This window comes from Rhineura floridana, chromosome 22, assembly GCF_030035675.1.
Source record: "Rhineura floridana isolate rRhiFlo1 chromosome 22, rRhiFlo1.hap2, whole genome shotgun sequence".
NCBI classification, from domain to species: Eukaryota; Metazoa; Chordata; class Lepidosauria; order Squamata; family Rhineuridae; genus Rhineura; species Rhineura floridana.
In genome coordinates, this window is record NC_084501.1 from 14,938,786 (window position 1) to 15,010,121 (window position 71,336).

General features: G+C 43.8%; 2 long non-coding RNA genes across 2 annotated transcripts; both read right to left on the reverse strand.

The window, feature by feature from the left end:
• Positions 1-661: 661 nt before the first annotated feature.
• On the reverse strand, positions 662-27,822 carry LOC133374753 (uncharacterized). The gene is made up of 4 exons (XR_009759967.1): positions 27,563-27,822; positions 14,180-14,676; positions 7,672-8,178; positions 662-1,525 (listed from the first exon to the last, which is right to left on the reverse strand). It is a non-coding gene; the product is annotated as an uncharacterized LOC133374753 (long non-coding RNA).
• A 16,348-nt stretch (positions 27,823-44,170) lies between these two features.
• Positions 44,171-46,791, reverse strand: LOC133375085 (uncharacterized). The gene is made up of 2 exons (XR_009760070.1): positions 46,265-46,791; positions 44,171-45,523 (listed from the first exon to the last, which is right to left on the reverse strand). It is a non-coding gene; the product is annotated as an uncharacterized LOC133375085 (long non-coding RNA).
• Between the last annotated feature and the right edge of the window lie 24,545 nt (positions 46,792-71,336).

Sequence of the window (71,336 nt, forward strand, 5' to 3'; positions counted from 1 at the left end):
GTCAGAACACCATGGTTTTGCCTCATTAATTTGAAATCATGATGAAAATGATACATTTAAGATGTTTGAACTGTTTTTATAAAAAAGAACAAAAAACATTATGCATTGCACTCTGTTTATTGGATAGATTTTTTAAAAAATAAAAAATTGAGCAGCTCTGTCACACACACCATAACACATTCTTTGCTCTGTTGAATCATCTTTGATGCTTTGTGAGACATTCCTACTTGCACGATGTTCCAGATGAAATTGGATTCTATACTAGAACAGAATGTCAAACCACATTGATCCGTTGAGCGCCACCTTACAGAATACTAGTGGGAATCTCTTTCTAGAAATGGTGATGCCTTGATCCAATTTCAACAACAGTCCTGAGAGATTCCTTGACAATGAGGGGAAATAATTTGACAAAACTCAGCTCAGGTCTTAATATCTGAGGAGGGAGAGTTCAACCCAGATGTTTAATTCTTTTGAAGAGGATGCTGGAATTGGACTTTGGGACCTTACACTATGATCAGACACTATGACTTTACTATTTTAGTGTTGAACTCTCAACACTCTCTTTCCTAAAATCACTTCTATCTCGAGCAATTCTCACCCAACCGGAATCGAAACCTGATTGCCCCAAAGGAGTAAAACACAGGAGGACCACAACAGATCATTTTGATGCAGATAGATGAGGTTTATTGCAGGGGGAAGAGGAGTTCACAAAAGCATTTCTATGATGAGCAGCTTCAACAGGTGAACAATACATTTTGTGCAGAAGAGTGAAATGACAGATGAATGAGGAGTAAAATGAGACAAGGCATAGGTACACAGTGAAAAAACAGATCTTCTCAGGAAAGCGGAAGCACCATAAACCTTGCAGACCTGAGAAATATTCAGAGATCCATCAAAGAATGATAAGTGAATTTGGGATCCCTTGCATTTTGGTCAAAGTGTCTTCAGGTTGCCTTGAAAGAAAGGAAGAAAAAAGGTCCATAACTAAGAGAATTGGAGGGAAACCTAAATGAAGCTTTGAGCAGGCAGTTGTAGGTGTCAGAGGTGATGAGCAATCATAGATCCAGTCTACTCTTGTTTATCTGGATGGGGAGGCTCAACATTTCTGGCACAAACACCCATACAATCATCAGCTGTGAATCCATTTTGTGCAATTCGGGTACCATTTCATTCCATTCCTGTGATGATCATGTTCCCATTCAATGAAGGGGTCAGCTCATCCTGCACAGCTGTCACTAGAGGAGATGTGAGCTTGTGCTCGGATTGTAAAGAAATGAGTTTGGTTGCATCAGCGGTTGGAAATGAATTTCAGATAAAGCGTAAGGAAAGCTAAGGCCTGAGAACCCTTCACATTTCTGGGCAGGGTTGTTGCACAGGAGGAATGGGGGTCTGATAGCATCCAAAATCGCTTTGGGGATTCCAATAGACACGCGATGAACAAAAACAGGAATAGGACGGACTATTATCCGTGGCTGTGAATCCATCACTCCAAAGTTGATAGATGACGTTCCAGTCCAGAAAGCAGCTGGGGGGAGAGGGAATGGAATCATTTAGTCTGGTGAATGTTGCTGTGCACTTGAATACTAGTTTACTCATTTAAACAGGTAAAGGTAGGCAAGCCTAGTCATCTGCAGGACCCTAACTCTTTCTTCCTTCTGGAATACAAACAGAAGAACCCAAACAGGAGGTCTCTTGCCACACTTCTAAAAATTCCTGTTTTTTTTAACAGCAGAAACAACTTCTGCAAATACACCACTCTTTTACCATCAAAGCTTTTCCTTTGCTTGTTGTTTGGAAGATGCAAACTGGACTGCCCTGTGCACGCATAAGGGAAGCTTGCATATCGCTTGCAAATCGATAAAATTTATTACAGTCATAGACCAAACAAGAACATTAAGATATGTATGAAACCAATATTTATCACTAAAACATCACTTTAAAAACCAAGTATTTTCCTTTCCACTTTTCCTATAAGACTTAAAATGATGCTTGACATTTCAGCAAAGTAGGAATTTATCAGACGATAAATCACCACGAGGAGCATCAGTTTCTCCAAAATATTTTACAGAACAGACAACATCAGCAGAGTATAATAATATTACATTCAATTAGTAGAAAGCGACTGAGAATCTCGCGCAAGTTAAGCAGACACCAAAATCTTCCTGACACGGATAGCGGCAGCACAGAAACGAGCTCCCTTAGCTGTCACAAAAGAGACATGATCGGACAAAAGATAACCCACAGCGAAGCTTTCATCACTAGGAGGAATTCTCTGCACAATTGGTGTAATTAGAATGGCCCGAAGATCATGATAAAAAGGGCAGTGTAACACATGACAAACCGACTCCACTGCATCATTGCCACATGGGCATATCCGTTCATCATATTTCATCTTTTTGAATCTGCCCTCCAAGAGTGTCGATGGTAGCACATTCAATTTTGCAAGGGTAAACACCCTCCTAAACCTTGGGACAGTCAAATTAAACCAATGATGAGCCAGAGCAAATAACCTTGTGTTAAACCTAAGGTCTGGGTATGTTTCCGTCCTGGTTAAATGGGCTTGTAATTCTATGTCATAAATTCTTTGGAAAATGAGGGATTTTGCTTTGGAGAAACCCAATGTCAAAATCATAGGTGGAGAGAACCCTAAAGATAGTGACTTGCTTGTTAGGGACTTTTTCCATTTTGAGCAAAAAGCATCAGTTAACGTTAATGGGGCCAAACCTACCGGGACAAACAACCATTTTAGCCATAATTTAAATTTAAGCAACCAAATGTGGGCCTCGATCGTAATGAGACCTGCTTCTAGGCGCAATATGGAGTTAGGGACACAGGATGGAGTACCGAGAATTGATCTCAAAAGTTTTGTCTGAACTACCTCCAAAGGTGCGTAGTCATTATAAGTACCCATTTGGGCACCATATAATAGCTGGGCGATTACTTTGGCCGCAAAAATCTGAATGGCGGAAGGAACATACTGTACTCCTTTCTTATAATAAAAGGAAAGAAGCCCCTTAGTGGTTCTGTGAGTGTTGGCAGTAGCATTGTTTACTTGGGGGTGCCAGGATCCTGAGGAATGAAATATCATCCCAAGATATCTAAAGGATTTAACCTGCTCTGTAGGATGATCGGTGATATGCCAACGGTGTTTTAATCTTCTTCTGGAAAAGACCACAACTTTCGATTTGTTATGGTTAATTTCCAGGAGCTCATTCTTGCAGTAACTAGCAAGGGCATTCATTAATCGTCTCAACCCCACAGGGGTCAACCAGAGGAGAAGAAGATCATCAGCATATAGGAGAATAGATGTAGGCCTCTTGGATAAACTGGGAGAATGATTTCCTATAGATGACAGAGTTTTAACCAAGGAGTTGATATATAGATTAAACAGCCTGGGAGCCAAAATGCATCCCTGTTTAACACCTTTGAATGTGGGAATGGCCTTGGATAGATGACCAGCGCTATTGCATCTAATTCGTAAATAGGTGGATTCATATAGACAACTTATTAGAGCAAGCAGGTGTCTGTCTATATTAGTAGACTCTAGCTTTTCCCAAGTTTATATCTAGGTGTCATATTGAAGGCTGCCTTAAAATCGATAAATGCTGTATAAAGAGCTCCTCCAGGGGGCGTTGAATATTTTTCTATCAGATGGGATAAGACAAGACCGTGATCCATTGTGGAGCGACCAGCTCTAAAGCCCTCCTGTTCTTCCTCAAGAATATTTTCTTGTTCCATCCAAGTTTGAAGTTTGTCACTTAAGTGGCTGGCATAATATTTAACAGACTGATCGGTCTGTAATTGGCCGGATCAGATCTAGAACCTTTTTTGAAGATTGGAATAATTATTGCCAAGCCCCAGTCATCTGGAATGACAATGTCAGAGTCAATACGTGTGAATAGGGTAACTACAACCGGCGCCCACCAGTCAACATTAGCTTTGAAAAGCTCTGGTGGAATATTATCCAAACCAGGTGCTTTTCCTGATTTCAATTTAGCAATTAGATCGACTATTTCTTTAGAGGGGACAGGAGGCCATTCAGGGAAATCGTGACCCTGGGACTTGATTGGCTGATAATATATCTGTTCTCTTCAATAGATTTTGGTGAAGTGGTCTTCCCAGGTAGCCACTGATATATGATAATCCAAGTTAGGCATGGAACTAGGCTAACCCTTTGTGACTAATTTCCAAAAGGTAGATGAATCCTTTACTCTGGATGCTTTTAACAGACATTGCCAGTCTTCTTTTTGTGACAGAGCTTTTTTGACTTTAACTGTTCATAATGTTTTTTCTCCTCCATCCATTGTAAAAATAGTGGAGGGGAATTGGTGTCTCTATAAGCTCTATACTTTGCAATAAGGAGTTTCTTCTGAGCTATACAATCATGTTCGAACCAAGATTTGCAAATATTCCTAGACTGACAGTGAAATCCTACCTATGCCTACTCAGAAGCAAACCTCATTGAGTTGAATGGAGCTTGCTCTAGGTAGGGATGCCCATTGCTAAGAATGCACTTGATGCCACTGGATCAGGTCACACACCCAGGTTGAATCAAAGGAATCACACTGTTCCAGTGATCAGCATGGTCTTCCGTTTTCTCGGTGAGTCACACCAAATACGTGAGTCGAATCTCAAAATACCCTAGTTTTCTCGTTTGCCTCTTCCCAAATTCAGTTTCAAATACCAAAATCCCAAGCAAATATGCTCCAGAGGCACAGAGTACCTTCACACCCTCTTCTCACAAAGCATTTATGTAAAGACAACTTACCAACAGCAGGAAAAGATGACCCCCAAAAATCGTGGGACGCCAAAAGACACTGGTGGAAATAGCTGAAATGGTGAGAGCATTTATACTGTTTCCTGACTTCCATATGGTGAGTCATCACTGTTCTTATAAAACATTCGGATCATTAAGGTATTAAAAACTTAAGAGCACATGGTAGATCCAGCCCAAGACAAGATTGGGGCAGGATACAGCATCAACCTGTCTGTTGTAATTAACAACCTAAATGATAGTAATTTAAGTGGAAAATGTGACATTCTTTTCTTTGATGATATGCCATTGTTGGTGTACCATTTCAAGATGCTGAATGGCACTCTGAAGCACTTTAGCTATATAGTTTCATGAAAAGTAAATGTGCATCTAGAAAGACCATAAAATGCCAACTCGGGATGTCGATATCAGGACGTTGCCAGGAGGCTGTTGCTATCCGTAACCGAGAGGGAGAGTGGCACTGTGCCATCACTGAACTTCCACCACGTCTGAATCTCTCAGTTAGCAGCAGTGGCTCCATGTAGGAAGCCAAGTGAGCAATGCCACAAAGTGCTACTGGATTTAAGTCTTCCCCATCCAATGGAGACCTCCAACAAATCTTGTGCAGAGATGGAGGTGTAGTCCTGGAAATTTGGTAGTACTGTTTCATACAGAGAGATGCAAGGATCTGCCAGTTTTGTTTCCCTCCATTTCTCATTTTTCCAGTCTTAAATTCACTTCTCCAGGTTTCTACAGTAACAAAAGTTCCCAAACATTTTCCCGTGAATTTCTCCACTTGAGACAAATGTACACAATTTTGCAAGAGATTCCCTTCACACAATGCATATTTGCATGTTATTTTCTTGCATGTATTCATTTTGATCACAGTTTCCCTTCACATAATCGGTATTCGTAAAACACTGGTTGGTTAGACTGCATAGAAAAGAACACAGAGAAGTGGGGATTTTGAAATATGGCCGTGTTTCAGTTCTCATATCATTTTGGAAAATGTGAATTTGATAAATTCAGCATTAAAGGTGAATTGAATTTCTCAGTTTCTCAGCCATCACTAGTCCTGCTCACTTTAGTCTGGTCCTTTCCCTTTGTCTCTGCTCAAAACATTTTGGATCACAAGGACTCTAAAAACTAAGGAAGAGAAGGCTTCCAATTTCCCCCTTTTTCCCCCTTCCGCTAATTGGCAAGTTACAGGAACCCTGTCCCATCATGCATCTAGCATGACTTCTTCAATAATCTCCTGTATGTCCCCACCTTCCCTCCAATACCGGAGGGAACCAGTGAATACCAACCGGTGAAATTGATATATCCAAAATCCATGATTGTATGAGAAATGGACAAATAAAACCATCCTCATCCTCATCATCAACAACAAAACAACCTAGATCAGATTAAAACCCAAGGTACCAATGAAGATCTTGTTCTAACGGCATCTGGTAAAAATTTTGCAGATATTTCCGGCACCCTCTGGTCTTGGTCTGCACAAGTAAAACTACATCGAAGTTAGTTGAAGGCCCTGGGAAGGATAATGTTACGGCACGTGGAATTGGGAGCCTGAGTGTGTGAACTTGCCACCCACATGGCCCATGAAACACACCTCTTTGAGAGGAGGGGGATCTTTTGCTAGGGATAGAAACAAGCGCTTTGCCCTGAAATGTGACTAAATGGTCCGTATATAACCCCAAAATACAGGTCCAAACCAGACTAAAGCAAAGCTTTCATTGAGAAAAAGAGAAGGATAGCATTACAAGATTACTTGTGTGAGTGGCAGCATTAATCATTAATATATATATATTATATATTATGTATTTTAATTGTATTTTATGTATTTTAATTAATTTTAACATTTTTGTGACTTCCTGGGGAAAAAAGTGGAAAAAAAGAAAGAAAAAAGAGAATATTGGAGAACTGTTGCTGGAAGTAACTTACAGGAAATACAGGAATGAGCCTTTTTCGGGAACATGGGGAGTAATAGCATCAGACCGAAATAACAAATGGCGGAGAATATTTGGCAACTAGAGTTTGGAAACTGTGTGTGTGTTTTGCCAAGCAACATTTGCAAAAATGGTTCTGTTAGGGGAAAGTGCGCAAATAAATAAATATATCAGTCGAAACTACATATGAATTCCTGCTGGGAGGAAGGGCGGGATATCAATAAAAAATATAAAAATAAAAAAATAAATTAATTAAAATTAGGAGAAATTTGCACTAACATACAGGGGAATTTCCATGAGGACTTTTGTTTTTTTTTTTAAGGAAAATTGCTGCAAAAATGTTGAGAACTAAATGTAAGGTTGGAAAAATGAGAAACTCAGAGGACCAAAACTGACAGCATTTTCAATCCCTCTATATATGAAAAATCTCAGAATGTTTCCAGAAAACGGCTTCTCAGAATTATTGCCTCAGCACAAGTTTGAACATCTTCGTGCGCTGGCTGAGCATCCATACCCTAGAACATCTCTGAATTCCACCACCACCTACATGGTATAAGGTCCTGCCTTAGGTTTCTGAAAGAGGAACCACAGCACCACCACTGCGCATACAATGTTATACTCGCCCTATGTTAACAGAAACTCTGTATTTTGCATGCAGACAATCAGTTTGCATTTGTCCATGATTTTTGTCAGCGAATGGGGAGAATTCCAGTTCATCTAAATGGTCTCAAGTCACCTGGTCCCAAGCTGTGTAGGGCTTTGCACACCAGCACCAGCACCTTGTTTGTTATTCCTTCATGTATCCTGGCAACTACAACATAAAACCATTGAATCCTTGACCTGTGAATCTTTCAAATATTTTCAATTTCATTTGCAGATGACCTTCCTGTCCTCTAAGAATCAGCAGAATAATATGAATCTCTCTACAAAAGAGATTCCCACAGGGGGAGTGTATATACATACACTTACCTAGAGTAGGAAGAGCAGATATTCCGGAGACAAGAGTTGGTGAATGACACTGTTAAGAAGACCTTCTGGGGCAGTGACTTTTATATGTTTTCTTTCAGACCTTCGACAGCTTGATCCACCCTCCGAAAGTGCAAACTTTGCACGCATCCGGCTTAGATCATACTAATTAGCGTAATTAGCGTAATCACAGCCCAGGTCTCTGGGAGTCCCATAGATTGGGTTCCAAGAACATTCCGTTTGATTTTGAACTAAGAGATAAGTACGTTTTGTCTTCTATTTCATTTTGGGCGTCTTGGCGTTCTCGTCAATTGCCTTTGAGCATCATTCGTGTGGTCCTTCCTGCTTCAGAGCCATAACAACTGCTGGATGACCGCAAAGTTTCGTGTGGAGTGTGTGGCGTTTGCCAACTCAGCCCTCTCCTGGTCCATGTTTCTGCAGACTGCAGATATACTTGGCGTCTCCTTAAGGCGCTCCTCTTATGGTTTATCACCACAGCAATCTAAGGGGCTAACAAAGCAAGAGTTCTAATTAAATTGCGCCTCTATGACATGGAACAACAAAGCAATTTGGCTGCTATAAGAAAATTCTGCCCATAGTGTCACAGTTTTCTGCTCAGTCATCTGAATTCACTGGCACCCTATTTACAAAAACTAATAATTCTTAGATATAGAAGAGCTTTTCCTAGAGCAAGATTGAATATACTACCGTCAGCCATAGTAAAAGGGCATTTTAAAAGAATTCCACTGCAAAATTCTGTATGCCTATGTGGAGATGGTAGTGTTGAAACAGGAGCCCATGTAATGCTATTCTGCTCTTCCTAGAAAGATTTGAGAAGTGAGCTGATTACTCCATTGTTGTCATCTTTCCCAGGGCCTTCAACTAACTTGTATGTGTGTTTTTGTGTTGCAGACCAAGAGCAGAGGTGTCAGAAGTGCCTGCAAAATGTTTAGCGGATGCCATTAGAATGACATCTACAAAGGTACCTTGAGTTTTAATCTGATATGGGTTTTTTGGGTTTTTAGTTGATGGTTTTTGGATATATCAGTTGCTTGTGGCTAATGCAGATAAAGGATCTGAACTTGGTGTCTCTTGTTCAGGGGTAGTGAAGGCACTGGCACTAGCTGGCAATAGAGCAAAGAAAGCATGGGGCTTATCCAATTCGCCACATGGCATATTGGAGGGAAGGTGGGGATGTACAGGAGATTATTGCTGAAGTCATCCTAGATATTTTCTTTCTTTCTTTCCAATGAATTGTGTATCTGTCAGACGTCAATGGGCAACCAGTTCCTGAAGGCAGTTTTCTCAACTTAGGGCTGAACAAATGGCACACTGAGTTCAGGTTCACAGGCACTACATCTGTGGAAACAGATGTTGGCTGTTTCTTTTAATGGATGACATTGAACAAAGTGAAGCTTGATCCACATAGGGTAGGAGTCCTAGTGAACTAGAGGTTGTTTTCAGATCCACTTAGGACAGAGGTAGGTGACCTGGGCTGTTCAGATGATGTTGAACCCCAGTTCTCATGATTCTCAACCATCATGCATGGGTAATGGTCAGGGATGATGGGAATTATACCCTGCAACATCAGGAGTACCAAGGATTCCTCCCCCCACTTTAGGATTTTCTAGCACTCATTTTACACAAACCAGAGTTGGCATATTAAGGTCTTCCTAGATGCACATTTACTTTTTATGTAACTATGTAACTAAAGTGCTTTGGAAGGTCATTCAGCATCTTGAAATTGTACACCAACAATGGCATATCTTCAAAGAAAAGAATGTCACATTTTCCAATTAAGATAGTCACCTTTAGGTTATTAATTACAGCAGACAGGTTGATGCAGTATCTTGACCCAATCTCATCATGGGCTGGATTTACTATGTGCTCTTAAGATTTTAATACCTTAATGATCTGAATGTTTGCCCAGAAGAGTGCTGACTCAATATTTGGAAGTTGGGAAACCATATAAATGCTCTCACCATTTCAGTCGTTTGCACTAGTATCTTTTGGCTTCCCTCGATTTCTGGGGCTCACCTTTTCCTGCTGTTGGTAAGTTGTCTTTACATAAATGCTTTCTGAGAAGAGGGTGTGAAGGCACTCTGGAGTATATTTGCTTGGGATTTTGGTATTTGAAATTGAATGTGGGAAGAGGCAAATGAGAAAAGTAGGGTATTTTCAGATTCATCTCACAGACTTGGTGTGACTAGCCGAGAAAATGATGATCACTGGAACAGTGGGATGAGTTTGTTTTAGCCTGGGTGGGTGACCTAATTCAGTGGCATCAATTTCATTATTAGCAATGGGCACCCCTACTTAGATCAAGCTCCATTCAACTCAATGAGGTTTGCTTCTGAGTAGACATAGGTAGTCTAGGAATATTTGCAAGGGATATGCAAGCTTCCCTTATGCGGGCACAAGGCGGTCCAGATTGCATCTTCCAAACAACAAGCAAAGGAAAATCTTTGATGGTAAAAGAGTGGTGTATTAGGAGGCTGTTTCTGCTCTACAAAAAAAAAGGGGGGGTTCCTGGAAGTGGGGCAAGAGCAACTCTGTTTGGGTTCTTTTGTTTGTATTCCAGAAAGAAGATAGTGTTAGGGTCCTCCAGCTGGCTAGGCTTGCCTACCTTTACCCGTGCTCTTCTCTACCGAACTTCCTCCAATTGCAAACTGTTATACTCAGGGAAGCTGACCTGCCTCTCCTTCCTTTGTCTTCTTCATTAACTGTCCAAGCAGAGAGGAGACATCTTTGACTTTGCTCTCTCTCCTGAGCCATGAGGGCAATACCCAAGTTTGGGCATTGGGCCTCCAACTTAGTTAGTTAGTTAGAACTACGTATGCTTTTCCTATCTACTCTGTATTTCTATAAATAAAGTAGCTTTTCTTATTGTGCTAAGTCTTAAGTCTGAGTGCTGTAAATGCAGGGTAAAAGTCTGCTACTTTCATAAATACACAAACGGGCACACACGCAGCTCAGACCACTGAGGATCTCTGCATATATTTATTTATTTATTTGTTTATTAAATTTATTAGTCGCCCATCTGGCTGGTTGTCCAGCCACTCTGGGCGACGTACAAGATAAAAACAATACATTAAAACGTTAAAATTTAAAACCATAACAGTAAAAACCTAACCCACCCCAAAAGCCTGCCTGAAGAGCCTGGTCTTCAAGGCCCGGCGGAAGTTCAAGCATAACTGAAACCTGGGTGGGCGATCAGGGAGGAGTTGCTCTTTCCCGGCTCTGCCCACCTGGGTATACGGTTCAGCATCATGGTAGAACCGAAGGACGGGGAGGCGGGGTTGCTGTGGTCTATAGGAGTTCTTTCTCACTCACCAAGCACCCTGTCCAGGTGTCGACTGGTTTGGAGTGTCTCCACCTTGTGCTGGGTCAGAGAGACAGACTGGGAATTTTGTTGGTGTACCGCCCACCCTGCTGCCCAACAAATTCCCTAACTGAGCTGACAGAGGTAGTCTCGGAGGTATTGCTGCGGTCCCCTAGACTATTGGTACTGGGGGACTTCAACATCCATGCTGAGACTGCTCTATCTGGGGCGGCTCAGGACTTCATGGTCTCCATGACAACCATGGGGCTGTCTCAGGTTGTTACTGGCCCAACGCATGTGTCAGGACATACTCTTGATTTGATCTTCACCACTGGGCATGGAGATGGTGATCTGGTGGTTGGGGGTTTTTCATCTACCCCATTGTCATGGACAGATCACCGCTTGCTGAAGTTTAGGCTCACAGCGACCCTTTCCCTCTGCAAGGGTGGGGGACCTATTAAATTGGTCCGCCCCCGGAGACTAATGGATCCTGAGGGTTTCCAAAGGGCTCTGGGGGATTTCCCGACTGAGAAGACTGGCGCTCCTGTCGAAGCCCTGGTCGGATTGTGGAATACGGAGATGACCCGGGCGGTTGACATGATCGCTCCCATGCGCCCCCTCCTATGTAGAGCTCATACAGCTCCATGGTATACCCCGGAGCTGAGAGTGATGAAGCAAGAGAGGAGGAGGCTTGAGTGCAGATGGAGGCGAACTCCTGACGAATGCAATTATGCCTTGGTGAGTGCCTCTTCTAAGCGGTATATAGTAGCGGTGAGGGCAGCAAAAAAGAGATATTTTGCTGCCACAATTAAGGCATCTCTCTCCCGCCCGGCGCAGCTCTTTAAAATCGTATGAGGGCTTTTACATTCTGGCCCTCGGGACATCATAGATTCATCTGTAGCCCGCTGTGATGAGTTTGTGAGGCACTTCCAGGATAAGATCGCATGCATTCGCTGGGACTTAGACTCCAATATTATGGCAGTGGGATCTAATGAAGCATCCAGAACACGGTCTTGTCCTTGCTTTTCTTATTCTGATAAGTCAAAATTACATATGAGTTCCTGCTGGGAGGAAGGGCAGGATATCAATCAAATAATAAATAAATAAATAAATAAATTAAAATGTGCCCATTAGGAGAAATTTGCACTAATATACTGGAGAATTTCCATGAGGACTTTTTTTTTTTAAGAAATGGAAAATTGCTGCAAAAATGTTGAGAACTAAATGTAAGGTTGGAAAAATGAGAAACTCAGAGGACCAAAACTTAACGCTTTTCTGAGCAAAGGAACCCTAACACTGCACAACATGCCAAACGACTGAGCGTCAGAAATGAAAATGTTGTAAACATCCCTTCCCCTCAAAAAAAAGTAGGGCATGAGGGCAAAAGGTGGTAGGAGAGTGCGGGGGAGGGCTAAGGCACTGTCTTGTTTTAATAATGTGAAACCCTAACACACTCTACATTCAAAAATGTTGACTTTGATTGAGAATTTCAGTGTATATTTTATATTCTTTGGAAAGCATTTAGAGGGATTTCCCTCCTTCGTATCATTCATTACTACCAAATTTCCAGGAGTACACCTCCATCTCTGCAAAGATTTGTGGGAGGTCTCCATTGGATGGGGAAGACTTAAATCCAGTAGCACTTTGTGGCATTGCTCACTTGGCTTCCTACATGGAGCCACTGCTGCTAACTGAGAGATTCAGACGTGGTGGAAGTTCAGTGATGGCACAGTGCCACTCTCCCTCTCGGTTACGGATAGCAACAGCCTCCTGGCAACGTCCTGATATCGACATCCCGAGTTGGCATTTTATGGTCTTTCTAGATGCACATTTACTTTTCATGAAACTATATAGCTAAAGTGCTTCAGAGTGTCATTCAGCATCTTGAAATGGTACACCAACAATGGCATATCTTCAAAGAAAAGAATGTCACATTTTCCAATTAAATACTATAATTTAGGTTGTTAATTACAGCAGACAGGTTGATGCTGTATCCTGCCCCAATCTTTTCATGGGCTGGATTTACAATGTGCGCTGAAAATTTTAATGATCCGGATGTTTTCTAAGAGCAGTGCTAACGCAATATATGGAAGTCGGGAAACAGTATCAATGCTCTCACCATTTCAGCTATTTCCACCAGTGTCTTTTGGCTTGCAGAAGTTTTTGGGGCTCATCTTTTCCTGCTGTTGGGAAGTTGTCTTTACATAAATGCTTTGTGAGAAGAAGGTGTGAAGGTACTCTGTGCCTCTGGAGCATATTTGCTTAGGATTTTGGTATTTGAAACTGAATTTGGGAAGAGGCAAACGAGAAAACTAGGGTATTTTGAGATTCGATTCACATATTTGGTGTGACCCACCGAGAAAACGGAAGAACATGCTGATCACTGGAACAGTGTGATTCCTTTGATTCAACCTGTGCGTGTGACCTGATCCAGTGGCATCAAGTCCATTCTTAGCAATGGGCATCACTACTTAGATCAAGCTCCGTTCAACTCAATGAGGTTTGCTTCTGAGTAGGCATAGGTAGCATTACACTGTCAGTCTAGGAATATCTGCAAGGGATATGCAAGCTTCCCTCATGCAGGCACTAGGCGGTCCAGATTGCATCTTCCAAACAACAAGCAAAGGAAAATCTTTGATGGTAAAAGAGTGGTGTATTAGGAGGCTGTTTCTGCTCTACAAAAAAAAAGGGGGGGTTCCTGGAAGTGGGGCAAGAGCAACTCTGTTTGGGTTCTTTTGTTTGTATTCCAGAAAGAAGATAGTGTTAGGGTCCTCCAGCTGGCTAGGCTTGCCTACCTTTACCCGTGCTCTTCTCTACCGAACTTCCTCCAATTGCAAACTGTTATACTCAGGGAAGCTGACCTGCCTCTCCTTCCTTTGTCTTCTTCATTAACTGTCCAAGCAGAGAGGAGACATCTTTGACTTTGCTCTCTCTCCTGAGCCATGAGGGCAATACCCAAGTTTGGGCATTGGGCCTCCAACTTAGTTAGTTAGTTAGAACTACGTATGCTTTTCCTATCTACTCTGTATTTCTATAAATAAAGTAGCTTTTCTTATTGTGCTAAGTCTTAAGTCTGAGTGCTGTAAATGCAGGGTAAAAGTCTGCTACTTTCATAAATACACAAACGGGCACACACGCAGCTCAGACCACTGAGATTCCCACAGGGGGAATGTATATACATACACTTACCTAGAGTAGGAAGAGCAGATATTCCGGAGACAAGAGTTGGTGAATGACACTGTTAAGAAGACCTTCTGGGGCAGTGACTTTTATATGTTTTCTTTCAGACCATCGACAGCTTGATCCACCCTCCGAAAGTGCAAACTTTGCACGCATCCGGCTTAGATCATACTAATTAGCATCTCAGGAACCACAGCCCAGGCCGCTGGGAGTCCCATAGACTGGATTACAAGAACATCCCCTTTCATTTTGAACTAAGAGATAAGTACATTTTGTCTTCTATTTCATTTTGGGCGTCTTGGTATTCTCGTTAATTACTTTTGAGCATCAGTCATGTTGTCCTTGCTACTTCAGAGCCATAACAACCGATGGATGACCGCAAAGTTTCGCGTGGTGGGTGTGGTGTTTGCCAACTCAGCCCTTTCCTGGTCCATGTTTCTGCAGAGTGCAGATATGCTTGGCGTCTCCTTAAGGCGCTGGTCTTATCACCGCAGCAATCTAAGCGGCTAACAAAGCAAGAGTTCTAATTAAACTGTGCCTCTATGACATTGAACAACAAAGCAATTTGGCTGCTACAAGAAAATTCTGCCCATAGTGCAACAGTTTTCCGCTCAGTCATCTGAATTCACTGGCACCCTATTTACAAAATCTAATAATTGTTAAATATAGAAGAGCTTTTCCTAGAGCAAGATTGAATATACTACCGTCAGCCATAGTAAAAGGGCATTTTAAAAGAATTCCACTGCAAAATTCTGTATGCCTATGTGGAGATGGTAGTGTTGAAACAGGAGCCCATGTAATGCTATTCTGCTCTTCCTAGAAAGATTTGAGAAGTCAGCTGATTACTCCATTGTTGTCATCTTTCCCAGGGCCTTCAACTAACTTGTATGTTTGTTTTTGTGTTGCAGACCAAGAGCAGAGGTGTCAGAAGTGCCTGCAAAATGTTTAGCAGAAGCCATTAGAATGACATCTAGAATGGTACCTTGAGTTTTAATCTGATGTAGGATTTTTGGGTTTTTAGTTGATGGTTTTTGGATATATCAGTGGCTTGTGGCTAATGCAGATAAAGGATTTGAACTTGGTGTCTCTTGTTCAGGGGTAGCTAAGGCACTGGCACTAGCTGGCATTAGAGCAAATAAGAAAAAAAGAGGGGGAACCCCAGAATGTCAAAAAAGGGAAAGTCCAAATTTATATTTTTTTCTCTATTGATTTCTATAAAAGAGAATAAATTTCTTTCAAATACCCAACGTGTTTCAGCCCTACACAAGGGCTTTCATCAGGGGATTTAAGTTGTTAAAGTACTTTATTCAATAGAGTTTTCTATCTCACTTTTGCTGTGAATGGCATCAATGTCTTTATCAATGTCTTTATCTACGAATGTCCACACCTCGTATTTTTTGATTGGCATTAGAGCAAAGACAGCAGGGGGCTTATCCAATTCGCCACATGGCATATTGGAGGGAAGGTGGGGATGTACAGGAGATTATTGCCAAAGTCATCCTAGATACAGGATGGCATGGGGTTCCTGTAACTTTTCAATTAGCGTGAGGGGGGAAATTGGGGAAATTGGAAGCCTTCTCTTCCTTTATTTTTGAGAGTCATTTTGATCCAAAATGTTTTGAGCAGAGAGACAAAGGGAAAGGACCAGACTAAGGGGAACAGGACTAGGGTTCAGTTTCACAGACAAGGTATCAGTGGAATTTCAGAAGAAGGGTGTGCTTGATGAGATCAACTATGAAATACTTTGACTCAGGAGAAGCCTGGACATGTAGCAGATGTAGGTCCTTCCTAGGGATTGACTCTTGGAAGGCAGCTTTAGGAGACAGCTGTGATGCCATCTGTGTTTGGGTTTTGGAGGTGTTGCAAGGATCCATCTTGCCTCAAATGCTATTCAGTGTCTCCATGAAGCCCCTTTGTTTCTCTTTTAATATGTTGTACAAATTGCTGCATTTGTGGAGAAAAGCATACTAAAGAGCAAGCAAAAAGGAACCATCTGCTCTAAGCTTGGTCATGATTCATATAAAATAAAAAATAATATTATAGCTCTGATAGGAATTAAGTAATTCTGTGGATAATGTATAGGAGTCTAAATATTTGCAAATACCAGAGAGCCATACAGCAATAACAAGTCCAATACATAAGCAAAATGAAAGGGATTTCCCAAATGCAATCAGGTGCTGCCCATGAGTGAACTGATCCTTCATAGGAACCTGTAGGTATAATGAAGTTTTTTTCCCCCTTTCCAATGAATTGTGTATCTGTCAGACTTCAATGGGCAACCATTGGGAAGGAACAGGCTGAAGCTCAATCCTGATAAAACCGAGGTGCTACTTGTGGGTGACAGGGGAAGGTTGGGTGTTGTTGACCTGAAGCTTAATGGGGTGAGACTTCCCCTGAAAGATCAGGTCCGCAGCCTCGGGGTTGTTCTTGATTCCAAGCTGTCCATGGAGGCTCAGATTTCGGCAGTGAGCCGGGCAGCTTGGTATCAACTACACCTCATACGGAGACTACAACCCTACCTCCCAATTCATCAGCTCCTACTGGTAGTACATGCCCTGGTCACCTCTCGATTAGACTACTGCAATGCGCTCTACGTGGGGTTACCCTTGAAAACAGTCCAGAAACTACAACTGGTGCAGAATGCGGCAGATAGTTTGCTTACAAACAGCCGCCACCGTGATCACATCACGCCAGTGTTATTTCATCTACATTGGCTTCCAGTTGTTTTCCAGGGCCAATTCAAGGTGTTGGTGTTAACCTTTAAATCCCTATACGGTCTCGGCCCAGTTTACCTGAAGGAGCACCTCCAGTACCAGCAATTAAGCCGCCCGACTAGATCAGCCACACAGGGCCTTCTCTCAGTCCCACCAATGAAAACAGCTAGGTTGGTGGGGACTAGAGAGAGGGCATTCTCAGTGGCGGCCCCCACTCTCTGGAACTCCCTCCCGTTCGATCTCCGCCATGCCCCTTCCCTGGATACATTTCGCTGAGCCTTAAAAACCTGGCTCTTTGGACAGGCCTTTGGGATCCCCGGGGTGGGCTAATTTTTCTATGATTGTTTTAAATTGTTTATTGATTGCCCTACATTGTTCTATACTGCTGCTATTTAAAATGGTTATGGTTGACTGCATTGTATTTTATTCTGTATTTATATTGTATTTTATCAATTTCAATGTGTACGTCGCCTAGAGTGGCTTTGGCCAGTTAGGCGACAGAAAAATTAAATTTTACTTACTTACTTACTTACAACCAGTTCCTCAAGGCAGTTGCCTCCACTTAGGGCTGAACAAATGGCACACTGAGTTCAGGTTCACAGGCACTAGATCTGTGGAAACAGATGTTGGCTGTTTCTTTTAATGGATGACATTGAACAAAGTGAAGCTTGATCCACATAGGGCAGGAGTCCGAGTGAACTAGAGGTTGTTTTCAGATCCACTTAGGACAGAGGTAGGTGACCTGGGCTGTTTGGATGATGTTGAACCCCAGTCCTCATGATTCTCAACCATCATGCATGGGCAATGGTCAGGGATGATGAAAATTATACCCAGCAACATCAGGAGTACCAAGGATTCCTCCCCCCCACTTTAGGATTTTCTAGCACTCATTTTACACAAACCAGAGTTGGCATATTAAGATCTTCCTAGATGCACATTTACTTTTTATGTAACTGTATAACAAAAGTGCTTTGGAATGTCATTCAGCATCTTGAAATGGTACACCAACAATGGCATATCTTCAAAGAAAAGAATGTCACATTTTCCAATTAAGATAGTCACCTTTAGGTTATTAATTACAGCAGACAGGTTGATGCAGTATCTTGACCCAATCTCATCATGGGCTGGATTTACTATGTGCTCTTAAGATTTTAATACCTTGATGATCTGAATGTTTGCCCAGAAGAGTGCTGAGTCAATATTTGGAAGTTGGGAAACCATATAAATCCTCTCACCATTTCATTCATTTCCACCAGTATCTTTTGGCTTCCCTCGATTTCTGGGGATCACCTTTTCCTGCTGTTGGTAACTTATCTTAAGAAAATCATTTCTAAGAAGAGAGTGTGAAGGCACTCTGGACTATATTTGCTTGGGAGTTTGGTATTTGAAACTGAATTTGGGAAGAGGCAAATGAGAAAAGTAGGGTATTTTCAGATTCATCTCACAGACTTGGTGTGACTAGCCGAGAAAATGATGATCACTGGAACAGTGGGATAAGTTTGTTTTAGCCTGGGTGGGTGACCTCATTCAGTGGCATCAATTTCATTATTAGCAATGGGCACCCCTACTTAGATCAAGCTCCATTCAACTCAATGAGGTTTGCTTCTGAGTAGACATAGGTAGTCTAGGAATATTTGCAAGGGATATGCAAGCTTCCCTTATGCGGGCACACGGCAGTCCAGATTGCATCTTCCAAACAATAAGCAAAGGAAAATCTTTGATGGAAAAAGAGTGGTGTATTAGGAGGCTGTTTCTGCTCTACAAAAAAAAAAAAAAAGAAGTTCCTGGAAGTGGGGCAAGAGCAACTCCTGTTTGGGTTCTTTTGTTTGTATTCCAGAAAGAAGATAGTGTTAGGGTCCTCCAGCTGGCTAGGCTTGCCTACCTTTACCCATGCTCTTCTCTACCGAACTTCCTTCCATTGTAAACTGATATACTCAGGGAAGCTGACCTGCCCCTCCTTCCTTTGTCTTCTTCTTCAACTGTCCAGGCAGAGAGGAGACATCTTTGACTTTGCTCTCTCTCCTGAGCCATGAGGGCAATAGCCAGGTTTGGGCATTGGGCCTCCATCTTAGTTAGTTAGAACTAGGTATGCTTTTCCTATCTACTCTGTATTTCTATAAATAAAGTAGCTTTTCTTATTGTGATAAGTCTGAGTGCTCTAAATGCAGGGTAAAAGTCTGCTACTTTCATAAATACACAAATGGGCACAGATGCAGCTCAGACCACTGAGGATCTCTGCATATATATACACATTTCCATCACAGAGTCAACCAAAAATACAGGAGGCATTTTGAAAGGAACCTGGCATGGAGAGGCAGCCCTAATCTCTCTGCTAAAGCAAGACATGCTTTGAGACCCTTGCCTCAGGGCTCTTTAGGGATTAGCATTTGCTGACACAATTGAGCTGTTTGTTCTTCATCATCACTACCCAACATTCCCGCATCCTCCCCTGTCTGTTGGAGTCCCCATATCAATTTTGGATGTTGGGAGATCCCCATTCCTCCTGAGCAGAAACCCTGACCAGAGATATGGAGGGTTCTCAGCCCCTAGCTTTCCTCGTCATTTATCTGAAATTCATTTGCCAGCGCTGATGCAACCAAACTCATTTCTTTACAATCCCGGAACAAGCTCACATCTCCCCTGGTGACAGGCCCTTTGCCGCATGCAGGATGAGCTGGCCCCTTCATTGAATGGGAACATGATCATCACAGGAATGGAACAAAATGGCACTCGAATTGCACAAAATGTATTCACAGCAGATGATTGTATGGGTCAAACAAACAAGAGCAGACTGGATCCATGATTGCTCATCACCTCTGACACTCGTACCTATACCTGCCTGCTCAAAGCTTCCTTTAGGTTTCCCTCCAATTCTCTTAGATATGGAGTTTTTTCTTCCTTTCTTTCAAGGCAACCTGAAGGCACTTTGATCAACATTCAAGGGATCCCAAATTCACTGCTCATTCTTTGATGCATCTCTGACTATTCCTCAGGCCTGCAAGATTTATGATGCTTCCACTTTGCTGAGAAGCTGTCATTCTCTGTGTACTTATGCCTTCTCTCATTTTACTCCTCATTCATCTGTCATCTCACTCTTCTGCACAAAATGTATTGTCCACCTTTCTGAAGCTGCTCAACATGGAAAGGCTTCCCTGCACTCCTCTTCCCCCTATAATAAACCTCATCTATCTGCATCCAAATGATCTGTTGTGGTCCTCTTATGTTTTAGCAGAGCTTGGAAGTAAATAGTTACAAATAACGAGTTACTTGTAATTTATTACTTTTTTGAATAACGAGTTGGTAACATCATTACATTTTGCTGGTAATAGAATGACTAGTAACTTCATTACTTTTGAGCTGTAACGTTTCCAGAGTTAACTTTGGGTGTTATTTGGGTGGGAGCAGTGGAAGTCTTCTGCTTCTCTAATTTGTGGATAAAAGCTTGTGCTTCAAATTGAGCTTCTGTGCAGCATCACTCTTCCCTCGTGCTCTATGGATGCTTAGGAGGCAACAAGGGAGAGCAAAACAGGTGGAGAAAACAATTGTTTTAAAATGGACAGGTGTGGAGGGAGAAAAGAGCTGGAGGGCAAGGAGGCAACAGAGAAATAGACACGAAGAACTGGCTGCGGAGATGAGAGATGACGATGACGACTTGTGTGTGTGTGTGTGTGTGTTTGTGTGTGTGTGGTGAGCAAAGCTCAAGATGGCTTCTACACTTTGATTTCAAGTGAATTACCTTTCCACTTATAAAAGTTTTTTTTTTTAGGTTGGGCTTGATGCACAAGAGAATGCAGCATTGGCTTAGTGTTTCTTGAGCCCATTTCTCTTGGAGGCTTATGGGGTGCCACAGGGCACTATACTGCCTCAAACACTATTTTACATCTATAGGAAGCTGGGAGATATCGTTAGGAGATTTGGAGGAAGATATGAGGAATGGGCCATAGCTCAGTAGAAAAGCATGGAGAAAGTGCCATGTGCAACCCCTGGCATCTCCAGGTTGGGCTGGGAGAGACCCCTGCATGAATCCCTGGAGAACTGCTGGTGCTCAGTATAGATGCACCAATGTGTCTGGCTCAGTATAAGACATTTTTCTATCTTCCTAAGTCTGGCCACTGTGAGCCAATCACATAAAGCTAAAAAAAAAAAAAAAAACCAGCCAGGGCCAAGAGAAACATGCCCAACAACTCCTACTTATATATATATATATATATATATATATATATTATAAGAATATATATATATATAGCAAAGCCCTCACTGCCCAAGGGTGAGAGTGGGTCCATAAGTGACTGTGGAGGCCAATTCTGGATCCACACAGCCTCCCACAGTGAGGACATAGGTTTCCAGATGGCAGATGGTTGCAATAAGGATTTGTTTGATGTGCATTCCACTTAGCTTTTTTGTCCTGTTCGCCCTGCATTTGTGATTCTTTGAAGTCCACAGCACCTTTGATAATAGGCGGCCTCCATTTGGGCCGTTCATGGGCCAAGACTTCCCAGTTCTCAATGCTCATGTTACTTTTTTTAGATTTGCTTTAAGAATGTCTTTAAACCTCTTTTGCTGTCCACCAATATTCCATTTTCCATCCTTAAGTTGGGAGTAAAAGTAGCTGCTTTGGAAGACGGTGATCAGGTATTCAAACATCATGGCCAGTCCAGTGAAGTTGATGTTGAAGGAACAATCAGGGAGAGCTACCCATTGCTGGCAAACTCTGAACATCTTGCGAGAGCCATCAGCAGGCCTCCTGCTGTAGCATTTCGCCAGCCTCCTAATTTATGCAGACTGTTAGTGAGAGCTGTGCTTAAGCCACCTATCACCAATCCTGGGTCTCATCCATGTCACTCCAAACGCTGTATCACCTATGTGTACCTCAGGGCGACAGCTACTTTTACAAGTACTAGGACAGGCAGGACCTATTACATCAAACAGAACATCACCTGCAGGTCCTGCAATATAATTTATCTCATTGAATGCAAAAGACCAGGATGTCATATCCAATAGGTAGGAAAAACCACAACTGACCTATGCACATGCTTCAGAAACCACAAATCGGCAATCTTAATGAAAAAAGTGGAGCAACCAGTTGCAAAACATTTCAACACTGAGGGTCACAGCCTGTTGGACTTTTCTATAACAGCGATAGAAATGCCAACAGATGCAGCAGCATTGACTAAAAGGGAGAACGTTTGCATTTATTCTCTGGACACATTGGCTCCATTGAACTCAATGGGGTTTGCTTCTGAGTAGGCATAGATAGGATTTCACTGTCAGTCTTGGGAAATTTGCAAGTGATGTGCAAGTTTCTCTGATGTGGGTGCAGGCGGTCCCTTTTACATCTTCCAAACAACAAGCAAAGGAAAATCTTTGATGGTAAAAGAGTGGCGTATCTGCAGAAACTGTTTCTCTTCTTCAAAAAAAGAGGAGTTGTTAGAAGTGGGGCAAGAGCACCTCCTGTTCGGGTTCTTTCATTTGTATTCCAGAAGGAACATAGATTTGGGGTCCTCCAGATGGCTAGGCTTGAGTACACTTACCTATGCTCTTTACCTGCTTAAATAGGTAAACTAGTATTCAAGTGCACAGCAACATTCACCAGCCTAAATGATTCCACTCCTTCTCCCCCCAGATTCTTTCTGGAATAGAATGTCATCTATCAACTTCGGAGAGATGGAAGTGCTCCTGTTACTGCCATGGCTACAGCCCATTCCTATTCCTATCCCTTAATCTAATTCTCCTGTCTACACACCACACCGGCATCCTCCCCTGTCTGATGGAGTCCCCATATCAATTTTGGAAGTTGGCACATACCCATTCCTCCTGAGAAACAACCTTGCCCAGAGATATGGAGGGTTCTCCAGCCCAAGCTTTCCTCGTCCTTTATCTGAAATTCATTTCCCACCACTGATACAACCAAACTCATTACTTTTCTATCCCAGAAGAAGCTCACATCTCCTCTGGAGCATGTGCAGGATGAGCTGGCCTCTTCATAGAATGGGAACATGATCACAGGAATGGTACAAAATGGCACTTGAATTACACAAAATGGATTCACAGCTGATGATTGTCTGGGTTTGATGCCAGAAGTGTTGAGCCTCCCCATCCAGACAAACAAGAGCAGACTGGATCTGTGATTGCTCATCACCTCGGACACTCATACCTACATCTGCCTGCTCAAGGCTCCTTCCAGGTTTCCCTCCAATTCTCTTAAATATGGAGCTTTTTTCTTCCTTTCTTTCAAAGCAACCTGAACACATTCACCAAAATTCAAGGGATCCCAAATTCATTTATCATTCTTTGATGGATCTCTGAATATTCCTCAGGTCTGCATGGTTTATGGTGCTTCCACTTTGCTGAGAAGATCTGTTTTTGCCACCACACCAAAGAAGACTCGTGACACAGTTATGGGATAATGTTATATTTATTTAAAATATAACAATTGTATTAAATCCAATTGCTGCCAAATACCAAATTAAAGCAACCTCGGGCAGGTGAGGATACCTATCTGAGAGGGATTTATCCCTCCTGTTTACTGGGCATGTCAGTCTCTTCAGACCATGACTCCCTAGCAAAGTATGTGGGTCAACTTATCCCTCCTGATATCTAAGCATGAGGTCTGGCAATGACTCCTGCTCTGTCTGATATTGCAACTGTGTTGGCCCTTGCGAATGAGCAAGTCCTGGCACAATTGCTTCTGTTTTCTTTTCAGTGGCCGAAGCCAGCTGTGTCAATGATGGATATATAGGAGCATACGGATGTGGAGCTAGCTTACTGCCAATACTATTTAAAGCTTCCCCGCATATTTGCAAACTCTGTCGTTCTTTCCTTTGCAAAGCTTCGTCATCCCATACAGAATAGTAGTCCAATTGGCCTGGTTTATTTTGTTCCAAGTACAGCCTAAGTGGTATTAGCCGTCCAAAATCAAAGGAACCGTCTCCTGCCCACTGCTGTTCTGGAAGGAGATTAAATGCTCAGGGAGACCGGGAGATGAGATATGAAATTGAGGAAGCATCCAAACTAGGAAATGTGGTAGTAATGGGTGACTTCAACTACCCGGACATAGACTGGCTGCATATGTGTTCCAGTCATGACAAAGAAGCAAAGTTTCTAGATATTCTAAATGACTATTCCCTAGACCAGTTGGTCATGGAACCGACCAGAGGGACGGCAACCCTGGACTTAATCCTCAGTGGGGACCGGGACCTGGTGCGAGATGTAAGTGTTGTTGAACCGATTGGGAGCAGTGACCACAGTGCTATTAAATTAAACATACATGTAACTGGCCAATTGCCAAGAAAATCCAACACGGTCACATTTGACTTCAAAAGAGGAAACTTCACAAAAATGAGGGGATTGGTAAAAAGAAAGCTGAAAAACAAAGTCCAGAGGGTCACATCACTCGAAAATGCTTGGAAGTTGTTTAAAAACACTATATTAGAAGCTCAACTGGAGTGCATACCGCAGACCAGAAAAGGTACCGCCAGGGCCAAGAAGATGCCAGCATGGTTAACGAGCAAAGTCAAGGAAGCTCTTAGAGGCAAAAAGTCTTCCTTCAAAAAATGGAAGTCTTGTCCAAATGAAGAAAATATAAAAGAACACAAACTCTGGCAAAAGAAATGCAAGAAGACAATAAGGGATGCTAAAAAAGAATTTGAGGAGCACATTGCTAAGAACATAAAAACCAAGAACAAAAAATTCTATAAATATATTCAAAGCAGGAGACCATCTAGGGAGACAATTGGACCCTTGGATGATAAGGGAGTCAAAGGTGTACTAAAGAACGATAAGGAGATTGCAGAGAAGCTAAATGAATTCTTTGCATCTGTCTTCACAGTGGAAGATATAGGGCAGATCCCTGAACCTGAACTAACATTTGCAGGAAGGGATTCTGAGGAACTGAGACAAATAGTGGTAAGGAGAGAGGAAGTTCTAAGCTTAATGGACAATATAAAAACTGACAAATCACCGGGCCCGGATGGCATCCACCCGAGAGTTCTCAAAGAACTCAAAGGTGAAATTGCTGATCTGCTAACTAAAATATGTAACTTGTCCCTTGGGTCCTCCTCCGTGCCTGAGGACTGGAAAGTGGCAAATGTAACGCCAATCTTCAAAAAGGGATCCAGAGGGGATCCCGGAAATTACAGGCCAGTTAGCTAAACTTCTGTCCCTGGAAAACTGGTAGGAAGTATGATTAAAGCTAGATTAACTAAGCACATAGAAGAACAAGCCTTGCTGAAGCAGAGCCAGCATGGCTTCTGCAAGGGAAAGTCCTGTCTCAGTAACCTATTAGAATTCTTTGAGAGTGTCAACAAGCATATAGATAGAGGTGATCCAGTGGACACAGTGTACTTAGACTTTCAAAAAGCGTTTGACAAGGTACCTCACCAAAGGCTTCTGAGGAAGCTTAGCAGTCATGGAATAAGAGGAGAGGTCCTCTTGTGGATAAGGAATTGGTTAAGAAGCAGAAAGCAGAGAGTAGGAATCAACGGACAGTTCTCCCAATGGAGGGCTGTAGAAAGTGGAGTCCCTCAAGGATCGGTATTGGGACCTGTACTTTTCAACTTGTTCATTAATGACCTAGAATTAGGAGTGAGCAGTGAAGTGGCCAAGTTTGCTGACGACACTAAATTGTTCAGGGTTGTTAAAACAAAAAGGGATTGCGAAGAGCTCCAAAAAGACCTCTCCAAACTGAGTGAATGGGCGGAAAAATGGCAAATGCAATTCAATATAAACAAGTGTAAAATTTTGCATATTGGAGCAAAAAATCTGAATTTCACATATACGCTCATGGGGTCTGAACTGGCGGTGACCGACCAGGAGAGAGACCTCGGGGTTGTAGTGGACAGCACGATGAAAATGTCGACCCAGTGTGCGGCAGCTGTGAAAAAGGCAAATTCCATGCTAGTGATAATTAGGAAAGGTATTGAAAATAAAACAGCCGATATCATAATGCCGTTGTATAAATCTATGGTGCGGCCGCATTTGGAATACTGTGTACAGTTCTGGTTGCCTCATCTCAAAAAGGATATTCTAGAGTTGGAAAAGGTTCAGAAGAGGGCAACCAGAATGATCAAGGGGATGGAGCGACTCCCTTACGAGGAAAGGTTGCAGCATTTGGGGCTTTTTAGTTTAGAGAAAAGGCGGGTCAGAGGAGACATGATAGAAGTGTATAAAATTATGCATGGCCTTGAGAAAGTGGATAGAGAAAAGTTCTTCTCCCTCTCTCATAATACTAGAACTCGTGGACATTCAAAGAAGCTGAATGTTGGAAGATTCAGGACAGACAAAAGGAAGTACTTTACTCAGCGCATAGTTAAACTATGGAATTTGCTCCCACAAGATGCAGTAATGGCCACCAGCTTGGACGGCTTTAAAAGAATAGACAAATTCATGGAGGACAGGGCTATCAATGGCTACTAGCCATGATGGCTGTGCTCTGCCACCCTAGTCAGAGGCAGCATGCTTCTGAAAACCAGTTGCCGGAAGCCTCAGGAGGGGAGAGTGTTCTTGCACTCGGGTCCTGCTCGCGGGCTTCCCCCAGGCACCTGGTTGGCCGCTGTGAGAACAGGATGCTGGACTAGATGGGCCACTGGCCTGATCCAGCAGGCTCTTCTTAAGTAAACAATGGCCATCTTTTTTGGCACAACCAGATGAGCTGTCCCAATCTCAACGCAGCCGACAACTTTTCTTTCCCTTTTTGTCCAAATTTTTCTACAATTTGGCCCAATGGACTGTTAGGGTCAATTTTACTTGGTTTTGGTCCCATATCAAAATTCTCTACTTCACACACTCTATGGGGAGGGGAAATAATCAAACACTCCGTCTCTCTGCTTTCTTTCACTAATATGTTCTATTCAGAGAGAGACTTACAAGCACACATCACTCAGAAGGTAAAGCTTATTGAGGAAGTCCAGTGCAGAATGGGGTTTCTTAGTCTATCGGCACATAAGTCACACAAATGAAGTCATGACAAAGGCATAGTTGACTTTTACCCACAATCAGATCTGGCTCATGGCCCCGTTAGTTTCTCGGGGTGAAAAAGGGAGGGAAGGTTTCATACAAACATTTCAAACATACCCACTATAGTGTTATACTTTAACTGTTTTTAGGATGCTGCAGGCTTACTCCTACTCTTATGTCCAGGAAATTCTTAAAACAATTTCCATGGTGCCACCAAACCTCTGGTGGGCTTACTTGGAGTGGCCAATCATGGCCAGCTTACCCCTCACTTTTAATAGAGTACTCTCTTTTGCTGCCTTTTGCAGGCTTTACAAATGTTATTACTTTTTCACACTATTTTGGACCTTTCAAGCATACACAACATGCACTCGTTACTCAGAAGACCGGTCCGAGGACCCCCTTCTTGGAAAGCAGCCAACCTGGGTGTGGCATTTCCTGCGGGGGTTAACAGTCACAAGACCTCGCCCTGCAGATGGCTCGTCTTCCAGGTATCACTCACCTTTTGCACATTCACGGTCCACACATATACCCTCACAAAAACCCAACCTAACACTACGTTCCACCTCCAGCGCTGGCACTATGCTAATCAAAGAAACAACTCGGCCCTAGAATAAGGGCTGCATGAAATTTAGTAACAGGCCTTTTGCCATTCCCCACCCCACCCAGAGAAAGCAAAGAAGGGAGAGACGGCTAAGGGGGAATTTACAACATTGGCTCCCCTTACCTTTTTAGTCGGCGTGCCTCCGTTCCTCCGTCCTAGGCCTCCTTGGGCAGGAGTTGGGAATGTCCCAGAACCTCGGTGGAACCTCCAATTGTTGCAGGAGCCCAACTGGGCATGCCCCTGCTTAGTTCAATACTTTGAGGTCCTCTACACCAACACTCTCAAGACACAGAATTGATGCTTTGAGTAGATAGCTTTATTTCAAGCAGCTGCTTGGGAGGTTGTCCAGAGACACAATTCTCAAACACAAGCTCTCCGACATGAGTTTTAGACCCACTTTTATACTTTTTCAAAATTGCATGATTACACAATTATCACATGATAATACATACCAATATGTCACTCATTGGCATGAGTTTTCAACACTTGGCATAAACAAGTCACTGAATTCTAAGAAAATATGCAATGTCAAGTTGACTTTTTGCTTCCTGGCAAAGAAAGATCTCCCGTCACCCCTCCTCTTGTCCTTTATGACTCCCTTGACAGAATATGGCAAGCAAGCAAGCATTTCGACACTTTATAACTTCCAGCTGTTGCCTTAGTTCCTTTGCACAGAAATTGCAGCAAATGACTAAAAGAAATTAAAACTGAAATGAACCACAACAGATAATAGTCATGCTGATAGATAGGATTTATTGTAGTGTGGAAAGGAATGCATGAACGCATTTGAGAAGACCACCTTCAAAAAGTCAACCAGACATTTTGTGCAGGAGAGTGAAATGACAGGTGAATTAAAATGACATAAGGCAAAGATATGCAAGCAAGTAAGTCCTTCCCTGGAAACTGGAAGCATCATCACTTTTGCAGACCTGAAGAATATTCAGAGATCTAGGAAGGGATGACAAGGGGACATTCTCTGCATTTTCGTATCATATCAGTGTTGCAGCAATTCATTATTGTTTTCTGATTGAATTCATTTGTTATCGTTGTGTGTGAATCTTTCTTCACTGTACGTGTATGTGTACTGTCTTGGGATACTCTTCTTTTCTTACTCTCTCTTTCAAAACCATTCTGTCTCATTCCAATCCCATTGGTTATTTGGGGCCTCATCTGATCAGTTAAATCTCAAGCTCTATAATAGGAAACAAAGAATGGCTACAGGTTTGTTCTTCTTCACATAAGTGGATAAAATTTGCAGGCATATGACCAGAGTGGATTAAGCATGACAAGTTTAAAGATGTTTTCTTTTCACATATTTTTACTTCTTTTTTATGATATTCTAAATTGTTTTTAGAGCTTCTGTTTGCCACTTTCGGCTGCTACTGGGAGGAAGGATGGGATATACATCTAATAATAAATCATAATAAATGAATAAATAAAATAAATATCAGGCATCTGACCAGAGTGGATTAAGCATGACAAATTTCAACTAGATCCATGGTTTTCATGGAAGGAATATTTATTCATGTATTTATTTATTTTTAAAAAAAGAGGAAAAGTTTCTAGCAGTTCCTCCAAGAGAGGGTGAATAGTGCAGATATGGTCGTCTCTCAGAGATTCTGGAGAAAAGGGTTGGTGAATAACAGTGTTAAGAAGATCTTCTGGGGCAGAGATTTTGATATGTTTTCTTTCAGACCTTCGGCAGCTTGATCCACCCTCCCAAAGTGCAAACTTTGCATGCATCCAGCTTAGATCATACTAATTAGCGTCTCTGCAATCACTGCCCAGGTCGCTGGGAGTCCCATAGATTGGGTTCCAAGAACATTCCCTTTGATTTTGAATTAAGAGATAAGTACCTCTTGTGTTCTATTTCATTTTGGGAGTCTCAGCATTCTCGTTAATTAATTTTGCGGAACTTTACAAAGTTGTCTGGAGACTTTTACACTCTGGTCCTCCGGACGCAATATTACCATCAATAGCCCACTGTAATGAGTTTGCGAGGCACTTCCAAGATAAGATCATAAACATCCGTCGGGACCTTGACTCCAATATTGCAACAGCTGAATCTAATGAGGTGTCCAGAACACAGTCTTGTCCTGTTTTATTGGATGAGTTTCAGTTGGTACAGCTCGAGGATGTGGACAAGGTGCTTGGACAGGTACGGGCGACCACTTCCGCTCTGGACCCTTGCCCCTCGTGGATAATAAAAGCTAGAAGAAATGGAACGGCCAGCTGGGCCAAGGAGGTGATTAATGCCTCCTTACGAGAGGGAGTGGTCCCACTTTGCCTGAAACAGGCGGTAGTGAGACCGCTCCTAAAAAAGCCCTCCTTGGACCCTGACAATTTTAACAACTGTAGGCCGGTAGCAAATGTTCCATTTCTGGGCAAGGTTCTAGAGCACATGGTCGCTCGCCAACTCCAGGCCCTTTTGGGTGAAACTGAATATCTGGATCCATTTCAATCCGGCTTTCGGCCGGGGTTTGGTACAGAAACAGCCTTGGTCGCCCTGTATGATGACCTCTGTCGGGAGAAAGACAGAGGGAGTGTAACTCTGTTGGTTCTCCTTGATCTCTCGGTGGCTTTTGATACCATCGACCATGGTATCCTTCTGGGGCGACTCGCGGATTTAGGAGTTGGAGGCACTGCTTGGCGGTGGCTGTGTTCCTATCTCGGGAATCATCTCCAGAGGGAGATGCTTGGGGAACATTACTCGAGTCCCTGGGTGCTACAATATGGGGTCCCGCAGGGCTCAGTTCTGTCCCACATGCTTTTTAATATCTATATGAAGCCGCTGGGCGAGGTCATCAGGAGTTTTGGAGTGCGCTTCCAGCAATATGCTGATGATACGCAGCTCTATTTCTCCTTCTCATCTTCTTCAGGTGAGGCTGTTGCTGTACTGAACCGCTGCCTGGCCGCGATAATGGACTGGATGAGAGCTAACAGACTGAAGCTCAATCCAGACAAGACTGAGATGCTGTTGGTCGGGGGGCCCTCTGCTCAGATGGTTGATGTCAGACCTGCCCTAGATGGGGTTACACTCCCCCTAAAGGAACAGGTCCATAGTTTGGGGATCTTATTAGATCCGCTTCTGTCACTCGAGGCCCAAGTAGCCTCGGTGGCACGAAATGCGGTCTACCAGCTTCGGCTGGTAGCCCAACTACGACCCTATCTGGACAGGGAGAACCTAGCCTCAGTTACTCACGCTCTGGTAACCTCTAGATTGGATTACTGTAATGGTCTCTACATAGGGTTACCTTTGAAAACGATTCGGAAACTTCAGCTAGTGCAGAATGCCGTGGCCAGAGTTCTTACTGGGACGAAGAAATTCGACCACATAACACCTATTCTGGCCCAACTGCACTGGCTTCCAATACGTTTCCGGGCCAAAGTGTTGGTCCTTACCTATAAAGCCCTTAATGGCACTGGACCGCAAAATCTGATGGAACGCCTCTCTCGCTATGTTCCTACCCGTTCACTCCGCTCGACGTCTAAGGCCCTTCTCCGGGTCCCAACTCATACAGAGGCCCGGAGAACAATAACAAGATCTAGGGCCTTTTCGGTGGTGGCCCCTGAATTATGGAATGCCCTCCCAGATGAGATACGCCTGGCGCCTTCTCTGTCATTTTTTCGGCGCCAGGTAAAAACCCACCTCTTCACCCAGGCATTTTAAGCTTTTTATTTTAATTTAATCTTATGTTTATTTTCTTTTACTCTGTTTTTAAATATGTTTTATAATTGTATGCGCAATACACACTTGCTTGTATTTTAAATATTGTGGTTTTATCGTGTTGTACAACGCCCTGGGAGCTGTTGCTATAGGGCTGTTTAGAAATGCAATTAAATAAATTAAATAAAATAAATAAATTTTGAGCATCATTCATGTTGTCCTTGCTACTTCAGAGCCATAACAACTGCTGGATGACCGCAAAGTTTCACGTGGAGGGTGTGGTGTTTGCCAACTCAGCCCTGTCCGGGTCCATCTCTCTGCAGAGTGCAGACATACTTGGCGTCTCCTTAAGGCTTTGCTCTTATGGTTTAACACTGCAGCAATCTTAGGGGCTAACAAAGCAAGAGTTCTCATAAAAGAGCACCTCTATGACATTGAACAACCAAGTAATTTGGCTGCTATAAGAAATTTCTGCCCATAGTATAAAAGTTTTCCACTTAGTCATCTGAACTCACTGGCACCATATTTACAAAATTAATGAATGAATTAAATGTAGAAGAGCTTTTCCTAGAGCAAGATTGAACAGATTACCATCAGCCATATTAAAAGGGCATTGTAGAAGAATTCCACTGTAAAATGGTGTATGCCCATGTAGAGTTGGTAGTGTTGGAACAGTAGCCCATGCAATGGTATTCTGCCCTTTCTTTAGAGATTTGAGAAGTGAGCTGATTACTCCACTGTTATTATTGTTACTTTTGACCTTCGGCAGCTTGATCCACCCTCCCAAAGTGCAAACTTTGCATGCATCCAGCTTAGATCATACTAATTAGCATCTCTGCAATTACAGCCCAGGTCGCTGGGAGTCCCATAGATTGGGTTCCAAGAACATTCCCTTTGATTTTGAACTAAGAGATAAGTACCTTTTGTCTTCTATTTCATTTTGGGAATCTCGGCATTCTCGTTAATTAATTTTCAGCATCATTCATGTTGTCCTTCCTGCTTCAAAGCCATAACAACTGCTGGATGACCGCAAAGTTTCGCATGGAGGGTGTGGTGTTTGCCAACTCAGCCCTGTCCAGGTCCATGTCTCTGCAGAGTGCAGACATACTTGGCGTCTCCTTAAGGCTTTGCTCTTATGGTTTAACACCGCAGCAATCTTAGGGGCTAACAAAGCAAGAGTTCTCATAAAAGAGCACCTCTATGGCATTGAACAATAAAGAAATTTGGCTGCTATAAGAAATTTCTGCCCATAGTATAAAACTTTTCCGCTTAGTCATCTGAACTCACTGGCACCATATTTACAAAATTAATGAATGAATTAAATGTAGAAGAGCTTTTCCTAGAGCAAGATTGAACAGATTAACGTAAGCCATATTAAAAGGGCATTGTAGAAGAATTCCACTGTAAAATGGTGTATGCCCATGTAGAGTTGGTAGTGTTGGAAGAGTAGAATATATCTACTGTCCAAAGAAAGTAGCCTAAGTTTTTCAGGGTCAGCAAGAGACAGACACACAGACAGACACCACAAACTCACCAGATGCTCAGACCCCTCCATGGCAGGAGGGGGAGAGAGAAAAAGTATTTTTAAAACCGAGGCTTGAATCTAGGAAAAGAAGCTGAGAAGGAGAGAAGGGGGGGCAATGGTGATCTGCGCTCCAACACATATAGCCACACTCTAAAACAACACTCTCAAGGCAGGACTGCAGGGAGAGAACCAGGGAGAGAGTCTTGGTTTCGGTGCAAACCTTGAGACTAAGATATTCTTGCCTGTTTTTGGTTCAGAGCTCCTACACGTCACTCCAGCTGCATTCATCTGCCCAGTCTGGGTCTAGAATAGGTCACCCCTCCTAGGGCCAGTTCTAAAGGGCGGCCAGGTTGGGCACTGGCCTGAGGGCCCCGGAGCTACAGGAGCCCCTGAGCGGCCCTTGAGGGGGCCTCCGCTCCCCTTCTGCAATCTGTGCCCCCCCACGCCCCATCTTACATGTCATCCGGCTTTTTAGCATTGCCCTTAATAAAGATGGTGGCCGCAGCTTCCCTAAGGTACTGAAGCCGCTGCCGCCATCTTAGTTAATGGCAGAGATATGCACGCATAGCACACACGTGTGCCATCAATAAAGATGGCGGCGGAGGCTTCATTCCCCTTAGGGAAACCACGGCCGCCATCTTCATTAAGGGCAATGGGAAAGACTAGACAGGTAGGGGGCACGGGGGCGTGCGTGCACACACCCACCCACCGGGGGCCAGGGCAAGCTGATGCCCAAGGGCCCCCGCATGCCTGGAGCCGGCCCTGGCTCCAGTTATGTCTAATTCCATATAAAGATGTGTGCATTTTGAGGAATTGGTGCTAAATTCCAACCAATACCGGTGGCGGAAATCCCGCTCCGGAGATGTCCGGACACAGGTTAGAGTAGCAGTAGCTGCCTACCAAGTGGCAATAAGGGTAGGAAAGAAGGCTTTCTTTGCTGCCTCTATTGCGTCTGCGGAGTGCTGTCCCAGGAGGCTGTTCCAGGTGGTCCGAAGCCTGCTCGGTCCAGTTGTTCAGGAACCCTTGGAACAGTCAAAGGCCTCCTGTGACTTATTAGCAAAACACTTCGCCGATAAAATCGAACACTTACGGAGCTCGATCCCGTGCGCCGTGGAAACAGTGGATGAACCAGAGTTGGCCAGTTGCATGCCGGTAAATTGGGATCGGTTTCGGCTTCTCCCTTCTGAGGAAGTGGACAAGGTGCTTTCATCTGTGAAGCCAACCACTTGTCTTACTGATCCTTGCCCTTCGTGGCTCCTTGTGAGCTGCAGAGAGAAATTGGGCGAGGGGATCAAAGCGGTGGTAAACGCATCCTTGAAAGAGGGTGTGATGCCATCAGCCTTCAAGGAGGCAATTGTAAAGCCCATCTTAAAGAAGCCCTCCTTGGATCCCCAAGTATTCGATAACTTCCGCCCAATTTCGAATCTGCCATTTCTGGGCAAGGTCATTGAGCGAGTGGTGGCCAACCAGTTGTCAGCACACTTGGATGAAACGGATTATTTGGATCCATACCAATCGGGTTTTAGGACTGGTCACGGAACTGAAACAGCCTTGGTCGCTCTGGTAGATGATTTGAGGAGGGCATTAGATACGGGAGAATCCACCTTTCTTGTCCTCCTCGATCTCTCAGCGGCTTTTGATACTGTCGACCACAGTATCCTTCTGCTTCGCCTGGAGGGATTGGGAATTGGAGGCACTGTATTACAGTGGTTCCATTCCTTTCTCTCCGATAGGTACCAACAGGTAGCGTTGGGGGAAAAGGTATCAGACCCTTAGCCTCTCAATTGTGGTGTGCCACAGGGCTCTATCCTCTCTCCCATGCTATTTAACATCTATATGAAGCCACTGGGGGCAATCATCAGGAGATTTGGGCTGCAGTGTCATCAATATGCGGATGACACTCAGCTCTATCTCTCGTTTAAATCTTCACCAGAGTTGGCTGTGGAGACCTTGTCCAAGTGCCTGGAATCCGTGAGTGGATGGATGGGAAGGAACAAGCTGAAGTTGAACCCCGATAAGACCGAGGTACTACTTGTGGGGGACAAGAGAAGGTTGGGCGACATTGACCTGAAGTTCAACGGGGTGAGTTTACCCCTAAAGGACCAGGTCCGCAGCCTTGGGGTTGTGCTTGATTCCAGGCTGTCCATGGAGGCTCAGATTTTGGCAGTGAGCCGGGCAGCCTGGTACCAACTACACCTCATACGAAGGCTGCAACCCTACCTTCCTGTTCACCAGCTCCCACTAGTGGTCACCTCTCGTTTGGACTACTGTAATGCGCTCTACGTGGGGTTACCCTTGAAAACGGTCCGGAAATTACAACTGATACAAAATGAGGCGGCTCGACTACTTACGAATAGTCGCCGCCGAGATCACATCACACACACATACACACACACACACACACATGCACCACAAACTCACCAGATGCTCAGACCCCTCCATGACAGGAGGGGGGGAGAGAAAAAGTCTTTTTAAAACCAAGGCTTGAATCTAGGAAAAGAAGCTGAGAAGGAGAGGAGAAGGGGGGCAATGGTGGTCTGCGCTTCAACACATATAGCCACACTCTAAAACAACGCTGTCAAGGCAGGACTGCAGGGAGAGAACTGGGGAGAGAGTCTGGGTCTCAGTGCAAACCTTGAGACTAAGAGATTATTTTGTGCTTTTGGTTCAGAGCTCTTACATCTCACTCCAGCTGCATTCATCTCCCCATTCTGAGCATAGGATAGGTTCTCTCTCCTACCTGTCACTCTTTATAGCAATAGGGATCTTTGATCTCTTTAGTTTAAAATTATGAATGGGTTAGGATATTATTTTATTTATTTATTTATTATCTTAAAATATTTCTATCCTGCCCTTTTACCCTATAATACGGCACTCAGGGCGGCTTAAAAAAATAAAATCAGACATGTACATAATAAAATTGTAAGCAGTAAAATCACAAAAACATTAAAATAAATTAAAATACATAAAATACAATTAAAATACATAAAATAATATATATATATACACACATAAACATATATACATATACATTAATATATATATATATATATATATATATAAGACAGTTTTGAAAGCAACAAACAGAACTTCACTCAAGCTTATATATATATATATATATATATATATATATATGATTAATGCTGCCACGCACCCAAGTAATTTTGTAATGCTATCCTTCTCTTTTTCTCAATGAAAGAAAGCTTTGCTTTAGTCTGGTTTGTACCTGCATTGTTTGGTTATATACGTACCATTTAGTCACATTTCAGGGCAAAGCGCTTGTTTCTATCCCTAGCAAAAGATCCCCCTCCTCTCAAAGAGGTGTGTTTCATGGGCCATGTGGGTGGCAAGTTCACACACTCAGGCTCCCAATTCCACGTGCCGTAACATTATCCTTCCCAGGGCCTTCAACTAACTTCAATGTAGTTTTACTTGTGCAGACCAAGACCAGAGGGTGCCGGAAATATCTGCAAAATTTTTACCAGATGCCGTTAGAACAAGATCTTCATTGGTACCTTGGGTTTTAATCTGATCTAGGTTGTTTTGTTGTTGATGATGAGGATGAGGATGGTTTTATTTGTCCATTTCTCATACAATCATGGATTTTGGATATATCAGTTTCACCGGTTGGTATTCACCGGTTCCCTCCGGTATTGGAGGGAAGGTGGGGACATACAGGAGATTATTGAAGAAGTCATGCTAGATGCATGATGGGACAGGGTTCCTGTAACTTGCCAATTAGCGGAAGGGGGAAAAAGGGGGAAATTGGAAGCCTTCTCTTCCTTAGTTTTTAGAGTCCTTGTGATCCAAAATGTTTTGAGCAGAGACAAAGGGAAAGGACCAGACTAAAGTGAGCAGGACTAGGGATGGCTGAGAAACTCAATTCAATTCACCTTTAATGCTGAATTTATCAAATTCACATTTTCCAAAATGATATGAGAACTGAAACACGGCCATATTTCAACATCCCCACTTCTCTGTGTTCTTTTCTATGCAGTCTAACCAACCAGTGTTTTACGAATACTGATTACGTGAAGGGAAACTGTGATCAAAATGAATACATGCAAGAAAATAACATGCAAATATGCATTGTGTGAAGGGAATCTCTTGCAAAATTGTGTACATTAGACTCAACTGGAGAAATTCACAGGAAAATGTTTGGGAATTTTTGTTACTGTAGAAACCTGGAGAAGTGAATTTAAGACTGGAAGAATGAGAAATGGAGGGAAACAAAACTGACAGCTCTTTGCATCTCTCTGCACGACACAGCACTACCAAATTTCCAGGAGTACACTTCCATCTCTGCAAAGATTTGTGGGAGGTCTCCATTGGATGGGGAAGACTTAAATCCAGTAGCACTTGGTGGGACAGAGTGACGTGGCATTGCTCACTTGGCTTCCTACATGGACCCACTGCTGCTAACTGAGAGATTCAGACGTGGTGGAAGTTCAGTGATGGTGCAGTGAAGGATAGCAACAGCCTCCTTGCAACGTCTTGATATCAACATCCTGAGTTGGCATTTTAAGGTCTTTCTAGATGCACATTTAATTTTTATGCAACTATATAGCTAAATTCGGCGTGCCATTCAGCATCTTGAAATGGTACACCAACAATGGCATATCTTCAAAGAAGAGAATGTCACTTTTTCCAATTAAAATGCTATCATTTAGGTTGTTAATTACAGCAGACAGGTTAATGCTTTATCTGTCCCAATCTTATCATGGGCTGGATTTACGATGTGCTCTTAATCTTTCAATGATCCGGATGTTTTCTAAGAACAGTGCTGACGCAATATATGCAAGTCGGGGAACAGTATAAATGCTATCACCATTTCAGTTATTGCCACCAGTGTCTTTTGGCATCCCACGAATTTTGGGGTTCACCTTTTTCTGCTGTTGGTAAGTTGTCTTTACATAAATGCTTTGTGAGAAGAGGGTGTGAAGGTTCTCTGTGCCTTTGGAGCATATTTGTTTGGGATTTTGGTATTTGAAACGAAATTTGGGAAGAGGAAAATGAGAAAACTAGGGTATTTTCCAATTCTACTCACATATTTGGTGTGACTCACCATGAAAACGGAAGACCATGATGATCACTGGAACAGTGTGATACGTTTGATTCTACCTGAGTTTGTGACCTGATCCTGTGGCATCAAGTTCATTATTAGCAATGGGCATCCCTACCTAGAGCAAGCTCCATTCAACTCAATGAGGTTTGCTTCTGAGTAGGCAAAGGTAGGATTTCACTGTCAGTCTAGGAATATCTGCAGACTTCCTTTATGCAGACACAGAGGGCTCCAGTTTGCTTCTTCCAAACAACAAGCAAAGGAAAATCTTTGATGGTAAAAGAGTAGTGTATTAGGAGGCTGTTTCTGCTGTTCCAAAAAAAGGAGTTGCTGGATGAGGGGCAAGAGCATCTCCTGTTTGGTTTCTTTTGTTTGTATTCCAGAAGGAAGAGAGAGTTAGGGTCCTCCAGCTGACTAGGTTTGCCTACCTTTACCTGTGCTCTTCTCTACCGAACTTCCTTCCATTGTAAACTGATATGCTCAGGGAAGCTGACCTGCCCCTCCTTCCTTTGTCTTCTTCTTCAACTGTCCGAGGAGAGAGGATACATCTTTGACTTTGCTCTCTCTCCTGAGCCATGAGGGCAATACCCAAGTTTGGGCATTGCACCTCCAACTTAGTTAGTTAGTTAGTTAGTTAGAACTACGTATGCTTTTCCTATCTACTCTGTATTTCTATAAATAAAGCAGCTTTTCTTATTGTGCTAAGTCTTAAGTCTGAGTGGTCTAAATGCAGGGTAAAAGTCTGCTCCTTACGTAACTACACAAACGGGCACACACGCAGCTCAGACCACTGAGGATCTCTGCACATATATACATATTTCCATCACAGAGTCAACCAAAATTACAGGAGGCATTTTGAAAGGAGCCCATCATGGAGAGGCAGCCCTAATCTCTCTGTAAAAGCAAGACATGCTTTGAGACCTCTGCCTTCCTGCCATTTAGGGATTAGGGTTTGCTGGCACAATGCAGCTGTTTGATCTCTCCCTCCCCTTCCAATATTAAGCAGGCGGCTTTTTGCACTGCCTCAAGATGCAACCCGAATCCCATTAAACCCTGGAGTAAGCCCCATTCAATTTAATGTAGGGATGGTTAGCCTGGCAACCTTGATCAACGTGTTCTTGAAGCTACAATGAACACCTGATGGGATTCACATTATTAGCCACAGCTGATGAAGACACAGCCAATGGTTCTGCAAAAAGTCATTTCTGATTCAGCTTCCGGGAAATTGTGTTTTACAGAGCAGGCGCTGGAGGGGAGGGAACTGGCCGAAGGGTAGGTGGAGGGAAGCAAGAAAATCAGAGGAAGAGAATCGAGTTAGTAGGCATGCCCAAGATGAATGGAAAGAGGGGCAGTAGAAATCACCATTGGAGCATGTGTGTTGTGAGGCAGGTATGTGCTGCACCCCCTCCCCTTGCCATAGGACATGAAAATGAAAATGTAAGCATATGGTTATTGCAGGAACAGTGTGATGGAATTGTTTTATTTTAAGTATACGACCTAATCCAGGGGCAAGAAATTCATGATGAGGAGTGGGCATCAGTTCTGTGCACTTCCTACACTGTGAGAGAAATAGGGGTGATTCAAGCGAGGCTTTCACATGTCCAAGTTGGACTGAACCTTTAAAAGTGCATCTCTAGCTGGACTCAGATGCCCCCAAATTTAAAATGGGAGGTACTGTGTTTCTACCCCCACCCACCCGCTTTCCCTTACACAAGTCAGTTGGGGGAGCGATCTCTGCCAGCATGATGAGGATGTCTTCTCACAAATCCATGCTGGAGAGCAGACTCCACCAGTCAACATTTGGGGTGTATGAAAGGTGATCTGTGGGGTGACCTCTCCCAACTGCAACCTCCCCCTACACCACCCCTACTTACCCCCATTGAATACTGTTGTACAGACTTGAGAAGTATTACATTTTCCATCCAGGAGAACCCCTGCGGGTCTCAAACTGAAATGTCACCAGCTTCCAATCCTGTGATACTTCGAACAGCACCCTTTCACAGGAAGGAAAAGAGAGGCTCCAATGCTTTACCAATATACTTCCTTGCTCCCCACCACACCAAACCCCCATCCAGTGAATGCCAAGGAGCTTCCTCCTCCGGTACAATCTTGCCTTGCCCTTTGCTGCTGTCCGTTCAGCATAACATAGGGAGCGGACGTTTAGTGTTGTGGCAATGACCCTTTGGGATTCCCTTCCCTTAAATATTAGACAGACGCAGTCTCTGTTATATTTTAGGCACCTACTGAACACCTTCCTCTTTCAACAAGCCTTTTACACAGAGACCCTCGTAGTTTGTGTCTGTGTTGGAATTGCTTTCCAAAATGTTTTTAAAGCTGGGTATCTTCTTAAAATAAGATTGGGTTTGATTAGTTTTTAAAGCTGTTTCAATGTATTTTTAAGTTGTTTTATGGTGCTTTTCGTGGTTTGTTTGCCACGATCTCCTTCTGGGAGGAAGGTCAGGATATAAATTGAATAAACAATATATAATCAAACAAGTATTAAAGTGCACGTCAACATTCACAAGATTAAATGATTCCACTCCTTTCCCCCCCAGATTCTTTCTAGACTGGAAAGTCATCTATCAACATCAGAGTGATAGAAATGCCCCGGCGACAGCCGTTGGTCTATAAATTTCATGTTCCTCATTTCGTCTGGCCACAACCCCATCCTCCCCTGTCTGTGCTCCCATCATTGCCATGGACAGAGCCCTATCCTGTTGGAATTACTATGCATGTTGCTACTGGCTACCCACTACGCCGGCATCCTCCCCTGTCTGTTGGAGTCCCTGTATCAGTTTTGGAAGTTGGCAGATCACTATAACTCCTGAGCAACAAGCCAAACCAGAGATATGGTAGGTTCTCAGGCCCTAGCTTTCCTCTGCCTTTATCAGAAATTCATTTGCCACCGCTGATGCAACCAAACTCATTTCTTTACAATCCCAAAACAAGCTCACATCTCCTCTGGAGACGGGTCCTGTGCTGTGTGCAGGATGAGCTCACCCCTTCATTGAATGGAAACAAGATCATTACAGGAATGAAACAGAATAGTACCCGAATTGCACAAAATGGATTCACAGCTGATGATTGTATGGGTTTAGGTGCCAGAAATGTTGAGCCTCTCCATCCAAACAAACAAGAGCAGACTGCAGTGCACAGCAATACTGTCCTTCCTGCCTTCCCTTCCTCCAATTGCAAACTCTTAGGTTTCCCAACTCCCTCTCCCATCCACCAAGACTTCTGTTCACTTCACTCAAACCCTGAACTCTTGTATTTGATGTGTTCACATTCCCTTAGTAACGTTGCCCTGACCCTCTCTTTGGATGGCTAAACTGTATTTCCAAAAGCTCAGCTGAACTTTTAAGTTACTGCAATGCTAGAAATTTGGGGACTGAAGGAAAATTTCACTGGGGGGTAGAATTATCATTGGGGGAAAATGACCTCATTCCCCCCCCCCAGTTGCTACGCCCTTGACGTTTTTGCTTTTTCTGTCAAGGCAACCTGAATGCACTTTCAACAGAATTTGAGGGATAGCAAAGAGTGAATGACATATGCTTGTCAAAGAGGGACTGGCTCATCCTGCACGCAGCACAGCACTTGTCACCAGAGGAGATGAGAGCTAGTTCTGGAACTGTAAATAAAGGAGTTTGGTTGCATCAGTGATGACGACTGACCGTTAGACAAAGGATGAAAAAGGCCAAAAGCAGAGACTGCTCCATATCTCTGGGCAGGGTTGTTTCTCAGAGGGCCTTCATATCTTCTGGGTGCCCATATTGGTCTGTGGACGGTAATGTTAAAGGGAATTGGGTTGATCCTCACCACGTTTGGTGGGGTAAACATAGATGGCATTCCATAGGTGGACATAGTAGTGAGACAGGTATAAATCTGTAGAGGGGAAAATAGTGGAATCATTCAGGCTGATGAATCTTGATGTGCACTAGGATCCGATCAAAATTTTGTTCTTAATTTTACATTTTAGAAATATTGCAAGGTAAGTTTTCTGAAAGATGGGGTCTAAATTCATTAAAGAAATAAAGGAGCCAATGAAATGTTAACACCTTAGGCCCTGTGAGTTCCTGGTCCCAAACCAGAATAATGCTTCATCTGAGTCTCTTCAATGGGATGATGTCACACTCTCCATATCCAGGCTGCTAGACACCACCCATAAGTCTAAGACAGACCAAAAAGCCAAATGACATCCATCTCCATGAGTCCATCTCCTCCTAAGGGGCCCTGTTCAATACAATACAAAATGTATTGTTCACCTTTCTGAAGCTGCTCAACATGGAAAGGCTTCCCTGCACTCCTCTTCCCCCTACAATAAACCTCATCTATCTGCACCCATATGATCTGTTGTGGTCTTGCTATGCTTTTACTCATTTGGAGCAATCAGATTTAGATTCCGGTTGGTGGAAGATTGCTCAAGATAGAAGTAATCTGAGGAAAGATAGAGTGTTGAGAGTTCAACACTAAAAGGGCAGTCTTAGTGGTTGGTTCCTGTTTGAGTAAGGTCCCAAAGTTCAATTCCAGCATCCTTTTCAAAAGGATTAAAAATCTGGGTGGAACTCTCCCAGTTCAGATATTAAGACCTGAGCTGAGCTGAGTCCAATTATTTCCCCTCAGTGTCAAGGTAACTCTCAGGATTGTTGGTGAAATTGGATCGAGGCATCACCATTTCTAGAGATTCCCACTGGTATTTTGTAAGATGGCCCTCAATGGATGAATGTGCTTTGGCATTCTGTTCTAGTATACAGTCCAATTTCATCTGGAACATTCTGCATCTAGGGATCCCACACAAAGAATAAAAGATTCATCAAATGGAACAATGTGTCCCAAGGCTGACTTGTGTTTGCCAAAGTGTTTGTGAGGTATATGCTTTGTGCTGCCCTCTGGGGGGCAGTTTTGGGATATAGCAGACCCAAAGACAGGTGTGGGTTGAAACAGGACACAATACCACAACTGATTGATGTTGGCATGGCACTGGAGATAGGGTCGAAGTCTCCTCAAACCACCTGCCTGTTGTTTGACAACTGCCTCAGAACAACTATCGAGGAAACCCGGGGAGTTGGCAAGGGTAAAATGGATCCAGTCTGGTGCTTTCCAGGTATCTGGAGCACCACTAGCAGGGAAGCTGACCTGCCCCTCCTTCCTTTGACTTCTTCTTCCACCATCCAAAGAGAGAGGAGACATCTCTGACTTTGTTCTCTCCCCTGAGCCATGAGGGCAATGTCCATGTGTGGGTACTGCATCTCCAACTTAGTCAGGTACTTAGAACTAGGTATGTCTTTCCTCTCTGCTGTGTATTTCTATAAATAAAGTAGCTTTTCTTATTTTACTAAGTCTTAAGTCTCAGTGATCTAAATGCAGGGTCAAACCTGCTTCTAAGGTAAATACAAACACTGGCACATGCAGCTCAGACTCTGAGTATCTCTGCACGTTTCCATAACACATGTCAATCTCTTTCATAGCTTAAATTGGCAGAATGTTGGCCCTGAACACATTATTAAGGTTGCGTATGCACTAACCCATCTGCAATACAAAAACGTAGTTTTTCTTAATCCAGAATCGCACATACTCTTCCTCAACATGCTACTTTCCATCTAGATTGATTCTAGATCCTGCCGTCCACAAGGGTGAACATGATTATTTGATAAACACATTGAAAACCTTCCCCTTAATTAGGTTGTCCATGCCTTTCCCTCCATGTGCATGTCTCCACAGAATTAAAAAGCAAGTGATGATTGTGATCTTGCAATAGGCCCACCCACAACATCATTGGGAAGGTATGAGTAAACCCTGCATGACAGTTCAGGGACTGCCATGTCCACACACACCCCATCCAAAAAGCTTCAGAAATATTGTGAAGTCCTAGGAATCTGCAGAAGATCCCTGAGAAATGTTGTCAATCTTCTTAAAGCTGACCTTATTAATACAATATTGGTTTCCCTTGTCAATCCCACAGATACAATACCCCTGGCATTTCCCAGCAGAGAAAACACAGATCTACTCCCAAGTTAAGAGCCATTTGGGTGCTCAGTTTTAAAAAAAAAGTGTGGCAGCAGGGAGCCTGTGGGTGGGGAATATTTTGGATGACAGCTCCCATCATCCGTAACCAATGCATCCTGGTCTAGTGGGGCAGTACCCCACCAATATCAGTCTGGCCTCAGACAGGCCCCACTTGCCTGGCATCTTACTTAGAACCAGCCTTAGCATCTCACTTTCGTCTCCTCCCCCTTAGCTCAGTGATTCAGTTGTAGAACAAAACTAGAGCAAGTTGGCTCCGCCTCTCACTGGCTCTGACTCCACCCACTGTTGGGCTCCCTGCCTTCCGCCCCACCAGTTCCAAAGGGTGCCACTGCCTGTGCCCATTGGCTATTGTGGCTGGGGCTGATGAGTACAGGAGGGCAAGAGCATCCGGAGGTTCTCCACCCCAGTCTTCCAACAACAGGGATTTAGAAATCATCAGAAGACACACACGCATGTGCTCTAGAATAGATTTTATTGAAAAGGAGGCAAGAGGAAATACATTTGCAGTTCCAGCGACAGGTCATGCAGAGAATGGAACAGCCTTCCTTCAAGAACTTTCAAGAAAAGAATTGAAAAGCAGACCAAAGGGTCAGCAAAAGACTATTCGAAGATACAGGGGAATGGAATGGAATTGGGGAACGTGTGTGTGTGTGTGTGTGTGTGTGTGTATGTGTGTGTAGTTTAAATCTCATTTATGGAGGTCAGTCCTAAAACCTCTTCTGTCACAGCAGTTCTCTTCATAGGAAGCAAAGTTTTGTGGTGGTCTTTGGGAGGACGTCTTATATATATTAATAGATTTTTTGCTTCCTGAAGCAAAGGGCATGATGCCCTCCTCCTTGCCATTGTATGCACAGAAGCCGGCTGGACAGGCAGTTGAATGGTGCTTCCATATTAGCAATGGGACCATGTCCTCCACTGCTCCTGACTAGAGCCCAAAAGGTTTGCTTTAGGAGTTCTTGGCTGGCAGTTTGGCACATACCGCTCTCATCTCCAGGCGAGAGAATGACGAGGGAGGGATCAGGAGGATTTAAATGTCTGGAGGGGCTCCTCCCCTGCCATACACACACTCCAGCTACTCAGGTGATTGCCTCACTATACCAAATTGTAGGGCTGAATTTGAACAAGATGGCCAACCACATCCACACAAGATGTGAATGTCTGCAGTTTTGATGAGTGCATTGTACCAAATGTGATGAGTGTCAATAAGCTGTCTGAATATACCATTAGCATTGGTGTCTAGCTAATCTGAACGACATTTTTTTAAAGAAACAAAATACACACATCTCACAAGTCCCTGATGAAGAGAATGATCATGAAAGGCAGTCAAAGAAATGGTTTGAAAATGACACACAAAGCACACATGAACAGTGGCACCAAATATCAGCAATGATGAGGGCACGTGGAACTCTGAGACTTTGTTCAGAATTGTGGACACTTCCCAGCTTTGATACTTGATGCCCATGCTCTTAGTCATTAATCTGTAGCATGGTTTTTCCATTCTTGATCGATCATGCCTTGGAGGTTTAGGATGGAGAGTAAGAGGAAAGATGAAGTTCCAGGTTGTAGGGAGATGAACCCACACAGGATGGAGGAGGATGGATGCTTCAGGGCTAGACAAGATATGGCCAGGGTACTATGCCTGGGATGATGTCACCTGGAATTCTGAAAAAATGGAAGGGCACTCTGACTAATATTCTCAGGGTCATTTGCCTTGGACCGATGAAACAGGAGAAAGGGCTAAATGGATGGATGGTCCAGATAGGATGTATGCTGGCCCTGTACATGCTGGAAATGGTGGAAGGTAGCCTGAAGGAAGATATGAAGAACAGGCATGAACACCAGCTGCAGGCTCATGAAATAAATTCTTAAAAAATATATATCTAACAGTAACATCTTTAATACTAGGTTTTCAGCACCATTGCAGACAACTTCCATCCCACAGAAGTGAAATGTTGAGTTGGACATAGGGATGGAAGAGTAATTCAGTTTGGTTCACATTGCAATCCAAACCTACCTGAAATATCTTCTCCTTTCCGACAGACCCTCTTGTGGGTTAAGATTCCTGCACTGAGCAGGGGGTTGGACTATATGGCCATGTAGGCCCCTTCCAACTCTATGATTCTATGATACTATGATTCTATGATCAGCTGATGGGGCCCTCTGGAGAGCTCCAGCATTCTCAGATGTTCAGGGTGGCAGTAGCCTGGAAGAGAGCATTCACAGAGTTGTGGAATGCCCTCCTCACAGAGGGGCACCTGCCACCTTCACATTGTAAATTCAAGGCAATGTTTAGCTTTGCACAAAATCTGTGTATCACAAAACTCCCTATTTCCTGTGAAAACATCTACCTCCCCTACTTTTCCACAGAAACTCAAGGTGGTTAAGAAATCCAGTCGGCACAACAACATTAACATATATGCCAGCTCCCATTCCTACCCCAAACATAACATATATCCCATTCAATATATATTAAATCTCTAATATGACCACAACAAATTTCAAGACAGACATCCCCTCACAAGATATTTAGTTGCAAAGGAGACATACCCATGGCAGAGGAAAATGAAAAGCAGAAGTCCCAGGATGCCAAGAGATGGTTTTGGAAAAGATCTCTCTCCAGAGTCCTTTTATACTTTTTCCTTCAGAACATCAGCGTCTTGAGTCAGCGTTGAAGAGCTTTGGAGGATTAGTTACAACCTGACCTTGGCAACCGTTGCAAGGGAGCGTCTGCCATTTGCCAATGGCGTTCCTGCATTTGCGGGGGCGTGTTTGCAGCCACCCCACTCTTCCAGAGGACTCGTGAACGTTCTGGAAGCTTGAGAAGGAGCCACGTGAGATCTTCTTACTAATCAGGAAAGGGTGGGAGGGTTAGGGTGTTTCTGCTTTGGCTGGCATGGAATTCGGGCAGGTGAGGTATATTGGGGTTAAAATTGAGGCGTTGAGGCATTATGGTAAAGGGCACTCCCTAGGGAAGCATCAGGGCTTAATGTCTGGTGGGGATCTGGAGACTGTCCTCGTGGGACCGGCTTGCGCATCATGGTGAATGCCTGTACGGCGGGCCAGGATGCGGAGGTTGGAACCACAAACCTGACTCCAATAGCAAGGAGGGAGGATTTTTCCCACATCCTTGTCTGGGGAGTTACAGTCGGAGGGGAATTATTTGCCTCAGGTAGGGAGGGATTATTCCCTCCCACTTAGGTTTAGCCTCACCTGCCGAGAGTGTTTTATAATTGATAATTGGTTGAATTGGATTTGATTTAGTGTGTTGTATTTTAATAAATATAACATTATTCCATGTTTGCGTCATGAGTCTTCTTTGGTGTGGTGGCAAATCAGTGTTTCCCTGCCCCACTTTTCTGTACTGTGCTGTTCCTACTTGGAAGAGGGAAGTGGGAGGGAACGAGAGGCTACTGAACCACTCATGCTTAGGAACGGGGGAGAAATTGGATTCAGGTTTTGCTAAATGGAGAGCTTACCAAATTCACACTTTTGGAAACTAAGCCAAAACACAGCCATCCTTTGAAATTTGGACATCTCCAAATTGTGCCATGCAGTCCCGCAGGAAAGTCACGGGTACAAATACCCACATACTAGGTAGAGTGTGCATTAGAATGCATGTGTCAAGAGTTTTTATTTTTATTTTTAAAGACAGTGTACAAAATGCATTATAATATGGAAAATTGGTTTGAAAATATGTGCATAGGAAGATAAATTTGCTCTAAAGTGCTGATGAGTTTTCATGAGGACCTTTTTTTTAAAAAAAATTGCAAATGATTGCGTTGCAAATGATTAAATTAAATGGATGAGAAAACATGGGGAACTGAACCTAAGATTCAGAAAATGAGAAACTAAGAGAAACTAGAATTGAGAGATACACCCATCACTACTTCAAGGAGCAAGGCTCCTCTAATTTGCTAGCCAGTGTGAGGAGCCTGTTCTTTTAGAAGGGGTGAAACCCCAACCAGAAGAGACAACTGCTTCCCCTGTCCGGGGATGAAAGCCTTCTGGGCAGGATCACATTTGTGGCAGGAGAGGAAGACTTGCAAGAGGCCACTTCCTGTGCCTGGATCCAAACATGCCAGCACCAGGGAGGGGGTGGGTGGAGGGTATATAAGTCCCTTCCACGCAGCCCTCTCCTCCTTCTCTGTTAGAGTGTGGCACCCAGCAAGCCCTCCCAGTTTGCAGCGTGGGATTAGTTGGTCACCTTAGAGGTGACCAAGTAGGTGTTTTTTTGTTCTCATCTGCGACTGACTTGCAGATGTAAATCGTTTGGCCTATGCCATACTCTTCTAACTGGAGGGGCAGTTAGTGGTGGGTGCTAGACAATTAGGTGAACTGGTCACTTGGCAGGTGTGTGCAGGAAAAGGAGGAGGTGGATAGGAATGGCGGATACTCTGAGGCACATTTTTTAGGTGAATAGTGAGTCCAGAGACTTCCTTTCGGGACTGTGAGGTCTTGGGTGCGGGGTCTGGATCACTATTGGAGTTCACTTGTGTCACTCACTCAGAGTTTTGAGGCTTTGAGGGGGGTGAATCAGGAAGATCTCCCTCCTCACCCCAGGGGATGTGGCAGGGGGAGAAAAGTTGAAGCCCAGCTGGTCTCCCTGTGGGGTAGCCTGCAAAATTGTGTTTATTTAGAGAAAATCACATTAAAATGGTGGAGAATTTTCATGAGGATTTTTTTGAAAAAACATTCAGAGATCACTGTGGAAATGTACACTGAATTTAACCTTGGAAAACTGAGAAATCAAGAGAACCGATCAGACAGATCTTTTCATCTCTAATCTCCAGCAGTGGAAGGTCCCTGGGCTTAAGGTGTGCGGGTGAGCAGCAGGCCTGAAGGATGATTTTCTGTTGGGTTAGTCTCAGCCTAAAGGCACAAGTGGCTAATTTAATACCACATAGGGCTTTTTCCCCATTGTGCAGGCGTTAGGTGAGCTTCCAGTTCATTGCTCCAGTTATGATTAATTCCATTCAAGGATGTTTGCATTTTGAGGAATTAGTACTAAAATGCTGACAAAACTAGAACAGAACATCAACACACATTGATCCATTGAATGGCAGTTAATGCTGCACTAGATGGAATCTCTTGCTACAAATGGTGATGCCTCAATCCAGTGTCAACAACAACCGTGAGAGGTACCTTGAAATTGTGGGGAAATAACCAGATTAAGCTGACCTCAGGCCTTAGTATCTAAGGAGGGAGAGCTCAACCCAGATTTGTATTCCTTTTGAAAAGGATGCTGGTATTGAACTTCTGTATCTTACTATAACAGTGGCCAACCTCAAAGACTATCTTGAACATCAAGACTCTTTTTCTGTTCACTTGGAGGTGACCAAAGCCTGATGAAATAATTATGAACACTGATACTGAATTTTAATCTTGAACGTAGAACGTAAGAGCCACATAAGAAGCAAGGAATTCTTCCAACCGGGTCATCCAAAAATTGCATCTGCCTGGAGCAACTCCCCACCAACCTGGGTCTCAGCCTGATTGTCCCAAACAGCTCAAAGAAATTAAAACTGAATAGAACCACAACAGATAATAGTCATGCATATAGATTTATTGTAGGGAGGAAGGAATGCATGAAAACATTTATGAGGTGAGCAGCTTCAAAAAGTCCACAAGACATTCTTTCAGCATTAAATGATAGGTGAATTAACACCACACAGGGCAAAGATGTGTAAGCAAGAAAGAGCTTCTCTGGAAACTGGAAGCCTCCTCCCTTTGCAAGCCTGAAGAATATTCAGAGATCCATCAAGGGATGACAAGTGGACATTCTCTGCATTTTCTTATCATATCAGTGTTGCAGCAATTCATTGTTTTTTTCTGATTGCAATTTGTTATCATTGTGTGTGAACCTTTCATTGCTCTGTGTGTGTGTGTGTGTGTTAGCATACAATTCTTTTTTTAGTATCTCTTTCAAATCCATTTTGTCTCATTCTAATCCAATTGGCTATTCTGGTCTTCATCTGATCTCTTAACCTGAAGCTCTATAACGGGAAACATAAAGAATGGCTACAGCTTTTGTTCCTTTTCACACAAGCAGATAAAATTTGCAGGCATATGCCCAGAGTGGATTAAGCATGGCACATTTAGATTAGATAAAGGGGTTGCAATGGAAGGGATATTTATTGCTGTATTTATTTTTTAAAAAGAGGAAAAGTTTCTAGCAATTCTTGCAGGAGTGGATGCAAATTGCAGGCATGGTTCTCCCTACTGAGAGGATGAAGTAGGAATTGTTGGGGGTGTTCCTCTTGGACTTTGTTGTCTTTTTTCTTTTTTAGCCTTATGTGATTGGCTCACAGCAGCCAGACTTAGGAAGACAGAAAGATGTCTTATACTGAGCCAGACCCACTGGTGCATCTACACTGAGCAGCAGCAGCTCTCCAGGGATTCATGCAGGGGTCTCTCCGAGTTCAACCTGGAGATGCCAGGGGTTGAATGTGACACCTTCTGCATGCAGAACAGCTGAGCTATGGCCCATTCCTCATATCTCCCTCCAAATCTCCTCATCGCTCCCAGCTTCATGCAGATGTGAAATAGCATTTGAGACAAGATAGTGCCCTGGGGCACCCATTAAACTGGTGAGGGCCAGGGGGCCAAGAAACACTCAGCCCATGCTAACTTCTGGAATCTCTTGCTTCTCTTGTTGTGCACCAATCCCAACCTCAAAAAAAAAAAAGCTTTTATGAACGGAACGGTAACAATGCCAATTGGTTGGAAAGAGTTTTTTTTAAAAAAAATAAAAGAGCTCCCACCTATGTAACTTTATGCAAAGACATACGCAGCAAAAAGAACGCCACTCACACAGACTCACCAAGGATAGGTCTTCTGACAGTGAAATGACAAGCGGAGAGGAGGGGAAGGAGAAGGGCTGTAGCAGCAGATGCATTGGGAGCTGTGCTCACGAGGAAGTCCAAAGTCCACTTGTAACCATAATCTTAACCATAAACACTGGATGTTACAGCGATATCTCTTCCATCTCCTCGGGCTGATGGCCTCACCGCACCTGCTGAGAAAGTATCTATGGGCCCAGATTTAAATTTTTGTTTAGGGAGTGCTCCAGCTAATGATGGGCTCTATGATGAAGATATTACTTTATTTGAAGCTTATGACGCGCTTCCGCCTGCAGCTCAATCAGATATATTTGGGAGACTGCAAAGAGTAATCTCCAAACTGCAGAAGTCGACGTCTAAGGAGATGCTAAAAGAAACTCAGAATTCTCAGCCTCATCAGGGAGGCGGGCTCTCATCCCACTTTTCGGCTCAGCATGTAAGAGTCTCCAAGGACACCCGCTGTGATCCTTTTTGGACCATAGCGGAAATCAATCTGCCAGTAATGGAGCAAAATGCCTCTCCTAAAGAGACAATGCAAGCTCATTCACCTCCAAGGACAGTATAAACGCTAACTTCTTCACTCACGTGGATGAAAAGGAGATGGCTGAATTCCAATAAGGAAGGCTCTCCGCAAAAAGCCTGCCCGGTACAAGCGCCTCCTGCAGCTCAGGTCCCTCTTTCCAACGTGTGCTGGATGGACGCATCGCTAGAAAAGATGGAATTGCTAGGGTCTGATATTTGTGCACCCACTAGCCATCCTCTCACTTTGAATTCACCTATAACTCATCATACCAAGGGAAATAACTTTATGAGGCCGTGACTGGATTCTCCCCAGCTGAGATTTCTGTCCTGGAATATCGTTGGGTGGAAGTAAAAAAAACCAGACTCTTACTTTTTAGATTATTTAAATAAGTTCGATATCATCTTTCTTCAAGAAACCTGGTGCACCGAGACATTTGAACTTGACGGCTTCGCTGCTTACTCGATGGCAGCCACCCCAGTGAGAAAGGCGGACGCCCTAAAGGCGGCTTATGTGTTTTGATGGCAACAAGACTTAGAGCCTGTGTTTCCTCTTAGACCATTTACCGGGCCTGGCTATGTCTGTAATTTGTAAGTTTTCATCGGTATGTATGGTATTCATGAATGCATATCTCCCTCCAGCTCGACAAAGAAGCCACATTAGCAAAACTTTTCATGATTTAGAGTCCTATATAGATAAGCTCTCACTGCTTTACCCCCACGCGGAGATGATGTTAGCAGGTGATCTTCATGCTAGGCTAGGCCCTAGTGATGATGCGCTGTATGCGCACTTTCATGAGATACCTCCTGACCTGGATAATGTCTCCTTTCTCCCGACTCGCCAATTCAAAGATCAGGGCTTTAATTACGCTGGGCTATGCCTTATAAAATCTCTCTTTCGGTTGAACCTATTCTTAGTAAATGGTTCTGTGGAGGGTGACAATTACGGGGAATTTACTTATCTATCTACCTTAGGAGCCTCAACAATAGATTTTTTTAGCATATCCATAGACCTTTTCAGTAAAATCCTTAGATGTAGGGTTGGAGACTGCCTAGATAGCGATCACTTACCCTTAACTTTAGAAATCGGCACTGCCCCATGCTGCCCTCATATTGAGCATCTCTTGATGCCGGCCGCGCCCGTAGGTTTAAGAGCCTCGCGAGTCCGATGGATGCAAAAAGTGGAAAAGAATATGAAATCTTCACTGCATTCACACCGCTGTCTTAGTGCCTGTGAACAGCTTTTAACAGCCGATCCCGGAGAACCAATGTTAGCGGCTTACCAGGCATTGATTGCAGAGGTAAGTCTCTGCCTGACATCCTCCTTAGTGCCAAAGTCAGACTCTTGTCACAGGGCTTCTAAACCGTGGTTCGACAAAGACTGTGTTACTTTGAAGAAACACCTTATTAAAAAGTATAGGGACTATAGATCGCAGGATTTGGCGGGTATCCCGGCTGAGTGCCTTGCCCTGAAAAAGGAATATAAAGCCCTTATCAAATATAAAAAAAGAGTGGCCCAAACCCAACTTTGGCAGTCGCTGATTGCTGCTTCCAGATCTAGAAATATGTCTGCTTTTTGGAGACTGGTGACTGAGGGATGGGCAAATGCGACAGCTACAGTGACTTACCACATTTCGGCTAACACTTGGGAGTCACATTTCCATGATATTTTTTCTTCCTGCCTATTAAGAGCCAAAAGGGCAGAGCTTATGCCATCAACCTTACCATCTTGGCCTCCGGTTTCGGTCACCGAAATCAATTCTTTAATTGCTAGTTTAAAACCGAATAAAGCACCTGGGCCCAATAGTATCATCCCCAAAGTAATTAAAGCAAATGCAGAATGGTGGGCACTGATCCTAGCCATTGCCAACACACCAAGGAAGACTCGTGACACATGACATCAATCAAATGAAGAATAACAAAGCTAGTGGACCTGATGGGATTCCTGCTGAAGTCTTTAAAGAAAGTGGGCCTGAATTTACTCAACTTCATAAGCTCATCGGGGAAAAAACTGGATGAGAGAGGAGATCCCGGAAGACTTCAGGGATGCCATAATTATCACCCTTTTTAAGAAGGGTGATAGAACAGATTGTGGGAACTATCGAGGTATCTGTCTTCCTACTTCCACAGGTAAAAGCCTTCCAAGGATCCTCATAAATCACCTCCTACCAATCTCAGAAGATATCCTCCCCAAATCTCAAAATGGTTCCCGCCCTTCCAGGGGCACAGTGGACATGATCTTCACTGCATGACAGCTTCAAGAAAAATGCTGGGAGCAGAATCAACCTTTATATATGGCGTCTATTAATCTGACTAAGGCCTTTGATACTGTGAATTGAACCGCTCTCTGGACCATCCTTCTGAAAACTGTTGGCCCTGACAAATTTGTGAATATTTTGCGACTCCTTCATGACAACGACAGTGACAATTTTGGATAACAATGGCTTTCAAAGTGATCCATTCAGAGTCGGATAAGGCATAAGACAGGGATGCGTCATTGCTCCTACCTTATTTGCTATCTTCATTGCTTTGATTCTACACCTTATTGAGGGGAAACTTCCTACTGGTGTGGAAATCATATATCGAACAGCTTTTTTGCCATCACACCAAAGAAGACTCGTGACACATATATGGTGAAATGTTATATTTATTAAAATATAACACATAATCAATCAAATTCCAATGTGCCAATTAATGAATCTCAAATCCTTTGGGCAGGTGAGGCTCAACCTATCTATGAGGGTCTAGACCCTCCAAACCAGGAGGCAAGTCAGTCACCTCGCACTGCAACTCCCTAGCCAAGGATGTGGGAAAACTTCTCCCTCCTTGCAATCGGAGTCAGGTTTGTGGTTCCAACCTCCGCATCCTGGCCCCGCCGTACAGGCGTTCACCATGATGCGCAAGCCGGTCCCACGTGGACACTCCCCAGATCCACACCAGACATTTCGCCTTGATGTTTCACCAGGGAGTGCCCTTTACCAAAATGCCTCATGCACCTCAATTTTAACCCCAATTACCTCACCTGCCCGAATTCAACGCCAGCCAAACCGGAATCACCACGACCCGCCCAGACACGCCAGTTGAATCAAACCCAAGCAGTATGGAGTAGGCAAAACCAAACACATTCTGAACTCAGAATCTCCAAAAAAAAAATTCCTACTCAGCCCCCTCAGGCGACTAGCAGAGCCCATACTGACAAGGGAGGGGTGGGTGGGTGCCGCAAGGCAAAAAAGGCGCATTCTTATGGAGGAGCAGGCTATATATAGCTGCTCAACCCTTTTCCAATTGGTCAAGGTGCACCACCTGACCAATTACAATTTTTTCTCGAACCTTCCCGAGTCTTCCCAGAAGTAGGGTGGTGGCAAACTCGCCCCTTGCAAAAATGCAGGAATGTTATTGCCACCACACCAAAGAAGACTCGTGACACATATATGGTAAAATGTTATATTTATTAAAATATAACACATAATCAATCAAATTCAAATCAGCCAATTAATGAATATCAAATACTTCAGGCAGGTGAGGCTCAACCTATCTATGAGGGTATAGACCCTCCAAACCAGGAGGCAAGTCAGTCACATCGTACTGCAACTTCTCAGTCAAGGATGTGGGAAAACTTCTCCCTCCTTGCAATTGGAGTCAGGTATGTGGTTCCAACCTCCGCATCCTGGCCCCACCATACAGGCGCTCGCCATGATGCGCAAGCTGGTCCCACGTGGACACTCCTCAGATCCACACCAGACATTACGCCTTGATGTTTCACCAGGGGGTGCCCTTTACCAAAATGCCTCATCTACCTCAATTTTAACCCCAATTACCTCACCTGCCCGAATTCGATGCCACAAGAGGGGATCAGCTGAAGCTTGGTCCCCTCAACCCAAAGAAAACAAAGCCCCCAAACCCAACCTATAATCCTCCAATAGTAAATCACACCCACTCTCCGAGAGATGGACACCATCATCCCGAAACAAATGCGGAGAATGAAAACGGATCCTGTCCTGCGGGATATAAGCCCCACCTAATGACAAAACTAAATTCCTAACCTTCTTATTCACCCACTTTCTGGATCTATTGATTCTGTTAGGGTGCTGTGCACCCCTCCAAACATGCCTCACCAGCATATCAGACCACACTATAAAAAGGTCCGGGTATGGCTGGATGAGTGCATTGAAATCCCACTTGATCTTGAGCAGCAGATCCATACCTGGCCGCTGCACCAAGTCGTTTTCACCCAAATGAACCACCAGCACATGGGGCTGGTTAGTTAATGACATAATACGGCACACCAAAGGCATGAGCGCATCCCAAAGCATGCCCCTCTGAGCCTCCCAGCCAACTGTTGCTCTAACAGAAAGCTGCAGCTGTGTCCCGGCAAGAGTAGAGAAGGCCCTCCGATGGGCCCAAAATAAAATCGAGTTGCCACACAGGACGACCCTCGCAGTCACTGGAAGGCTCAGCACACCTAAGAAAAGAAAGAACAACACATTAGAATCAATACCTGATATAAGACTTAAAAGTGGAAGAACGCCACCTTCCCGTCGCCTGAATATCCTCAACGCTCATGCCCACGAGGGCAGCGGCCGTAGCCACCCCAATCCGAAAGGAATGCAGCCATAGACTCCAGCATCGCGACCACTGGCCAACAAGGCCCGCCGAACAACGGCCCAAAATTGAAATTGAGTCAGGGCAGAACCATCCGCATGTATAAAGAGGTAACGCTGGCCTGCTGGCCTGATAGACAGAAATAGATGCACTGCAGCAACTGGGCATAATTCAGGAACCTGGCAAACATTCAATGAAATAATACTGCCATGGCCCTTTTGATCAGTCTTAGAGACTCGAAGGGAAAGCCTAACTATATCAGCACCTAATGTGCAATCGCCAAAGCAGAAGGCTCAGTAGGACACATCACGCTTCGAGGAAGCCAATACTTCACTAGGGCGAAGAGCACCATAGAACATCGTCAGAGTTACTGCGGCGAACAGGTGCGACTCATACAGTGATGAGCACATAGACCTAAATAAAGGCAGGATCTGAAGGAGAACATCGGGCGTGATTGGCCTCCTTCGGTCAGCGGGCCTGTGGGCGGAACGCGACCAACCCTGAAGGACCTTTCTGACCCTAAGATCTACAGAATGATCCTGCAATCCTCATGCCTTAGAAATAAAGGCCAGCGCAGAGAGGTGTCCGGCGATGGTGGAAAAAGAAATATTTTGCCCTTTTAAATATAACATAAACTGCAGCAAAGGAGATATAGGAATTGGCCAAACAAAAGGCAGAGCATTGTGGGCTCGAAATGACTGGAATTTTCCAAAGGCACGCTGATACAGTCTCTTGAGTGCTGGGAGCAAGAGCAGAAGCTATGGCGGCCCCCACCTCTAATTCCAAAAGCTCCACAGGAAAGGAGGTAACGCTGGCTCGTATAGCCTGAATACTATCTGGACACATGCCCACGAGGGCGATGGTCGCTGCCAGTCCACTTTGAAAAGAAATACGTTAGTGCGAATCCATCCAGATGTATGAACAGGTAACGCCGGCTTGTATTACCAGAAAGCTGCCAGAAAGCAGGTCTATGAGGGCAGTGGCAACAGCCGCTCCTGTATGGAAGAAATATAACCCTTCCCCTCGGGTATCACACCCACGGGCCCTCATGGCCCTGGGAATATACCAAAATTAAAATTGAGCCAATGCATAGTCATTGATGCATATAAAAAGATAGCGCTGGCCCACTGGCCTGACAGAAAGAAAGCTCCTTTAGAGCAAAACCAGACACCAGGTGGGCCATGGGTAGCACCTCAGCTACAACACCCAGCTACTACCCCCCTGGTCCGCAGTGAGTATATGCACTGAAGACATCACAGAAATGTAAGCGCAGGGCTCCACATGACGTGACTTGCCTTGAAGGCTCATATATTACCAGGGCAAAAGGCTCCCATAAAACCATTAAGGCCACTTCCAGGAATAACTTTCCCTCGTAAAGAGGGAAACACAAAGTGCTGATGGAAGGCAGGAGCATCATGAGTACATCAGGGGTAAATGGCCACATAGAACTGGGCGGCCTTAGGGTGGAGCGCCACAATCACCTTTGCATTTCATGAAGTGGGTTTCAGAATGCGCTTGGGATGGAGATTAAAGGCCAGGCAGAAAGGTGGGCGGATATATTACTTATGATAACACCCTGCCCCTTCTAGGAGAAGATGAACTATGAAGGTGTAAAACTGATATTGGCCATGCCCAAAGTGGGGGATACCAAGATGGCACAGCCGCATCAGTCTGCAAACCCGGAACATGCCGAGCCATGAGCAAAATATAAGAATGTACATTGCAGAGCAAACACATGCACAAGGCACAAGTAGAGCTAGGGGTCTGGGAATTTACCAAAGAACCAATAGCCAGGCTGGACTGAAAACGTACCGTTTAATTCCAAAGGGCAGAAGGCCACACATGTACTACAAGCACTATTGGAAAAATAGCCCAAGAAAATAAAATCCAGGGAAAACCCCATGCCCCTCATGGAAGCCAGCCATTTCTCAGCACACCAAAGGACCTGAAATTAACACCAAAATTCCAGCCACCAACTGCATCAAAGCTTACCTGCAGTGCATCCTCCAGGACAAGTCCGCTTCTCCCAAACAAAGAACGGCTGCTGAGGTCCTTCAAAAAGTAAGCCACAGGGGATATCCACACACCTCCTATCTGAGACACCACTGAAATAGAAAACGTGAGCACACCACTTCCATGTTCTCACAAAGGCACTGAATTAATGCTCTGTCAGAGGAAATGACCTAAAAGGTAAGTACAAGTGACCAAGCAACTCCTACATATCAAAACATTCCTGCCATACTCCTGCTGAATAAATAAGTTTTTATCAGCTAATCAGCTACTAGAGATCCTTAAAGAAAATTACAATTAAACTTAATCCTACAAAAAGCCATACTTCTGATTCAGTGAATTTATAATCTTTTCAATTTAATCATTAGCATAAACATCTTAGCTCATAATGATAGCCACAATGATGAATTTTAACTGGCTAAGAGCATTTCCTTTAAACTTACATGGCATACATTGCCTTTCACTGAATCTCACTATATTGACATATTTTAAAGAGTGTTCTTGCACTCGGGTCCTGCTTGCGGGCTTCCCCCAGGCCCCTGGTTGGCCACTGTGAGAACAGGACGCTGGACTAGATGGGCCACCGGCCTGATCCAGCAGGCTCTTCTCATGTTCCTATGGCTCTTCTTAAAGCCTCATAGGAATTCTAGGAGGCAGGATTTTTATTTACCCAGATTAAAACATCTATTATGCCCTCCAAAGATGATATTGCATAGGCATATCATTTTATTGTTATTTTATTTCAATTTATTTATTATTTTGTATGATACATAGAGCAGAATTAAGAAGCTAAATAATCTAAAACAGCATTATAAGGCAAACCTTGAACTCACCAAGGAACAACAATGAAGTGATTGCAAAACAACCAAATATAACTGTATTGAGTTCAAGCTAATCCAAATGAAACACAAACCATATAAATGGCACTTAATTAATTAATTGATCAATCAAATCAATCAACCAATAAATTATTTATTTATATATTCATAAATTTATTTATATTGGCAAAATATGCCCAGGGGAGAAATCAATTAATTGTACCCCACAATGAAATACCCCAAACCCCTAATGAATGAAGCTGCACATAAAAAATTAACTTGAACTCAGCCTGGGAGAAAAAAAAAAGGAAGGGGGGTAATAGAGAAATATGAGCATAGGGCTGCAGGCGTGCTGCAAAAACAAAGAAACAAACAAACAAGGTACCCAAAGGACCAGCACCACTTAACCCCCATATTGTACTGCTGTGGCGACTAAATGCAATATGTACGCCAAGTCTGCATGATGTAATCAAATGATTTACATATACAATTAAAGTGCACACAAGGCACAAGGCTACAGACACTGTAGAGCAGGCTGAGGGCACCCCTCTAAAGCCAATTGCATAACCTACCCATCTGCAGGAAGATAATCCTATTAAGTACTTAGAAAATAAAGCTCGGGCAAGGCAGGAGGCTACTGCTTCCGCTCTATAGCAGGCTGGCGAGGCCGCTCAAAGATGCATAGCTCTACCTACACTCCCTTCAGGCGATAGCTTCAAAAGCATCAAAAGCAGGGGCAAAGGCAGGAAACAAACCAAACGCCTGCGTGCAAGTAAATACAGGCGTGCTATGCACCTGCTAAACAGGGAATGAAAAGGAAAGAAAACCACCACCTCAACTCTCAACAATTCTCCTAAGCCGGCAGGCAAAAGGAGAAACAAAGCAAGCGGCATGTTTAAAACGCCTGCATGTTATACTATGAAACTATCCACCCGCTGAACAGCTGACGCACGGGGATAAAAAGGGAGAGGAAACCGCCCCCCCACTCTCTATAACTCACACAAAAACAAGCAAACGGCACGTTTAAAACGCCCGCCTGCTATTATACCATGAGACAATTCCCCTCTGCAGAGCAGATGCGTGGGGATGGGGGAGAAAGACGAACCCTCCTTCCCCCACACACACTCCCTAACACTCCGGAGGTGGTGAATGGGAGCGGAACATGAGGCGAGGAAGGCGGGAAACCGCCACATTACCACAGCCTACTTAAACAATAATAAAGCAAGCCGAATAACAAGAGCCTAAGAAATAACGAGGGGGGATTAAAGCAAGACAACGGGATTAAACTGATACCAATCAAACTAAGGGAACAAAAACAATGAAGGACACCACCCACCGACCCTTAAGGAAAAAGGAGGAATGAAATAACAACAAACGCTTTAACTCTGGGAGAACTCGGCAACGAACAGCAGCCGGAGAGCCGGCAGGAAGCCGCCGGGCGCATGGGCGGACGCCTGCAGCCCAGCTGATCAGCGGGGAAACGAGCCTATTTAGTTGAATGAATGAAAGCACGGGACGGGAGCAGGCAGTAGCGACGGAGAAACCAGCAAGCAGGCAATAAAAACGGTCACAAACAAACGCTGACGGAGCCCTTGAAGCGCAAACCACGCAAGGTATGCCGCAAGGCAAAAAAGGCGCGTTCTTAGGGAGGAGCAGGCTATATATAGCTGCTCAACCCTTTCCCAATTGGTCAAGGTGCACCACCTGACCAATTACAATTTTTTCTCGAACCTTCCCGAGTCTTCCCAGAAGTAGGGTGGTGGCAAACTCGCCCCTTGCAAAAATGCAGGAACGTTATAATCTCAGTAGGCTGAAAGGAAAAAGTAAGGTAATGTCAACCTCTGTCGTAGAACTTCAATATGCTGATGGTAATGTAATCTCTGCACATTCAGAGAAAGATCTTCAACCTATCCTAAATGTCTTTGCAGAAGCATATGGAAAGCTTGGCCTCTCGCTGAATTCAGATGACTAAGCAGAAAACTGTTATACTATGGGCAGAAATTTCTTATAGCAGCCAAATTGCTTTGTTGTTCAATGTCGTAGAGGTGCTGTTTAACTAGATCTCTTGCTTTGTTAGCCCCTAAGATTGCTGTGGTGATAAACCATAAGACCAGCGCCTTAAGGAGACGCCAAGTATATCTGCACTCTGCAGAAACATGGACCCAGATAGGGCTGAGTTGGCAAACACCACACCCTCCATGCGAAACTTTGCATCATCCAGCAGTCGTTATGGCTCTGAAGCAGCAAGGAAACATGAATAATACTCAAAAGTAATTAATGAGAATGCCGAGACTCCCAAAATTAAATAGAACACAAAAGGTACTTATGTCTTAGTTCAAAATGAAAGGGAATGTTCTTGGAACTCAATCTATGGGACTCCCAGAGACCTGGGCTGTGATTGCAGAGATGCTAATTAGTATGATCTAAGCTGGATGCATGCAAAGTTTGGACTTTGGGAGCGTGGATCAAGCTGCTGAAGTTCTGAAAGAAAACATATAAAACATTCTCCTCCAGAAGTTCTTCTTAATAGTGTTATTCACCAACTCTTGTCTCCAGAATCTCTGAGTGTTGAGCGTCTGCTTCCTCATGAGGGTCAGGGAGGGGGGAGGCACGAGTTCCAGATTTCCCAGCTGTCAGAGGGCGCAGAAGACCAAGTAATTGTTCAGTCTGAGCAAGACCTTGGGATGGGAGGGGAGTTTGACTCCGGACCAGTTCCTACGGATGGCGCAGCCTTGGAAGCAGAGAGCGTGCCGCCCTCCGACAGGTTGGAGGAGGCGTTGGAAGATCTTCCAGAGAGGGCGGTGACTCCCTCTTTGCCAAGCAGTTCCCGGGATGCCTTGAGCGCGTCACCCCCCCTGACCTTGATTAAAAATCTGGGTTGAACTCTCCCTGTTCAGATATTAAGACCTGAGCTGAACTTAGTCCAACAATTTCCCCTCAATGTCAAGATACCGCTCAGGATTGTTTAAAGGATCAGACTTGACAATTAGAACCACATGCAATTAGCATCTCTTTCTGTTTTGATCTTTAGCAGGTAAAGTTTAGTCATGGTCCTTAGTTTGAGAAATGCCACGGACGTGGATGCCAGCATAATTTCATACCAGAGGCATTTTGTAAGCATAGTGACACATTTGACAAAAGGGGACACCACAAATAGATACTGGCAGTCTTTTCCATTAGAAAGACCAACGTGTCTTCTTATGCATGTCAGATGATATAGAGAATAACTGTGGGAGAGTCCCATGGATTATATTCCAAGACCTTCTCATTCCTTCTGGAGTCGCCTATGGAAGCATCTGATGTTCTCTCACATTTTGGCCATCTCCATGTTCTTGTTCATTGGCAAGTGTTTGGGATGGAAAGAATCTATCAATTTCAGCTCTCTCAATTTTCTAGTCGTAAACTCAGTTCTCTTCATTTCTGCATTAATTTGTGGATGTCTGCCTCCTTCTATAGATTTAGGAATGTATGGAATGCTCATCCTGCTAAGAAAAGACATGACTAACATAGGTTTATTGATTTCAGCGGGTTTACTGTTTGTAGATCTTAGCTGCATACAACTCTTGCATGGTACCATCCCCATCCTCTTCTGTTGCAAGTGATAACAGAGAGGGGTAGTAATCTGTACTTGTCCTGCAACACCTTCTCTTTAAGTGTCAGAATGGATTGGCATTCCATAGCTGTAGCATGTAAAGTGTTAGGATGGGCAGCAGATAGCTCCATAGTCTATGTAAGAGAACATCTGGCATAAGCGGAGAAGAAGAAGAAAACTATATTGAGCAGAGAAAGGTATCAAAGATCAGAGGAAAAAGCTGCAGATGTGTAAGACATACATGGATGAGGCAAGCATCTGGACACCCTGCCGCCTTGGTGATCTGATTAGGGATGCTTGGCATTTGGGCCCATGAGATCATCCACCCTAAAGCCACACCGTGTTCAAAAGAAAGAAGGGGGAAAAAACGAATACACAGAAGAGAATAACAATTACTTGGAAAATGAAGTTACATGACACCTAATAACATACATGGTTTTGCATTGTCTTACAAGTTGTTGCTGGGCAATTTGATGGTGAGGGCTTTCCCTTTAGCAGCCTGAATAACATCTAGAGCGGGTGGATCCCACACCTCCACAAGAATAGTATCTGGCTGCCCAGGTGGCATATAGTCCCACTGGAGCTGGCAGAATAACATTTACTTGGAAAATGCAGTTACATGATACCTAAGAATGTATGCGGTTTTGCATTGTCTTGTAAATTGTTGCTCCGGGATATGATAGTCAAATACGTTATTGGATATGTTGTTGGAAGTGGGGCAAGAGCAACTCCTGTTTGAGTTCTTTTGTTTGTATTCCAGAAGAAAGATAGAGTTAGGGTCCTCCAGCTGGCTAGGCTTGCCTACCTTTACCTGTGCTCTTCTCTACCTAACTGCCTTCCGTTGTAAACTGATATGCTCAGGGAAGCTGACCTGCCCCTCCTTCCTTTGACTTCTTCTTCCACCGTCCGAAGAGAGAGGAGACATCTCTGCCTTTGTTCTCTCCCCTGAGCCATGAGGGCAATGCCCATGCGTGGGCAATGCATCTCCAACTTAATCAGTTAGTTAGAACTAGGTATGTATTTCCTATCTGCTGTGTATTTCTATAAATAAAGTAATTTTTCTTATTTTACTGTCTTAAGTCTCAGTGATCTAAATGCAGGGTCAAACCTGCTTCTAGGGTAAATACAAACACTGGCACATGCAGCTCAGACGCTGAGTATCTCTGCTTGTTTCCATAACACATGTCAATCTCTTTCATAGCTTAAATTGGCAGAATGTTGGCCCTGTACACATTATTAAGGTTACATATTTCAATTCACAATTCAAAGTGCTGGTGATGACCTATAAAGCCCTGTATGGCTTAGGTCCAGGCTATTTATCAGACCGTATCTCCCTGTATGAACCTGCCCGGGCCCTGAGATCTTCAGGAGAGGCCCTTCTCTCCATACCCACTTCCTCTCAAGTTCGACTGTTGGGGTCTCGGGATAGGGCCTTCTTGGTGGTGGCCCCTAGGCTGTGGAATTCTCTCCCTAGGGATATAAGAATGACCCCCTTCCTGCAGTCCTTCCGGCGTCAAGCAAAGACTTTCCTATTTCAACAAGCTTTTGATACTGATGGATGCTAAAGTTAGGACTGCCGGGACCTGCACTGCTAATGCCAAATATCATTATTTCAAATTGGTTTTGATCCTCTTTTAGCTATCAGTTTGAATGGTTTTAATACTGGATATAGTTTAATTCTATTTTAATGTAGATTTTGTATGTTTTAATTATATGTGTTTTTATCTGGAAGCTGCCACGAGTTCCAGTGTTGGAAGGATGGCGGGATATAAATAAATAAATTATAATAATAATAATAATAATAATAATAATAATAATAATAATAATAATAATAATAATAATAATAATAATAATAATAATACATATGTACTAACCAATCTGCAATACAAAAATGTAGTTTTTCTCAATCCAGAATCATGCATACTCTTCCTCAACATGCTACTTTCCATCTAGATTGATTCTAGATCCTGCCGTCCACAAGGGTGAACATGATTATTTGATCCACACATTGAAAACCTTCCCCTTAATTAGGTTGCCCATGCCTTTCCCTCCATGTGCATGTCTCAGCGGAATTAAAAAGCAAGTGATGATTGTGATCTTGCAATAGGCCCACCCACAACGTCATTGAGAATGTATGAGTAAACCCTGCAAGCCAGTGCAGGGACTGCCATGTCCACACACACACCCATCCAAAAAGCTTCAGATTTCAGTATGGGCAAAATATTGTGAAGTCCTAGGAAGCTGCAGAAGATCCCTGAGAAATGTTGTCAATCTTCTTAAAGCTGACCTTATTAATACAATATTAGTTTCCCTTGTCAATCCCACAGATACAATACCCTTGGCATTTCCCAGCAGAGTAAACACAGATCTACTCCCAAGTTAAGAGCCATTTGGGTGCTCAGTTTAAAAAAAAAAGTGTGGCGGCAGGGAGCCTGTGGGTGGGGAATATTTTGGATGACAGCTCCCATCATCCGTAACCAATGCAGGCTGGTACAGTGGGGCAGCACCCCACCAATGTCAGTCTGGCCACAGACATGCCCCACTTGCCTGGCATCTTACTTAGAACCAGCCTTAGCATCTCACTTTCGTCTCCTCCCCCTTAGCTCAGTGATTCAGTTGTAGAACAAAACTAGAGCAAGTTGGCTCCGCCTCTCACTGGCTCTGACTCCACCCACTGTTGGGCTCCCTGCCTTCCGCCCCACCAGTTCCAAAGGGTGCCACTGCCTGTGCCCATTGGCTATTGTGGCTGGGGCTGATGAGTACAGGAGGGCAAGAGCATCCGGAGGTTCTCCACCCCAGTCTTCCAACAACAGGGATTTAGAAATCATCATAAGACACACACACGCATGTGCTCTAGAATAGATTTTATTAAAAAGGAGGCAAGAAGAAATACATATGCAGTTCCAGCGACAAGTCATGCAAAGAATGTGTGTGTGTGTGTGTGTGTGTGTGTGTGTGTGTGTGTGTATGCGGATGACACGCAGCTCTACCTCTCATTTAAATCTTCACCAGAGTTGGCTGTGGAAACCTTGTCCAATTGCCTGGAGTCCGTAAGTGGATGGATGGGAGAGAACAGGCTGAAGCTGAATCCCGACAAGACTGAGGTGTTACTAGTGGGGGATAAAAGAAGGTTGGGAAATTTAGACTTGGTACTCAATGGGGTGAGATTACCCCTAAAGGACCAAGTCCGCAGCCTAGGGATCATATTGGACTCCCAGCTGTCTATGGAGGCTCAGGTTTCGGCAGTGAGCCGGGCAGCTTGGTACCAACTTCATCTGGTACAGAGGCTGCAACCCTACCTTCCTATACATCTGCTCCCACGAGTGATACATGCCCTGGTCTCCTCTCAATTAGACTATTGTAATGCACTCTACTTGGGGTTACCCTTGAAGACGGTCCAGAAATTGCAACTGGTACAGAATGCGGCAGCTTGCTTAATAAAGCAGAGCCGTCGCCGGGACCATGTCACCCCAGTGTTGATGGAACTACACTGGTTGCCAGTTGTGTACTGGGCCCAATTCAAGGTGTTGGTACTTACCTTTAAAACCCTATACAGTCTCGGCCCAGTTTATCTGAAGGAGCGCCTCCAGTATCACCAAATATGCCGCCAAACAAGATCTGCTTCACAAGACCTTCTCTCGGTCCCACCGATGAAAACAGCTAGGTTGGTGCAGACCAGAGAGAGGGCTTTTTCGATTGTGGCCCCCGCCCTCTGGAATTTACTTCCATTTGACCTCCGACATGCCCCCTCCCTGATGGTTTTTCGCCGAGCCTTAAAGACCTGGCTATTCAGGCAGGCCTATGGGATTTCTGGGGTGGGTTAGATTTTTATATTGTATTATTGAAGGGATGGTCTTAGATAATGTGATCTTAATACTGTGATTGTTGATTTTATGTGTTTTTATTGTGGTTTGTATTTTATATTGTTGTACGTCGCCCAGAGTGTCTGTTAATTCGGACAGATGGGCGACTAACAAATAAAATGTATTATTATTATATTATTTTGCGTGTGTGTGTGTGTTAAATCTCATTTATGGAGGTCAGTCCTAAAACCTCTACTGTCATAGCAGTTCTCTTCATAGCAAGCAAAGGTTTGTGGTGGTCTTCGGGAGGACATCTCTCTTTTTCTTTTTCGTTTTAAATCATGGTTGGTCCAAGACTTTTGCTTCCTGAAGCAAAGGGCATGATGCCCTCCTCCTTGCCATTGCATGCACAGAAGCCATCTGGACAGGCAGTTGAATGTTGCTTCAATTAATGGGACCATGTCCTCCACTGCTCCTGACTAGAGCTCACAGAGTCCTGTTCACTTTGGGAGTACTTGGCTGGCAGTTTGGAGAGGAGAATGATTACGAAGGGAGGAATCAGGAGGATCTAAATGCTGGAGGGGCTCCTCCCCTGCCATACACACACTCCAGCAACTGAGGTGATTGCCTCACTATACCTAATGGTAGGGCTGAACCTGAACAAAATGGCCGATCAGTTCCACACAAGATGTGAACTTCAGCAGTTGCGATGAGTGCATTGTACAGAATGTGATGAGTGTCAATAAGCTGTCTGAATCTACCATGAGCATTAGGGTCTTGCTAATCATAGAATCATAGAAACATAGAGTTGGGAGGGGCCTTGCAGTCCATTGAGTCCAACCCCCTGCTCACAGCGGAAAATCCACAGCTAGAGTGTTACACCCTTCCCTGGCTCTCCCTGTCAGGTTCCTACCTGCTCGTGGCTACTGCCTTTCACTAGGCACCACCAGGGACTCCACCAGTCCGGACTGTCCTTTTTTATGGTTTCTCTCTCTGCTCTAGCACAGATCTCAATAGATCCCCCTGCTAGGCAGCACCACCAGTCACGTTCTACAACCAATGTTCCCAGAGACCTTGCCTGAGTCTCTCTGTCCGGTTACATTCGTGACTGTGTGCCTATGCTGTTCCCAACCCCCTTGTATCAATGCAGATAACTCATAACTCGGGGTTGCTCTGGATACTTATAATGTTATCTTCTCCTCTTCACCGCTGCCACCATTTGTTACTGTTTCCCTTCAGCCTTGGTTATTACCTTACCCTCCCTTCTGGTCTGTGAAACCCCAGCCAAGGATCAGGGCTTCAGTAAACCAAAATAGTATTTATTAAATAACTAATAACAAGATAACTTTGATAATGATCTACAAGCTTATGGTTTCATCTATTACTTACTTACTTTATTAAGAATTGCAGGGCCATAGGCCAACACAAGTGCATAAAACAGGTACAGTAAAATTTATATAGATTTAAAACAAAATGTTAAAACAGACAACAACGAATCCCTAACTATTACATGAATACAACCCATCTATTTCATAAGATGGATTATAATTAGCTCAAAGTTTTCGCGCAGCAATTGCGAACAAGGATACACTGTAGGTCACCTCCAAATTGGAGTCAGACAATAGGAAGGGTATTTTGTCCTCTACTGAATTAAGCAAGTAGGTATCTGTCCATTTCCAAAGGAATCTGGATCTGGGATTTTTATAGATTGGACAGTAAAACATGACGTGAGGAAGGTCCTCCGCCATATTAGAGCCACAAATACATAACCTTTGATCCTTGGGGATTCCAGAGATCCGGCCCTCTCTATCGGCGTTAGGGAGAGAGAGAAAACATAGAGCAGTAAAAGCTTGTCTAAGTGCGAGAGGGAGGGGATGTATAAGGTATAAGGAACATTGGTAGTCAAACCTCCAAAACCAAGGGGCAACCTTAGAGTTGATTAAAGCTAGTCTGTCTAAATTCATAGAGTGGAGAAAGACAACCTCACGGAGCCAGTTGTTATTTGGAATTGAGGTAAATTCCTGTAGAGAGATATATCTATGTATCAGATCATCTAATTTACAACCCCATAAATTGAAGGAAAAGGGGTGATCGCGACAGAGTTTTAGGATTTCCCTGCCTTGGAGTGCATAGGTAGATCTAAAGAATTTCATAAGGGTAAGATGTAAATGTGCACACAGCGGGGGGAGGCCTGTCTCTGCCCGTAGCATTGCTGCTGATGTACCCGGAGGAAGGGACAATAAGCGCCTAAGAAAGGTGTTTTGGATAGACTCTAGGAAGGTTATATTCCTATTGTCCCATCCCCAAACGGAGACTCCGTACATTATCTGTGGGAGCACCTTAGCTTTAAAGATTTTTAAGGCTGGAAGGATCTGATTACCGCCTGTAGACCGATAAAATTTTAGAATAGCACCCACTGTTTTTGCCGCTAATGATTTAATATATTGAAGATGGCATTTCCACGAGAGAGTATCCGAGAAGTATACTCCCAAATATTTATACTCTCGGGACTGCTCTATCTGATGATCTGCCATATGCCAACGGTGGCGTTCGAATCTCTTCCCAAAGACTAAGACTTTCGTTTTATCGTAATTTATTTTCAGCTTTTCTCCAATACAAAAGGACTGTAGGTTTCTCAGCAGCTTCCGTAGTCCAATGGGAACTAAGGAAAGAAGGACCATATTGTCAGCGTACAACAACACCGACACTTTCCTTTGCCCAATGGAAGGTGGAAAATATTGAGGGCCAGATACAGCGGGGATGATGTTATTTAAGAACAGATTGAAAAGCAGAGGAGCTAAAAGACAACCTTGCTTAACACCCCTCTCTACCGCTATCGGTTCAGACAGAGCTCCAGAATGGTTTGTTCTAACTAAGGCATAGGTGTTATTATATAGAGCTCTAATAAGGAATAAAAGACGAGGGTCAATATTCAAGTTGAACAGTTTAAGCCATAGGGCATTCCTGTCTACCGAGTCGAAAGCTGCGGCCAAGTCGACGAAAGCAGCATATAGAAGTTTTGTGGGACCGGCGATGCTTTGTTTTGCCAAGAAGTGGAGAGTTAGGCAGTGGTCAATTGGGGAAGAACCTTTTCGAAAGCCGACTTGTTCAGGGTGGATAATCTGGTAAGATTCCACCCAGTCTACAAGCTTATTGAGAAGAAATTTACTGTAGAGTTTGGAGGCAACATCCAACAAACTGATCGGACAAAAATTTGAAGGTATGGAGGGATCACCTTTTTTATAAATAGGGATAATAATATTACATCTCCACCCTTCAGGTATTATACCAGAGTCGTTTATTCTGGTGAATAAACTTGCCAAGAAGGGGGCCCACCATTCAGGAAATTGTTTGAAAACTTCAGGGGGAAGAAAATCTTCTCCCGGAGATTTTCCGTTTTTCAGTGAGCCAATGAGGAGTCTGATTTCTTGAGCTTTAACAGGGGGCCACGGCGGCATGTTCGTAATGTCCAGGTCAAAAGGGATGTTCTGCGGTGTCGTGGGTGGAGAAAAAAGTCCAAGATAACGGGCATACCAAGTTGAGGCCGGAATGTGCTCCACCTTAGAGGAAGTAATAAAATGAGACCCAGCCTTTACCAATTGCCAAAATTGGCGCTCTTGGTTTTCGGAAATAGCGTTGATTAATCGCTGCCAGCGGGATTCTGCGAAATCTATTTTTTTTGTCTGAGAAGGCTTCTAGAAGTGGCCTTCTTTAATTTAAAGAGAGAGATTGTTGAGTTGGAAATTTAAGGGACAGGGAGAGAGAGGCCTTAAGCTTTCTTTTTGCTGTTCTGCACTCTTGGTCAAACCAAGAGCGTGTGTGGTTTTTTCTAGGGGGGGCGTTGTTTTTATAGGTAAGGTAAGGCCTAAGTATAGAGAGAACTGTTTGAAAGGCTAATAACGGGTCTAAAGATTCGTCGAGGACTTCCTGGCGGATTGATTGAAGGGTGTTGCTCCCAAATAAGGATGCAAGAAAAGGACTTAACTTCTCTGACCAATAAACTCTTCTCTCTACCACGGAAGGCCCCGCAAGGGGCAAGAGGGAAATATTACTCTTGGAGATCTTAAGTCTTAGAAGGAGAGGAAAATGATCACTCTCTGTCCTGAGTTCGACTTTAAAATCAGTGATATCCAATAACAGCGTTTGGGACACTAACATGTAGTCAATTAGGCTTACTCCGTGAGTTGACCAGTAGGTATAAGAACCAAAAGAAAGGTCAAATGAGGAGCCATTCAAAATTTCCAGTGTGTGTAATAGGGCAAGTTCGATCAGCAAAGGGCCCTGTTTATTTGACTTTAGGTCTTGCAGGCACTTATGATGAGAGACATTTTGAGAGAGGGGATCCTGATTAGAGGAGTTGATGTTATAGGGCCAAGAGTTGCCTATTCTATTACTGTGATATTTGACTTATTACTAATCCGAACTCCACCTCCCTCTTTCTCCACACTCTCCTGACATACACCAACTCACACCCACCTCCCAACTCCACCAAAACAGCCCACTCACGTCCACCCAGATTCAACTGTCATCCTTCCATTTATACTCCCAGCCATCCAAACACTCAGCCAATCATCCAGCATTCTACTGCTCATTTACTCCCCCCTCCTCTTTCATTCCACTTACCATGTATCTTCTATACAAACAGCACTTACCATATATACATTAATACAGGAACATCACATAGAGAATATCCCGCAGATAGCTGTCCAGCCTCTGCTTGAAGACATCCAGTGAAGGGGATCCCACCACCTCCCTAGGCAATCGGTTCCATTGCCGAACTGCCCTTACTGTCAAGAAGTTCCTTCTAATTTCCAATCTGAATCTACTCTCCTGCAACTTAAAACCATTAGACCTAGTCCTACCCTACCCCTAATTTGAAGGGTTGTTTGTTTTTTTAAAAAAATGAGTGTCAATAAGCTGTCTGAATATACCATTAGCATTGGTGTCTAGCTAATCTGAAAGAGTTTTTTAAAGAAAAAATACACATCTCACGAGTCCCTGATAATGAGAATGATCATGAAAGACAGTCAAAGAAACGGTTAGAAAATGACAGGCAAAGCACACATGAACACTGGCACTGAATATCAGCGATGACGAGAGCACACGGAACTTTGAGACTTTGTTTAAAATTGTGGACACTCCCCAGCTTTGATATCTGATGCCCATACTCTTAGCCATTAATCTGTAGCATGGTTGTTCCATTTTGATCGATCATGCCTCGGTGGTTTAGGATGGAGAGTAAGAGGAAAGATGAAGTTCCAGGGTGTAGGGAGATGAACCCACACAGGATGGAGAAGGATGGGATGCTGCAGGGCTAGACAAGATATGGCCAGGGTGCTCTGTGTGGGATGATGGGGAGTGGAAATCCGTAACGAGGGATTGGCAAAGCGATGGGTAGTCTCAGGATCGTGTCCCATGGATTGATGGAATGCCAGA